The sequence below is a fragment of the Equus quagga genome, chromosome 14 (assembly GCF_021613505.1).
Source record: "Equus quagga isolate Etosha38 chromosome 14, UCLA_HA_Equagga_1.0, whole genome shotgun sequence".
Classification (NCBI taxonomy): Eukaryota; Metazoa; Chordata; class Mammalia; order Perissodactyla; family Equidae; genus Equus; species Equus quagga.
Genome location: NC_060280.1, coordinates 62,650,010 through 62,722,098, shown reverse-complemented (window position 1 = coordinate 62,722,098; position 72,089 = coordinate 62,650,010). Strand labels below are relative to the sequence as shown.

Genomic DNA, 72,089 nt, shown 5'->3' with positions numbered 1-72,089 from the left:
GAAGTCTACCTGGATGATCCCAAGAACATAGTCTGCAGGATAATTACAGCACAGACAGGAGAAGCAGCAAATGAAAAGCCCCAGGAGCACTGGAATGGCAAGCTCTGCTAAACAAACATACTGATCATTTTTAAGGCTGTAGTTATATTTAAACCAATTTGCATCACAGTTCATTTCACAGAAATTACTTCATAGCTGCAGGATTCCCCTGTGAAATCACATACCAGCACTACAAATTTAAATTTATTTTTAAACAGACTAATAAATAATGAACCAATCACTGAACCATCCTGTCTTCATACAGACCTGCAGCAGACCAGATCTGCTTATCTCACAGGCTGGCAATTATTTTACTAAAAATTAACACATGCTCCGTTAGGGGAGAGAATTCTACTTCATAAAGATACAGAACAAAGGATTAAATCAGTAAGTTGGCCATTCGTGTAACAGAGGATTTAAAATGAACACCAAGAGTTAAAATTCTTAACAAAACTAACTGGTAGGACTCAGTTAACCTGATGAATAAACAGGCCATCTGTGGGGGAGAAATCCTACAGCAAAATAGTATGTGCTTCCTATGAGCCTGTTTCTCAAGCTTAGTGTTTTCAGATCTATTCTTGCATTAGAATTCATAACATTCCTAAGAGCCAAATGAAGACAAAGACTATCTTGCCCAATTTTAGCTAGAAGCACTAAGCCAAAGTCACACCGTTAGTGAAGTTTCAACAGTGCTTGGCAGCACAGTTAGTCATAGGCATTAAAAGAACACTGATTTAAGATAACGCCTCCAGGCACCATAGCTCGTTGATCACAGCACCCTTTCCCAGAGGTCCTGGACTGACGCAATCCATTATCACTATACATTAGCCATGAGGATGCTCACTGTGCACCAAGCACTGAACTCAGAACTGTGTAAGCAGTATTTAACTTAACTCTATGTTTCAGTTAGGTACCATCAGTCTCATTTTATAGGTAAGGAAACTGAAGCTTAGAAAAGTGAACTTGCCAAAGTCACCCCCCGTATGTCATGGAGCTCAGATTTGAACCCAGAGTTTGATTCAAGAGCCCTGTTCTTTACTATACAACTCTGTCTTCCAAACCTCTTTATTGGTGCATGAGCTAAAGCTCAGACCATTCCAAACAGTATAAAGAACACTGGTCCAAAGTCAGCGGACTTATGTTTTCATCAACTCAAACTTACTATACTTGTGAATTTGAGCCTTACTTTACTGATTTGGAACAAGTTACACTAAGTGAATGAAATTATCAGATAATTCTGAACTATATTGTAGTGACTTCTGTATCTGTAACTTTCACGCATTAGGATCACACTGCTACGTTCACATAATGGCCATAATCATGTCAGGAATGTAATTTGGGATCACCACAGAAGACCTAGTCCAATGGTTCTCTGGGAGAGGCAGGGTACCTGTGGGCCTTTTCCAATTCTGATTTCTTGTCTTAAGGGGGCATTCATCAGAATGAGACGTGTTCTACAAACAGATGATTCTACTGCACCCTGTGGCTGAGGACTCACCTTAGTACTGTGCTCTGAAGTACATAAACTGAGGAGTTAAGATTATTCAAACTGAAATCCTTTCTCAAAACTTACTGACCAGTAGACCTAGAGTAGCCAGCTATTTACGTTCTACAAACCTAGACAGCGACTACCTTGCACATAATATCTATTCAATAAACTTTAGTTATTACCCACAGCATCCCTGTCTGAGGGCTTACCTGAATTTCTTGAATGGAATGAAGAGTAGCTATGTTAATTCGACAACTATAACTAACAAGGAGCCCAAATTTGCTTCTCTGAGTCTATCTCCAGTTATTCTATTTTTGACTTGTAAAGCAAACAGAACAAGTTCACTTTCTATCTAACATAAGAAACTTGATCCATTTCTAAGGGCATTATGAGAATTTAAACATTAGCCATACCCCTTAAAAAAGAAAAAGCCATCATTTTTCCAATGACTAAACTACTAAAGAATAGATGGTACGAAAAGGTTTGCATTTCAATAGAACTAGCTTTATTATTATTATTTTTTAAACAAAAGAAATGGTCTAAAATCAAATGCAGATATGTACCAAGGAATGGACATGGCCTGGTACTTACAAAGAAGCTGCTGTGTCATAAATGAAAACAGCATGTTAGGAGAAAAATAATATTTCAGGAGCTGTCTGCTTGAATAATCTGGATATGCAAGTTAACTGAAAGAGGGTGCTCTGCCAAGCAATCAGCATGAACCAAAGAAAAAAACCACCGAAGTTGCTTCCAGAGAACTAGGTGGTGGTAGCATGAGAACTGGCATCAACTCACAGTCTTCTCATTTTCCCCATTTTCTATAATTTTCCTCTTCTTTTCGTCTGTTTTTTTCTTGAAGATGTTATTTCGGTAAAACTGAAGTTCTTTGATGCTTTCACTAATGTCATCAAGAGCCCTACAAGCAAACACACCATACTGAATTGAAACGTCCAGAAACAGAGGAGCTGATAAGCATTTTACAAAGCATAACTTTTTATAAATAACTTAAGAACAGGTACATGTAAATGTCACTATCTGACATCACCAAGAAGTGAAACATTTCAGTAAAGAGAATTTAAGTGCTTTGTTTTTTCAAGAACGTTTGAGCAAAAAAAAAAAATTTCTAAAATAAAACAGATTCAAGTTTCCCAAACTGTTCTGGAAGACAGCGAAGTGTTCCACAGAAAAAAAGAATTCCAGGGTCAAATAAGTTTAGGAAAAACTAGATTAAACATTTCAAAACTTCTCCGCAAAGCATTTAATGGACTGACGTGTATTGTGAATTCCCAACAGGAGGCTGCACTATATACACAGTATTTCTAAAACTTAATCGACCACATTTGTGGAATACCTATTAACAGCTCATGGAACATAGTTTGGGAAACACTGAGCAATACTTAATGACGTCCCTGAACAAAATATACTGACATACTCGAACATCACTCATGACTCAGCCATCATAGTAAACATCAATTACAGACAGTACCTAACCATAAAAGAGGATCTACCTCCTCTCGTGGTGATTTGTGCTATAATCAGTGGCAGCCTGCCTCCATCTAACAGTCTTTCTTCTCCTCCAACATGCTGTTTCTCATCTGTTGTAGTCTGAGAAATCAGGTAACCAAGATGATTAGAACAGTGTGCAAGGAAATCAATAAGCTCTGAACGAGGGGCCAAGGGCCTCTTCTAGAGAATAAACTGCACAGACTTCAGGGCAAGAGTTTTATGACAGTTATTTCTGTGGTTAAGGCAACAATGTTGCTTTCTTCCCAGGTCTTGGATATACCGTAGACCTGAAACTGTCAAAAAGACAGCCTCTGGCTGAATCAAGGTACACATCTCTTATCCACAATACTAAAAACCCAAAAAATTTTTATAACCTGTTATATGGCAAAACCTGACCAATCCTGAAGTAAGCCTATTTAGAGTCGTTAGGTATGCCCTTTGGTGTGAATATCCACGTTTCCCTGTGGAAATACCAGTGTTGTATTATGGGGTGCACCCTCAGACCTTGTTAGAGATATGACAGAATGATAAACACTACAGGTTCACCATTACCTTCCTAAGCCTGAAATATTCTGAAATCCAAAACACATCAAGCCCTAATTGTTTCAAGAAGGTATTGTACGCCTGTATTATTGTGCTGTGGTCCATGGAAGGCCAATAAAAAAACATCAGCACACAAGACTCTTTGGAGCAGGGACTTGTCTTTCTCTGCTTGCCTAGAACGTGCCCAGCACACAGCAGGGGCTCTGGAAATGGATGAACCACATGCTGCCCTTAGAAGCCAGTGGCTAAATCACCCATCAAGTTTTAAGTTCCTCCCGAAAGGCTACAAAATCACAAAGTAAAAGAGGACACTAGATACACAAGGTCTTTAAATTCCTGTGTACTTGTGCTTAAGGTTGCAGAAAAGAAACAGTCTAAAAACTAAAAAGTGTCAAAGTTTGGCTAACTGTATTCTACAACTAGAATACAATTCTAATTTTAAATGGCTACAAGTCTCTATCCTTGCTGGGAAGAAAATTAATACTGCTCGTTACTAGAAAAATTAAGACTGTTACACATTCCTACAAACTAAGTTACCTAAAAATGTTTAAAATTGCAATAAAGATGTAAGACCCCACATATTTCAGAATGGAATGCTAGAAATCTGACAATTCCTGATAATCTTAGCAAAAGTAAGTTATCTTTATGCTGGTTGTCCTTGATTTTTCCCCCAAGAAAAAAGAGTGGAGGAGAGCCATTATTTCAAGCAGTCAGGAATTTGGGGGTTATGTATATGTCCGATTGCCAAGCACTTGGAAGGACCCAAACTTACCTGTGAGAAGCAGCCTTCTTTGGTGCAAATTCATATTCTTCTGGATACCAGCGTCTATACACAGCAAAAATGGAACTCTCAAAGGAAACTGTCTCAAATACACTGAATATTTACCTCCTTCCAGTAACTTATTAACATTGAAAAAGGCATTTGGGTTGTGACTATCAAGTCACCTCCTTGCCTGGGACTTGATTTTCCACCCTCTCCTCTCTTCAATCAATATATTCTCTTTGTGCAAGCTTATCAATGTGTAAGATTCCTAAATCTGTTCACTCCAGTCCAGCCCTCTTGTGAGCTCCTGTCACAGATATCCAACGGCCTGCTGGACATCTCCACCTAAAAATGCATCAGACACTTCTAATTCAACACACATAAAACCATACTCACCATCCACAACACCTCCCCCCCTCCATCTACCAAATCTACTCTTCCTCTTATTTTCCCTTTCATCTTTGAACAGTTCCATCATCCACTAACTGCCCAAACTAGAAACACTTGAGTCACTTTACACCTCTTCCTTTTCCTCACTCCTGGATCCAAGCATTCAATGCCGTGCCAAATAGTTTATCTCCAGCCCCTTCTGTGCCACCCAACTGCCATTTCCCTAGCTCATTCTCCTCTCCCCAAGATGATGCAAAAGTCTCCTTTCCTATCTCCCTACTTCTCTTCTTGCCACCTTCTAATCAGAATGATCTAATCATCACTCATCCCTCTACTTAAACTTTTCAAAGGAACCCATCCCTTACAAGATATACTTTAACCTCCTTAGCATGGCACATATGCCCTTCATAATTTGGCCTCACCCCCCACGGATTCCAATCTCATGCTTGGCACTTCAGCATTAATGAACTACCTGTAATTCCCTGAACATATTTTGCCTTTATCTTCCTGCTCCCTCGTATCTTCATACCTCTGCCCATTCTCTGCACTGTTCTCTCCTCATTTAAAAACCTGAAAAACTTCCACTCTTCTTCAAATCTCAGCTTAAAAGCTATTTTCTAGGTAAAGTGTTCCCTGATTTCCCATTCCCCGCACCCCAATATAGAATATTGTGCCCTCAATATTCTATACCCACGTCTCCATTACAGTCATCACCCAGGACATTTTTAAGGTGTGTTTTTTACCCATCTGTCAACGCCGTAGATTCTAAGCTACTTGACGGCTTTTCATCTGTATGTTCCCAGCACACAGACCAATACATGGCACAGAATGGGTGCTCAGTAAATTTTCTGGATTAATGAAATTTACATGGAAGGTTTTTGACATTATTTCCCCCAATTCTCACCAGTCCCAAATAAATTAAGGTCCTACCCAAGCGAGAATGAGATGAGGAAATTACACACCCACTTGGCACCCTCAGTTCTACAGCTCTATTCAATTACTTTCCACAAATTCTCAATTAAAACATGGTAAATGAGGCAATTTAATGGATCCTAATGATAGCCCTTACCTGCACAGTTCTTTGACAGTGCTCACATCAATTATTCTATAATGAAGATGTTTCATGAACTGGGGCATGTATTTGTCAAGAAACTTCTTATCTGCATGAACTGAATTTCCTAGAAAGACACGAAGCATACCTCATCTGTGTATTTCTAGTAGTATACAGCAGGATATAAAAATTTATAAACTGTATTTGAAATGGAGATGATTTTTTAATTCAAACAATTCCTAAAAGCATCTCAAAATTTCTCAATCAGGCCTGAGTGCATCTGATTAAGTTACAAGTGCAGATTTCTGAGTATTTAGTCAGTCTATCTCATAACAAATTTGTAAATGGCCTCTCTATGGACAAAAGAATAAATCCATTATTCCATATACTTAAAATAATGCACAAATCTGCTTGTTACTTTTTCAGATCATACCAGATGTGCAAATTTTCTCCCAGTGTCACAAAATCCACACCACTAACACTAAAAATTTAAGTGAATCACATAAACAAATAAACCTTTATTTACATTCCAATTTTAACAAATCATATCCATATTCATGTTTTCATACAGTAATTTACATTAAAAACACTAAATTTTAAATGAGAACTTTAAAACAGACACCCGCCGCATTGGGTAGGGAATAAAATTTATACAATATATACTCTATTACTTATTGTCAAAACACTTTTTATGAATGTTTAAGGAAAGTGTCAGTTACTACATCAAGTTACATATACGAATAAAAATACACCTTCATAGAACATTAACTTCTGTCTAACAATGGCAATCCTTTCAAAATCCTAGTAGAATTGGCCTGGTTTCTTTAAAAAGTCAATGTCACAAGGCAAAAAAAGGCAGATGGACATTTTAGATTAAGAAACCAAAGAGATATAATAACCAAATGAAATGCATGAGTCATCACTGAATCCTGGTTCAAAAACAATTAACATATACTAGATATGAACTAGATATAGGATGATGTTATTGAATTATTTTTAGTTATCTCAAATGTGACAATGATATTGTGGTTACATCAGAAAAAGTCCTTATTCTTAGGAAATGCTTGATGAAGTATTTAGGAGTTAACCGTCACAATGCCCATGATTTACTTTCAAATGTCCAACAAAAACAGACATGTAAAACAAACATGGCACAAAGTTAACAATTACTATGTCCAACTTTCCTGTACATGTGAAAATATTCCATAATAAAAATATGGGAAAAAAGTTTATTGAGTTAGTCTGTGTATCCCAGATCTCATGTTAGTTTCAGGGCAGTTTCCCAATATTCATGTATAAATTATACAAGGAGACCCGAACACAAAAGTAAGATGTATATAGGGGGCCAGCCCGGTGGCACAGTGGTTAAGTTTGCGCATTCCGCTTAGGTGGCCCGGGGTTGGCAGGTTCAGATCCCAGGTGCAGACCTATGCACCACTCATCAAGCTATGCTGTGGCAGCATACCACATACAAAATAGAGGAAGGCAGGCACAGCTGTTAGGTCAGGGCCACTCTTCCTCAAGCAAAAGAGGAAGACCAGCAACAGATGTTAGCTCACGGCCAATCTTCCTGACCAAAAAAAAAAAATTTTTTTAAGTAAGATGCATAATCCAAATCAGAGTAAGTGGAAGACAGGGTAGTCCTGGCTGGTCTTTCTGGAACTGCAGTCTCTTGAACCACTACAATGGAAGACTACCTACAAGGTACACATAGGAGTTGATTTTACCTGCAAGTGGACAGAGCCCCGGAGGAGTCTGCTGTCGTACAAAGGACAGAAATTCATACTCTGCCTGCTGCAATGTCATTGTACTCTCCTTCACTGCTTTGGTTAGACCGGACTGCAAGAGAGAATCCCCAGCCCCCACCAGAAACACATGAAGTCAGTTTTCAAAGGCATCCAGAAATGAAACTTCACTTCTAAAATGGGCAAATATAACCACAGATGGACCATTTATAGAGCTCAGGTTCAAATTGAAACTGCCATCTTTGCACCGATTTTTTCTAAAAGAATCCAAGTCAAATAAGCTATGTTCCTGATTGTTAATAGGATTTCCATACAGCCAAAAAGATGGTGCCCAAAGTCCAAGGATACAAGGTCTGGGAAGAAGCAACTATTAACAGGACAGCAGCATTCCCCCTTCTCTGAAAGCTGATGTCTAATCTTATCCAAAAGACTGCCTTGAGCAATACTTGACAATCCACAAGGCATTGGCGACAGACTGAATGTAGGAGAGGCAAAAAGGACTTTCAGGAGAAGATGATCCCGAGAGGTCCCAAAGACGACAAGGAAACAAGCAAGCAGTTCCCCAGGCTTGCCAAGCAATCTTCCTCTAACCCTTTTTAAACTACCATCCAATAATGGTGCAGGATTCAGAGGTGGGAGCAACAAGCTGGTTACTGATCCCCAAAGCAGCAATCCTGTTATTTGGTACTGTTACCTTCCCATGATGCTCCTTACACCAATCTGACATGCTGTCCAGTAACTCATCTGGCTGTTTTATAATCAGGTTAGGACCCTGTGGATGGGAAAAGCCATTAGTTATCCAGAATCAAAAGGGATAACCTTCATTTCTGAGGTAAAGTTTAAGCTGCTTTAAGGATTTAATATATATACCAGAGAAAGTAAGACATGAGGGCTGTCTGTTAACTCAAAGTGGTCCGCATTCATCCTAGCATTGTTCATCACGGCAAAAATGAACGAAAGCACGCATACACACACACCTGAAAACTAAAACGCCTATTAAAAGAGGACATAAATATCGATCAAGAGTCAGCAAACTGCAGCCCCAGCCTGTGGCTTTTTTTTTTATTGCCAGCAAGCTAAGAATGATTTTCACATTTGTAAAATGTTCATGTGTAAAACAGACATGTGACAGAGAGGTATGTGGCACTCTAAGCCTGAAATATATAATATTTGGTGTTTTCCAGAGAAAGCTTGCCAATCCTTGATTATGAGTTCCTTTTGAAAATGTCTATATTACCATGCGAAAAAAGAAACTGCTGAACAGTATATTCATGCATATTATTTCATTTATAATTGTTTAAAAAAAATGGGGCAGGAGGAGTACAGGGCAAAACACTAACAGCTTACTATACATATATTTTGGATAAAGTTATACTGCTTAATTTTAGCAATATTTTTACATTAAAAAATTTAAAAGGTAATTGGTGACAGCTGGAAAAAAAAAGGGAACAGTGGCCCTCAGATTCTCAGCTCCATTTAACAAAGCATTCAGCTGTGAGTTTCCTCGGACAGAGTCCCAGCAGTAACAGAAGCCTGACAAGGGGCACTAAAGCAAGTCACTTTGGGCTTCGTTTCTCCTTCCGTATGACGGAGACAATAAACTGCCCCGGCTCTCTCACAGGGATGTTAGCATCCCTAAACGCAATTATAGATGTGAAACTTCTTTGAACTCTCTGGAAAAAAAGCACTCTGTAAATCCAAGGTATTATTACTACTACAGCACTAAAAATAGTTTGCAATCACTGAGAGAAATGGCTAGAATTTGACTAAAATATGCCTGACATCCTACAACTAAGAAGGAATTTCACCAAAACAAGAAAACTGGTCAAAGCCATCTCCACGAGGAAGCAAAAAAATTTGCTCTGATAACATATTTTTTAAAAAACCATAAACCTCATATTGTAAAAAACAATTCTAACAAAGCATGATGGAAAAAGCAAACTAGTACCAATATAAGGCTATGTAACTTACTCTGGAGCCCAGTTTGGCACACAAAACTACGAAAAAATTTTCAGAGTAGGATGTTTGTTCTTCTACGAGCAAAAAACACGCTCCTCAGACTCATGTACAAGAATAGAACATACTTTCCACAGAACTGACAATTAAGTGCCAACAGTCACTGACCATTTTTCTTCTTACATCCTTATCCTCATCTGACTGAGTCTGTTTACAAACGCCATAGTCTGTGTGAAAACAGACCCAAATTTCCTCCAGGGTCCATATCAACTAACTGGTCCATTAAACCATCAGCGTTTCACATTATTTCAACAGTCTAAAGGGATAAGTCTTCCTTGGCCAAAGTCAGTAGGAGTGGTAAAATAGACACTTCTCTTCACTACTTATCTCAAGTAAATTCCAAGTGACAGGAAAAAACAAATGAAACTAAAACACAGCACGTTATTTACATAAAGTTTGAAAAACAAGTTAGCTGTTAACGATGAAAAATCCAAAGTCTTGGAGCCGGCCCTGTGGCTAAGCAGTTAAAGTTCTGCACACTCCGCTTCAGCGGCCTGGGGCTCATGGGTTTGGATTCTGGGTGGGGACCTACTCCACTCATGAGCCATGCTGTGGAGGCCTCCCACATACAAAATGGAGGAAGATTGGCACAGACATAAGCTCAGAGCTAATCTTCCTCAAGCAAAAAAAAAAAAAAAAAAGAGGAAGATTGGCAACAAATGTTAGCTCAGGGCAAATCTTCCTCACAAAAAAAAAAAAAAAACAAAGTCTCATGATTGTCCCTCCAGTTGATGGGTCAGGCGGTACTCCAGGATGTATGCCTAGTACTCCACAAAGGTAGCAATTCATCTATAAATGCCCTCTCTCCTCTTTTACTTACCCAGGAAAATAAGTGGAAGTCTTAACTGTAGATTTATGAAATTTATACAATGCCAATAACACATCAATGCTTCCATCTGGGAACTTATTTTAACAAGACTGTCTTTCCCACAAACATCCCTACTGTGTTCCTATTCTACAGTTTCCCACTGCCTCTGAATACTGCTGACACTATGCAACAGAGTTATTCAAGGCTAGAGATTTTACCCTCTACCAATCAGATGCTGCCACACACTTATGAAGTGCTGCATGAGTGGCCAAAAGGCAACAGGTGTGTTTTATTTGTTTTGCTTAATGTTTCAGTTAAAAGCAGCATGCTAAAACCTTAATCGTGCCCAATATGTCAACAAGAGAATATTTTCTGATTCTGCATCAACAGGAATTCTAAAATCTGAATATAGATCTAGAAGAATCAGACACCAGTTGAAAAGACAGAAACTAGACATACGGAGTCAAGTCAAAGTTAAGGTTATGATAGAAAGATGTCAACCTTAGCGTGAGTCACCAAACCTCATGGTATAACAATAGTCGGTTGTCTTATTGGTTAGGAGTACTTTACTCAGACTGCCTGGGTTAAACTCCTGTCTGCCCCAATAACTAGCCAGGTGGCCTTGGGCAAATTACCCAACGTCTCTGTGCCAAAATGTCCTCCTATATAAACAAGTATAACAGTACCTACCTTATAATTGTTGTGAGGATTAAGAGTGAATACTTGGAAAGCACTTAGAACGGTGCCTGGCACACAGTAAGCTCTCAGTAAATGGTAGCAGTTATGTAATTTTTGGCATGGCTTATTAAAAATAACTAGGCTGTGAGACGGATTACTTTGGTTCCAGTACCAACCCTACCATGATCTAGCACATTACTTTGGACCTTAATCTACGTGGACCTCAGGTTTCTCATTTTTTAAATGAAGAGGAAAAACAATCTTTAGATTTCCAATACACTCTGAACAGCATGGCTCTATTACACAGCATCACCTACTTCAGCCAAAATGTTGAGATCAGAGTCAGTTATCAAACAGGCCATCTCAATAATCTGGTCCTTCTCAATGTCCAATCCTGTCATCTGCAATAAAAAACATATAACACACACAAAACCATCTTTCTGGCCTATTTTACCAAGTTTATTTAACAGGAATTCCCTCAAGCAAATTCAATTTATATCCCACAACAGGATAGAAGAGACAATAATGCTCCTTGGACAAGCGCTCAAGACACTTAACATGAGTCATTTATTCAATAAACATTTACCAAAGGCCTGCTATATGTCAGGCACCACCGGTTCTACTCTAGGAAAGATGCAAAGTAAGCAAAATTGAGTGCTGACAGCATTCAATTTTGGAAGAGTAAGATACCTAACATCACTACATCTTTGCAGAGTTCACAAAGTTTTCATACTAACCATGCCACTTGATCTTTATCACAATCTAGTGTGGAAAGTACTGTTATCATCCCCATTTCATACATGAGAAAACTGAGGCTCAAGGGACAGAGGAGTCCTTGGCATGAGCACAGAAAACCCAAAGGGATCAGAACTGGGTTCTAGTCCCAGCTCAGATCACTAACAGCATGACCTTGAACGAGCTGAATCCTCTCTCTCGGCCTCAGTTTTCCCGTTTATGGAATGAGGGGTAAGGCTGAGTCATCTCCGGAGTCTAGTCTCGCTCTAACAACTAGGGTCCTGTAAGGCTGGGGAAGTGGCGTCTGGCACAGCCGCTGTCCCCACCCCCACCCCTGTGACACTAAGACGTGAAGGACCAGAGCGTTAGACAGGTCCACATCTGGGCAGAGTTGGGGGGGCTGGTGGGAAAGGGCGCCATATGGATGACTCCTCACTTTTGAAAAGAAACCCCACAGTCCAGCACAGTTCCCAAAACCCGCAGGACTCCTGCCCCGGACTTGCCCCGGGCCGCCCACAGCCGGGCGGCGTTCACCTGCCACACCTGAGACCCAGATACCCGCCGCCGTCCCCAGACGGGCTCAGCCGCTCGGTCCCAAGCGCGAAACCTCCCTCGTCTCCCCTCACCCCACACCGACCTCACTCACCTCCAGGTCCACCCAGACCATCCGCTGAGCCATGCTCTCCCCTGCCGCCATGGCTGCGCCACCTTCGCGGACACTCCGCGCCCAGAACTGCCCACGACACCCGCCCACACCTTGCAACAGCCTGGAGCCCAGGGAGCCGCCTAGCATCACCCGGCACGAGCCGCCACGGCCCCAGCCTCTCAGCCGGCGCTGGCGCAGGCGCGGTGGTCGCTAAACGTCGCAAACCCGCGGGGAGGCGCAGGAGCAAAAACCACAGGTCCCAGCATCCAGTGCGCCGACTTGCCCTGAACAGCCCAGCTTAGCTGCCGAATGGGATGATGGGACTTGGAGTCTCTCCTGGTGTTGCGGCCGATTTCCCCACCCCCGCCACGTGTTTTCGGATGTTACTGGACGCGTCTGTTTTTCAGAACTAAGTTTATTCGTTTCAAAGAGTTATTTCCTGAGTTTGGATTAGTTGCAAACCGCGTAGTTGAGAAAGAACTCTCTTACTTTGTTTGGTCGGAAAAATCCTGGTTATCTATTTGTGATATTTTTCAAATATTTCTTTCCTTTTTTGCTTTTATCCCCCCCCCTCTTTTTACTTACCTACCTCTTCACTCCACACACTGGGTATTTTTCTCATTTACGTGAGACAGCGGGACTGTCTTTTTTTTTTTTTTTTTTGAGACGAGAAGGCCAATTTCACTATCGTCAAATCCTTTAGAAATCCTTAAATGAGCCCTTGTCTGAGAGATCACTTAGCATGCATTAGATGTTCTGTAAAAGTTTCTTTCCTTCATTGGCAAACGGTTTTTCCTTAAAATTCCTAATTCCTTAAGGAGGGACTTGGTCTGTGTTTCAGTTCAGCTGTTGGGTGTCAGTGGTACAGTAGTCCCCCAACCCTATATATACTCTTTTTTCTCTATACATACATACCTATGATAAAGCTTAATTTGTAAATTAGGCACAGTAAAAGGTTAACAATAATAAAATAGAATAATTATAACAAAATACTGTAATGAAAGTTATGTGAATGTGGTCTCAAAATATTTTACTGTGCTCACCCTTCTTTTGATGATGTGAGATGACATAATGCCTAGGTGATGAGATGAAGTGAGGTGAATGACGCAGGCATTATGACACAGTGTTATTTTCAGGTGGTTGACCATAGGTAACTGAAGCCATATAGCACACCATCCCATTTGGGGAGAGGACTACTGTAATGACTTCCTACTCCACCCTTACAAGTTCTCAAGGTTAAATCTTGTACAACGAATCTTTGCAGCAAATTAAATTAAGATGAACTGAAAACTGCTCTGCCCATTCTTGGTTTTGATCAAGGTATCTTTAATCTTCTCCAGTGACAGCTATAGTTTCCATTATTTCAGCAAGTAGAGATGGCCACCAACAGGACCTTTTGATTCTGGAGTGTCAAATTGCCTGAGTCTCTTAAAACTTGGCTATTTAGTAGCAAGTTTGTGTGCAGGGTGTGACTGTGTCACAAACATTGGTCTCCTCCTGGAATTATATCCTCTATGTATTTTTCTGGAAGCCATATTGCCAGTAATTACAGAGTTTGGTAGTAATTCATACCTGCTGAGCTGGTTTTGTGAGAGAGAAACTTTGTTGCCTAATTAGAGCTGTAAGGATAGTGTGTAGTGTACTGGATTCCGCCTTCAGCTCCTTTGGTGTACCTACCCCACCAGCTGCCAGAGAAACTGTCTTTGAAAAGTAATCAAATCGTGTGCACACATTGTATACATATCAAGATTTGTGTTGTGCACAATGTGTGTATATTGTAGCTGCTTTGCCTGATGAGTCACCCTGTTTTGCCAAAGCTTTTTATTTATAGCCTACTTTATAAGAAATAGTCTACATTTCTTCTTTAGTTTTTTTTAGTTCTAAACTTGATTTATAGAAAGTAGAATCAGTTGAAGTATAGAAGACTTTAATTCGTTTTTTTATCATTCTCCTAATGTATTATTATTTCTTTAAATTTCAAAAAACACCTTTTGTTTTCAAAGTTACTCCTGAAACATTGATCAGTTTTATGACAATTTACAACTTAGAAAATGCTATTTACATTTAAGAACTTATATCCTGAAAATTTATGATCATAATTTTATGTGTGGACAGTTTTGAAACTTCAGTTTTGATAGTAATGTACTTTTATTATAACAATAAAGACACATTTTCGGTGAGTGGTGTTACAATGTAAGGAGATGTATAGTTTATTGGTTTTTGTGTATAATATCATTAGATTGGTAATCTTAAAGATATATCCCAAGGCAGAGCAATGTATGCACCAAATTCACAAATTCAAACCATGTAAAGAGGAGGAGAATAAGGGACCTAGAATCTGAAAGCAACCTCATCCCACAGTGGACTCGATCATTTCTTTCCTTTTTCTTTTTTTTAGCAGAATCTATCTCCAAGCCACACCACTCTGGTCAGAGACGTTGCTTTTTCAATTCTGTTGTGAAGCTGTAAAAACTGCTTTTGTTAATTAACATCAGGGGCATAGTAGCAAGAAATCTTGTTTTCTAAAATCATAGGCTCTGATAAGCTCTGCTCTCTGAAGTCATTTTAGTAGAATGCACCATCTCCTCTTATATAAGGAATCTGAGCCATGTGATTCACTTTGACACAGAGAAGCTGCCTCAATTTCCAACCTAGGGGCAGAGATTCAGATAAAATGTTCTCAGACACAACATTCCACATTTATCTTAACTTTGTAGTTTCTAGGGAAACAGGACCCTGAGTCAGCTTCTCAACACTGCTGGTAGTCAGACTGTGACGGTTCTAACAGAATCTATGACAGTGTTTCTAACAGGACATGGCCAAGGGCACACAAACCCTCCCCTTTTTGAGAAATCACTACTGCTTTTTAAATTCTTTTTTAAATTGTGGTAAAATATACGTAACTTAAAATTTACCACTTTAGCCACTTTTAAGTGTACGGTTCAGTGGCATTAAGTACATTCATATTTTTCTGCAACCATCACCACCATCCATCTCCAGAACTTTTTCCTCTTCCCAAACAGAAAGTTCCATACCTGTTGAACACTAACTCCCCACTTCCATCCATCCGCCTCCTAGCCCCTGCGACCTCCATTCTACTTTCTATCCCTGTGAAGTTGATGACACTAGGTACTTCACATCAGTGGAATCATACAGTATTTGTCCTTTTGTGTCTGGGTTCTTTCACTTAGCATAATGTCATCAAAGTTCATCCATATCATAGCACATATCAGAATTTCCTTCCTTTTTAAGGCTAAATAATATTCCATTGCATGTATGTACCTAGCACACCTTGTTTATCCATTCATCAGTCAAGGACGCATGGGTTGCCTCTACCCTTTGGCTATTATAAATATTTGCATGGATTTTAATTTTATCTTTTTTATTGCTGCTTTCTTACCGGGACTTCCCCAACCCTGCTTTGTCCTCTCACCTCCTGAACAAAGATTACTGTGATAGTCAATCTAGAGGTGATCCCCACTCCCTCTGGCTCCTCTTCAGAATTATCCCAAACCCTATTTTTAAAAAGCCCTTCCCTACTCCCTCTTAAGAGAGGCTTCTGGTTCTTCCTGTTAACTGTTACGGTGAGTTCATAAACCTAACATTGTTACAATTATGTTCCGAGTGAGCTTTATCTGATATGCTTTATCACCATCGTATTACACTGGACTTTAATTTCCAGAATCCATTTATTTTTATACTTTTACAGGACTAGCACAGAGCCGTATACTAATGGTATTGGTACTAATTAGTAGTGACAAAGTAATGAGATTATCTCACACTGCAAACTGTCCTACATTTTATAGAACATTTTAAATAGGCTGTAGGTACCTCATGAATACTTACTGGTTGATGATAATATTTCTTCTTTTCCTGCTTTCTGAAACTTTGTCCTGAGACGTGTTGACATCAGGTTTACTGCTGATAACTGATAACTGCTGTTTACTTCCTTCTAGTGGTCTGGGGAGGAATAAAGGATGATAAATCTTTGCCTTTACTTTCTATCACTGTAAAAAATCTAGAGTAAAAATAGAAGCCAAACTTATAATCTTCAAAGTACACCTTGTACACACTGAACACCCTGAAGGTTTTCATGAAATTTTAGTTGCATTTTATCTCAATTCAGTACAACAAACACAATAATTCAGTTCAAAATACATTAAGCTGATATTTATTATACCAGACACTATAGGTATTTAATACATTAAGATAGTGAATATCTAAGAATAAGGTGATTCATTTTGAGTTTAGAGTTGTTTGTTTTGCAGATAAGAAAACAGCCTTAATTTTTCCATCTGTAAAATGGGTTGTATGATGATTAAACAAAACATATAGAATATCTAATATATAGTAAGTGTTCACTTAATTTACTTCTGTAAGCCTATCAGGAGATACAAAATTTAATACCAGGAAGATTGTGCCAATGCTCTAAAGAATTATAGAGGGCTGGCCTTGTGGCATAAAGGTTAAGTTCATGCATTCCACTTTGGCAGCCCAGGTTCATGGGTTTGGATCCCAGGCGTGGACCAACACACTGCTTATCAAGCCATGCTGTGGTGGTGTCCCACATATAAAATAGAGGAAGATTGCCACAGATGTTAGCTCAGGGCCAATCTTCCTCACCAAAAAAAAAAAATAAAAATTGTAGAGTGCTGTGGGAATATAGTGGAAAGGGATTCATTTTGACCAAAGAGATACAGGAGGATGGAAATTGGATTAGATTCTGCAAGGAGAGAACTTTGACAACAGATATTGTAGATAAGAATATCCCAGATAGAATATCCTGGACCTAAGCAACCAGGATGATTAGCCTTTAAAATAAGACAGAAAGCCAGTGGAGAGAACAAATTGCAGGAAGAACAGGTAAGTTGATGAGTTCAGTTTTAGAAAGGTCCAAGTTGCCCTTTGAAGGGGACAACTACACAGAGATATCCAGCAGCCAGCTAGAAAGAGGGCAGGAATAAACACATGAACTTGGAAGTTGTCTGCACAGAGAGAACAGCTGAAGCTATGGGAGGGACGGAGATTGCAAGCTGCCTAAAAACGTCAGCTAGAGGTCCATGCCAACCTTGAGAATCCTAGTTTTTGCAAATTTTTAAACCTAATGAGCACATAAAGAAGATTCTCAGCTTGATTTGTACATCTTTGCGCATATTGAACAAACTGGGGAAGCAGACCTACCAGAAGTCTGTTTCTTGAAAGAGTAAGGAGTCTCCTGGGAGAGAACTCAGCTAAACGAAGAAGCAGCCAGAAACAGAGCACAATGGAGCACAAAAGCTAAGTCAGAGGGAGAAAAAGGATAATTCTGACAGCACAGTGTCCAGCACGTGGATTTGTCTCCTGCCTTAGTCCCTACTCGACTCATGTCTAAGTCCTATGGAGAACAGAGAGGCTGCGGGTATTCTAAAAGAACTCTTTCAATAAAAAGAACATAGGATAATGGCATCACACAACACTGCTTGAGTTCTCCTCTAGCACAACAAAATAAAAAAAGACAAAACTGGGGCCGGCCCCGGGGCCGAGGGATTAAGTTCGTGCACTCCACTTTGGCAGCCCAGGGTTTCACTGGTTTGGATCCTGGGCGTGGACAGGGCACCACTCATCAGGTCATATTGAGGTGGCATCCCACACAGCACAACCAGAGGGACCACAACTAGAACATACAACTATGTTCTGGGGGGCTTTGGGGAGAAGAAGAAGAAGGGGGGAAAAAAGACAAAACTGAAGCTAGGCAGTAGCAGGGATGGGGAGTAGAGAAGAAAGTTCCTTCTCACTCCTGATATTTGCTTCCATGTGGAGGAAGTACCCCTGGTATAATAGTCCTGGCCTCTTGCGACTGGCCTCTCTTATTTCTCCATAAAAAAGGTGGAGTAAAATTTTAAGATTTGGGACAGAAATTCAACATGGGCAACCCAGTGCAAAGGCAGTGTCCTGGGGGGTGGACTTGTTTGGGAACCCTAGGAATACCTGGGCAGGAGGCTTCTCAGGCCTTTGCTGAGGTCCTGTGTTGTTCAAGTGGAGGGCATCGGAGAGTTACGTTTGAGTTGTTTCGGTCAGTGTGACCTCATATGCGCCCACAGGCTGCTGATAAACCACCTCCCTGTGTGACCGGTTTACCTGGTGATCTCTAGGTGTCTTGATAAAAGCTTGAATCAATTAATAATTGTCATTGCAGCCAAATGTAGACAGTTACACAATTCTGAATAGTCCAATGTAAATGCCACTGAAAATTATGACAATCGAGCTAGAGCAGTCTAAATAAGTATTGGACGAAAGAATATGAGCACGAACATTCAACGTGGGCCGTGTGTAATGAAAACAATAATAGGCTTCGGAGACAAACCAACTGAATTCAAACCCCAGCTCAGCTAATTTCTATCGATATCTCCTTAAACTAGCTGACTCTGATCTCTGAGACTAATGTCCCTCATCTTTAAAACCGTAACAGCACAAATTCATTTGAAGAATTATTGTAAAATTTTGAGATCATATGTGTAAAGGGAAGACAATACCTGGCACATGGTAGGTGCTTAATAAATAGTACAAGTAAATCGTTGTTATTGTTTTGTTTTTTTTTTTTTTTTGAGGAAGACTAGCCCTGAGCTAACATCTGCCACCAATCCTCCTCTTTTTACTGAGGAAGACTGGCCCTGAGCTAACATCCGTGCCCTTCTTCCTCTCCTTTATATGTGGGACGCCTACCACAGCATGGCTTGCCAAGCGGTGCCATGTCCACACCCGGGATCTGAACCGGCGAACCCCAGGCTGCCGAAGTGGAACCTTCAAACTTAACCACTGCGCCACCAGGCCGGCCCCAAAACTGATCATTTCTGATCATGTAGCCAGCGTCTGAGAAAATAGATTGTGGCAGAGACTGGTCATTACCTATCAAATACGCTTCTCTCTTTCTTCATTAGTAACAGGGCACTTTGCCATCCTTGTGGCAGGGTGTGGTCATGTGAATAAGTTCTAGCCAATGATGTTATCAGATTTCCAAAAGGTGTCTTGAAAGGTATTGATGTAACTGGGAGGTGTTTTTCATCCTTCCCGATATCTGGAATTTTGACACGGTGGCTACAGCGCCGGCATCTGTCCTGGAACATGATGTGATCTTGAGCCTGGGAATGGTGGTGAGGATGGTGACGCGGAAAGATCGGAGCAACCTTGGTCTCTCCATGCATGATGACTTGGAGGAGCTTCCATACTAGCTAGAAACTTGGTTTGGTGAAAGAAAAATCTCTACTTTGTTAAACCACTATTTTGAGCCTCTGTTTTTTATGACCTAACACAATTCCTAACCCCTACAGAACTCGCTTGGGAGATGGCCTATATTTAAAGCATGAGTGAAGAAAGGAATTCAGAAAGAAACAGATAACTGTTAATCAAAATGGTAGGAAGAGGTTCAAGAAAATGCAGCGTTACAGAAAATAAAGGAAGAAAACGTTTGCACAAAGGTGTGAGGTCATTAGTCTCAAATTGAGGATGAGGTCTGAAAGATGTCACTGTATTTGGTCATTAGAGCACAAAATTCTGCTGCAGCTTAAGAAACAAGAAAATTGCAAGTTGACAAAGCAGGTAATAAAGGTTCTTTCTTGATACCTTGGAGAGAGCAGAAGGAAAGGAGTAAAGGAGCAGACAAGTTTGTTAAGAGTAAAGACTGCACTGCCACTGATAAAGAAAATCTTCAAGAAATGAAAGGGAAAGCAGTGGAGAGAGGAGTGAAGCAGGTAAGGATGTATGCAGAAGTTTCTGGAAGAACAAAACACAGAAGCACAGCTGTTGGGACAAGCCTTAGAATTATCATTTTACCAGGTGAAATCTCCTTTGAATGATCACTGTTTTCTAAAATAATTAAATCACCCTGACAAAATTTTCCAAACATAAGTGCTGACAACGGTAACTTTATTTCTACATAGTAAATTAAGTACCATCTTCAAACTCTTGCATTAAATTTTAAATAAGCATAACACTCAGTATGTAGTTTTGAAAGGGGAGAAATCTTGCAACAACAAGCAAACTTCATGTGGAAACATAATTGCTGGGAAATTTGCATAATCAGCTTAAATCAAATGGGCTTTCTGTACTTTTTAAATTGTTATTAACAACAAATAAGAGTAAACTAATACACCAGAAGCATGTTCATGAAATCAGACGGTCTTCAGAGCTTAGCATTTACCTTGGAGTTTTAGTCACCTCCTGCCACAACGAAAAATTTTCATGACCTGTTTCTTTCACCTAATTGCACAAATTCATTTTATTTTACAAAAATTATCCAAGTGGTACTTTTAAATTTAAGTATTGCTTTAAATGCAGACTCTGTGAACTCCTCCGTACTACTTCATTGTTGGAATTTATTTTATCTATTTGGCTTCCTATAAAAGCAGTAAGAAATACGTGCTTCACTTTAGAGAACACTTTGGTTACTAATCCTAAATATTCTGAACAGGAAGACATCTTCCATTTCCTATCTTCTGATTCTCTGTTGACCTTAAAATAGTCTACGAATTGCATTTTGAGGAGAAAGGATGTGGACTGAAAAATTACAGACATAAAACAATTAATAAATTATCACTTTTTTGACCACATCTAAACAGTTATTGCCAAAGTGAAACACTTCATCTGGAAAAAAAGAAGAAGAAGGTGTGCTGCTGGAGTGTTTGAGAGCATGGGTTTGGGAAGCGGAAAGGTCTGCATTCAAGCTGCCTCTACCACTGTGTGACTGTGGGCTCGTCATGAGAACTGTGTCAATCTCTTTCTCTTCACTTATAAAATGAAAGAAACAACTACTTCCTACTTTTTAGAGCTGCTGTGAAGATTTAATCAGCATATGCACCTGCCACATTATAAACTCTCCATAAATGACAACTATTTAGTATTAACTATTTATTATAACCATTTATTAGTATTTATTACATTTGCTTCTCCCTGAGAAAATATATTTTGGCAGATATTTGAGAATGTTTTGTTTTAATAGAAACTTTTTTTTTTTAGGCTCTTCTTAAAATTCCCCAAGGGGCATAACAAACAGAAAACAGGATGTTTCGCAATTCAAAAACCGCTATCCTTCCATTCCTTCTTTTGTGTTATGTTTCTAGAAGAGTCAGTTGAGTGAGACAGAAAACAGAACTATAAATATGTCCAATGAACTTTTCGGCACTGGGCTTTTCCCATTGCCCTGTTTAAGTTGACTCTTTGTTTTTAGGTTATTTGGTTTTAGGGGCTGCTCTGACGCTAATCACCTATTTATTTCTTTAGAAAAAATTATGTGAGGGGTTGGCCCGGTGGTGCATCGGTTAAGTTTGCATGTTCCCTTTCAGCAGCCCAGGATTTGCGGGTTCGAATCCTGGGTGCGGACATGGCACTGCTTGGCAAGCCACGCTGTGCCAGGCGTCCCACATATAAAGTAGAGGAAGATGGGCAGAGATGTTAGCTCAGGGCCAGTCTTCCTCAGCAAAAAAGAAGATTGGTGGCAGATGTTAGGTCAGGGCTAATATTCCTCAAAAAAACACAAAAACTTATAGATCATCAAATTTGGCAGAAGGCTCTACCTTCTTAAAATATAAAGTAGAGGACTTATGCCTGTGACTTGTGCTTACACTCTGCAACAAATCATTTCACATTCAGGCCGCATCCTACATTAGTTTACAGGCTTCACACGATCACAGTCAAAATCAATATTAGATTTTTCTTCAGACTTGAAACATAGTCTTTTCTTGATCATATTTTGAATTCTGAAAAAATAGTTAAATAAGGCATTTGTTTAATAGTGTTGGAGAAACTGACTAGGGAAAAAAACAGTTCAATCAGAACTTCATACAATAAACTAAAATAAATTTTAAATGGATTAAACAGGTAAATATAAAAACAAAGTCAAAAAAAATCGTGAAAAAAGTGTTTCATTTATTTTGGAGTAGAGAAAGAATATATAAATCTCAAATAGCAGAATAAACCACGTAAGAAAAGATCGTTAGCTTTCACTCCCCCTACCCACGCACGTGCATGCACAGATACAAATACACACACGTTTATTATTATTATTATTATTATTATTTTTGGAGGAGGATTAGCCCTGGGCTAACTACTGCCAATCCTCCTCTTTTTGCTGAGGAAGCCTGGCCCTGAGCTAACATCCATGCCCATCTTCCTTTACTTTATATGTGGGACGCCTACCACAGCATGGCTTTTGCCAAGCGGTACCATGTCCACACCCAGGATCCGAACCGGTGAACCCCGGGATGCTGAGAAGTGGAATGTGCGAACTCAACCGCTGTGCCACCGGGCCAGCACCAACACATGTTTATTATTTATTTTAAAACTTAAAAAACATCAGAAGCAAAATTAACTGATTGGAGAAAACACAAGAAATATTTTAAACAAAGCTCTGGTATTCTTAAATACAAAAAGCTTTCACAGGTCAATAATAAGAATCAAAACCCTAATGGAAAATGGACAAAGGATATGAACAGACAATTCATAAAGAAATATAATTGGCTGATACAAAGAGGCAAAAATATGCAAACTCATTAATAACATTAATTTAAAAATCAATAATTACCGTTTTGAGGGGCCCGCTTGGTGGCATAGCAGTTAAGGTTGCGTGCTCTGCTTCGGTGGCCCGGGTTCTCAGGTTCAGATTCCAGTTTCAGACCTAGCACCGCTCATCAAGCCACACTGTGGTGGCATCCCACATAAAATAGAGGAAGACTGGCACAGATGTTAGCTCAGGGCCACTCTTCCTCACAAAAAAAAATAAACTAAAAAATAATTACTATTTTGATGGAAATACCAATAGACTGGTTTAAAACTAGACATGGTGATTATAAAGTTCACATAGAAATATAAACATGAAAGAATTAGCCAGCAAAATTCTGAAAAAGAAAAATGATGGGTTGGGGGAGAAACTAGCCCTGCAATAGTTAGGTTTTAGGGCATGAATAGCCAGACATTTAAATATAGACTATACAGTCCAGAAATAGACCTAATACAATGGAGGAATTTAGAATATGATAATGACACCATTTCATATAAGAGGGGAAAAGATGGGTTAATAATATTGTCAGTAACTGGGTAGAAAAAAGTCTGGAAAAAAATTCAATTGACTTTACAATTTACACCAGAATAAAATCTAAATGGATTAAGCACTTAAATGAGAAAAAATTAAACATTGAATTGCTAGAAAGGAACAATAGTAGTTGCTTTTAGTGGTATTGTTGGCAGAATTCAGCTCCTGGAAGAATGGTGTGGCAGATTAAATTTTTAAAAGATGGTCATAACAATAGCTTCTGTTCCACATTCTTTTCTTACAGTATGACCTTCAAACTCCTCTGATTGCTCAGTGGGCCCTGTGGCCCCTCTCTTTGAACATAGGTGGACCACTGTGACTGCCTTGACCAACAGAGTATAGCAGAAGTGATTTACAAGCTAGATCGTAAAATGCCATATACTTCCACCTTGCTCTCTTGGGATGCTCGCTCTTGGATCCCAGCCACCATGCTGAAAGGAAGCCCAAGCAGGCCCACATGGAGAGGAACCAAAGCACCCGGGTTCCAGCCCTGCCTGAGCCCCCAGCCAATCGCCAGCACCATCTTGACAGCTGTGTGAGTCAGTCATCTTCAAAGTGGGTATTTCAGCACCTCTCATCTTCAAACTGGATCCTCCAGTCCCCATCTGAGTCACCTCAAATGCTAAGTGAAGCAAAGAAGAGCCAGCCCAGTTGAGTCCTGGCCAAATGATTGTTTTTTTTAGCCACTGGGTTTTGCAGTGGTTTGTTACATAACTGGGAACTAATGAGATACATACATTTTTACCTTCACCAACAGGAACTGGGCCAGCCTCTGTTTCTTAAACAAAGAAATATTAATGGCTTTGAGCCACATAATAAATATAACATTATACTTATTATATTTGTTTAAAAAGAAATTATAAGGTGCACTGATGTTGAAATAAAACAAGGTAATAAGGCACATAAAAATCATAATAATTCTGCAAATTTGCTGAAGGATGTTCTCTAACAGGTACGTAAAAATTGCATTCAAGGGACCGACCTGGTGGTGTAGTGGCTGGGTTCACACAGTCCACTTTGGCGGCCCAGGGTTTGCAGGTTCAGATCCATGGCACAGACCTAGCACCACTTGTCAAGCCATGCTGTGGTGGCATCCCATATGAAAAAGCAGAGGAAGATTGGCACACATGTTAATTCAGCAACAACCTTCCTCAAGCAAAAAGAGAAAGACTGGCAGCAGATGTTAGCTCAGGGCCAATCTTCCTCGCACACACACACACACATACACACTGCATTCAAATAATCACAAATCAAGATCTCCAGGTTATATTGTTAAGTGCAAAAAGCAGCATATGAAAGAAAAGAGGGAAAATGAAAATATATTTTCATAAAGAAATGATTGGAGCCAGCCCCAATGGCCTAGTGGTTAAAGTTTGGCGTGCTCTGCTTCAGCAGCCCTGGTTTGGTTCCGGGCGTGGAACCACACCTGTCTGTCGGTAGCCATGCTGTGGCAGTGGCTCACATAAAAGAACTAGAAGGACTTACGACTAGAGTATACGACTATGTAATGGGGCTTTGGGGAGGGGAAAAAACAGAGGAGGAAGACTGGCAACAGATATTAGCTCAAGGCAAATCTATCCCAGCAAAAAAAATAAATAAATAATTGAAGGACACAAACTAATAAAGTGGTTCCTTACTGGGATCTGGTAGTTAATGAGGTGGAAGGGACAGGACAGGAGTGGGTGCAAGACTTCTCAACATACACCTTTTAATACAGTTTTAGCTTTGAACCATGCAAATCTATTCAAAGAAATAAAAAATTTTTAAAGTAATGCTAATAAACACATTTTAAATGGTATATCAATAGGTCTTTGTATTTCAAAAACAAATATTAAGATAAATATAATAAAGATTCTATCCAATTTGATTTTTTCATTTATTGAGAATAAAAACTATCTACAACTGTAATTGTGGCAGAAGCAGTTATATCGCTGGCATTTTTTTTTTTTTTTGAGGAAGATTAGCCCTGAGCTAACTACTGCCAGTCCTCCTCTTTTTGCTGAGGAAGACTGGCCCTAAGCTAATATCCATGCCTATCTTCCTCTACTTTATATGTGGGACGCCTGCCACAGCATGGCTTGCCAAGCGGTGCCATGTCCATACCCAGGATCTGAACCTGCAAACCCTGGGCCACCGAAGCGGAATGTGCGCACTTAACCACTGCACCACTGGGCCGGCCCCTCACTGGCATCTTTTTACTATTATTTACAGAAGGAAAAAAATACCAAAATTATAAAAATAAATAATTTCTCATTTTAAATGTGAAATGCAAGAATTCAAAACATTTGATCTATCTTTGGTGCTGTCACACATGAGTAAAATAAGAATAGTTAAAAGCTTGATTGATCTCTGGGATCAGACTGACTGGCTATGAATCGAGTCTCCACCACTGTGTCATCTCGGAGAAGTTATCTAAATTCTCTAAGTTAACTTTCTCTTCTGCAAAACAGTCATAAGTTGAACACTCAATAAGTGTTATCTGTTGGGAAAAAGTCATTCCCATCTACATGTAAATATACCAAGACCCAAAGCAAATATGATATATATCGTTTTAAATTTCTCAGGTAATCCAGCTTTCTCCTTAGACGTGTGAAATTTTAAATATTTTTTTATTTATTTCAAATATTATACAATATAATATAATAAATCTATAGTTATAAAAATTTACAATATAGTATAATAAATAAGGAGTTAAGAAATAACTCCTTGTCAAGAGAAGGGATAATATTTAAAAATATTAATGGCAATCTGAAACTAAAATCTAAGTGATTGTGATAAAGTATTGGAGGCGGTCTGTAGCTGCGGTGGGAGAGGACAGCAGGGAAAGTAGAAGTATGTTACAGGTATTCTCTTGGTGGCATGCAGGGGAGTCAGACATAATACTGCTGGGGTGGTTTTGTACTGTGTCATCGTTAGCTAAAGGGAACTGTTTCCCAGAATTCCCTTCTCTGTCTAGTTCCCACTTAGAGTTGGTGTTGTAGTGTAAGGAATTTGACTGACCTTCGTTCCCGGTTCCTGGGAGGGAACCTCTAAATTCTTGGCATTTCCCAAGTGATAGGAGTGCCTTCGTTATTGATGGTGGGCCCCTAGACAGTTTCAGGATGGGGGCTGGCCATACTGGAAAGAGCAATCATGTGATTAGAGGATTGAGGCTTTGAGCCACATGATATCAGTCTGACGTCCTGGGAGGGAATGGGGCTAGAAATCGAGTTCAATCTATGGCCAAGAATTCAAGCAATCATACCTGTGTAATGAAACCCAATAACACTTGACACAGAGCTTGGATAAGCTTCCTGGCTGGTAATACACACTGATGTGCCAGGAGGATGATGCATCCTGATTCCATGGGGAGGTGACATGGAAGCTTCCCATTGGAGACCCTCCCAGACTCCACCCTATACATCTCTTCTTTTGTCTGTTTTGATTTATATCCTTTTGCTGTAATAAAAGTGCAACCATAAGTATAGCTCCTTCCTGAGTTCTGTGAATCATTCTAGTGACTTATAAAATCTGAAGGGGCTAGTGGGAACCCCCAAGTTTGTAACCAATTGGTCAGAAGTGCGGGTGGCCTGGGAATCTCTGAGTTTGTGGTTGGTGTCTGAAATGAGGGCAGTCTCCTAGAGGACTAAGCCCCTAACTCCTAGTAGTTAGAGTCAGAATTGCGATGCAGTTGACCACAAGAGAAATTTGCTTGAGATTTGTTAGTCAGAAGGAAAGCAGCGGCCATATTTCTTACACTCTGGAAGACTGGTGGAGGGTGCCAGGCACTGCGTACCTCGTGCACATTGTTGCTGATCTCCTGGCTCACCTTGTTGGTGTGGGGCAGCACCCGGCCTATGGCTCCTCCAGCTCCTGCCACATTTCCTCCAACTTCTCTGAGTCCTGGCCCAAACATACGTGTAGTTCTAAGCTAAGAGTGCCAGCTACGCCCGCAGGCTTCAGGTCATCCAAGTCATCTAAGGTAAAGTAATGAGAGACAGATGCAGCCTCCATTTTTTCTTCCTAGCGGTTTCCAGTTTGTCTCTGCTTCTGTTCTTGTTCAGCCTTCCTTCCCAACTGCTGGTGTGGCTAACCTACAATGACTTCAGGCCGGACACCAGAGGCAGGGCCACAGATTGCTCCGCCAGCAAACACAACTGCCTGAGACTGAATCCCTATGAGTCCCTTATTCTCTATCACTCTTAGTTCTGCCTCTCTGATTTTACCTTGACCGCCACAACTGTTTCAGTCTATTCATTGATAGAAAACTATAAATTTAAATGCGACTGTTGAGACTTTAAGGGGAAGCATTGCAGGAACAGAAATAGTAGACTCTAGGGTTTCCAACACTGACTGCACATCAGAATCTTTTTACACACTGAGAACACTCTCCTCCTCTGAGGTTCTGGGGTAAAGTTTAGGCATCAAATTGTTTCTGAAAGGTTGCTAGGTGATTCTAGTATGCCTCCAGGGTTATAAAATGCTACGCTAGAAGGAAGAAAAGGAACAAAGAAAAGGTGACCAATCTTACAAACAAACACACACAAAGAAGTATAGCAGGAATAAATCAAAGCATATCTTAATATAAGAAGTATTCCTAAAATCAAGTGACGTGGAAGTGTTAAAAGTTAACCAATAGACACAGACAGGTAAATATTAACAAAAATAAAGATGTGAAATAGTAATATAAAACACAATAAAATTCAAAGTTAAGAGCATGAAAATGGGTCAAGGATATATACATGGACAAAACTTACAGTATCTGGTGAAAAAACGTTATACTTCTTTTTGCAGCTAGCATATCCTCAGGATATATACTAACTTCAGGATATGTTACTCAAGAAAATGACAAATTAAAGTGATCTCTTTCAGAATTAAGAGATCAAGAAGAGAAAAATATATAGGATTTGAAACATGTAATTAACAGGCTTATGTATCGTATTAGAAGCATGTTTAACTCCTTTAACTGCATGTAACTGATGTTCTCTATTCTTTCCGTAATAACTGTCAATGTCCTTGACATGCTGAAGGCTAGAGACTAGTACGTCACTCTTGTATGTTCACCCATCCTTGCTCTTACAAGTTAAGCTATTCCAAACCTGCTTATGCTAGCTCTTATTAATATAAGTTCTTAATTTAAATACTATATAAACCAATAAAATATGAATGTGAATGAACGTGAAATGTAAATACAAATGTGAAAAATGGTAGTTATTTCTAGAAAACTAGTTGAATACTTTGTACAGATTCAGTGAGGTCACTACGAAAATTTGCTGTCAGACAGCAAAGTGTGAGCAAGACAGCTGTAAAAAAAAAAAAATTGGATGCAAATCCTAGGAAACTTGAATGCTTCTCAAGTTTCTCTACATTTGCATTCCACTATAAAGAACCCAAAATGGAAATTATAGGCAATGGAGTCAGTAGTGATTTATACAAGAGAGGCCACTGAACTCCAATCAGTGTATCTAGACTTAAGGAAAAGGCCTTGGCCCTGCATCAAAAGATTGGCAAATGAATGTATATTAATGTTTATTTAATTAAAATGAAATGCATACATTGTAATTTCTATTTTTTAAATGACTCCCCCTTCTGACTTTTTTGATTTACAAATCTTGTCAGCTTAGAGAGCATTTTGTAAAGACAGAATTTTGAAACAGAGAAAATAAGTGTTTTTCCAACATGAATGGAACCATTATGAAAGTTGGGAAAAGAAACCCTCAGGCAAACACCATGCGTGCATCACATAGTGCAGGATGGAGCTCACAGGCAGGAAGGCCAGCCAAGGATGATGGGTGTGGTTCCAGGTTCCCTCAGCAACCTCTGGAGACGTAAGCTTGGGCCATGGGGTCAGCCCTGCTAGCTCATTGCCAGGCAACCTACAAAAATCCTGTGATCATCCAGTTAATGATCTGGTTTGTCTCTCTATAAGTTTTTATGACATTGGCCACATTCTCCACATGGCTAGAAAATTAGAAGTCACTATAGAAGAACGGAGAAAAAAGTCATTTAGAAATAAAACAAATCTAAATAACTCAAATTAGAGAGAAAAATCAAGACTAAAAATACGAACCATTTAAAATGAAGAATGTGCAACCAAAAGAAGTCAGTGTAGCCACACTTACATCATACAAAATAGACTTCAAGCCAAAAAGTGAAGCAAGAGACAAAGATGGATATTATATAATGATAAAGGGGAGAAGCCAACAAGAAGACATAACATTTATTAATATATATGCACCCCAAATAGGAGCACCAAAATATATAAGGTAACTATTAACATACTAAAGGGAGAAATTGAAAGCAATATAATAATAGTAGGGGACTTTAACATCCCACTTACATCAATGAATGGATCATCTAAACAGAAAGACAATAAGGAAACATTGGCCTTAAATGACACATTAAACCAGGTAAACTTAATAAATATACACAGAACATTCTATCCCAAAACAGCAGAATACATGTTCTTCTCAAGTGCACATAGAATTCTCAAGGACAGACCACATGTTGGGACACAAAACAAGTCTCAAAAATTTAAGAAGATTGAAATTATATCAAGCATCCTTTCCGACCACCACAGTATAAAACTAGAAATCAACTATGGGAAGAAAACTGGAAAAATCACAAATATGTGGAGATTAAACAACACACTACTAAACAACTACTGGATCAATGAAGAAATCAAAGGAGAAATAAAAAAATAAATGGACACAAATGAAAATGAAAATATGGCATACCAAAATCTTTGGTATGTAGCAAAAGTGGTACTAAGAGGGAAGTTGATAGTAATACAGGCCTACCTCAAGAAACAAGAAAAGTCTCAAACAAACAATCTAATCTTACACCTAAAGGAACTAGAAAAAGAAGAACAAATGAAACCTAAGTCAGTAGAAGGAAGGAAATAATAAAAATCAGAGCAGAAATAAATGAAACAGAGACTAAAAAGACAATAGAAAAAAAAATCAATGAAACTAAGAGTTTGTTCTTTGAAAAACTAAACAAAATTGATAAACCTTTAGCTAGACTCACTAGGAAAAGTGAAAGAAGGCTCAAATAAATAAAGTCAGGAAGAAAAGGGGGGAAGTTACAATGGATACCACAGAAACACAAAGGATAATTAAGAGACTACTGCAAACAGCTATCTACCAAGAAGCTAGAAAATCTAGAAGAAATGGATAAATTTTTAGACTCAAACAACCTTCCAAGAGTGAGCCATAAAGAAATAGAAAATCTGAATAGACTAATTAGAGTATCAAAAACCTCCCAAAAAACAAAAGTCCAGGACTAGATGGCTTCACTAGTGAATTCTACCAAACATTCAAAAAAGATTTAATACCTATCCTTCTCAAACTCCTCCAAAAGACTGAAGAGGAGGGAAGACTTCCTAACTCATTTTACAAGGCCAACATTACTCTGATACAAAACCCAGACAAAGACAACAGAAAAAAGAAAATAACAGGCCAATATCTTACATGAACACAGATGCAAAAATTCTCAACAAAGTATTAGCAAACCAAATACAACAATAATTAAAAGGATCATCCACCATGACCAAGTGGGACTCATTCCAGGGACACAAGGATGGTTCAACATCCTCAAATCAATCAACCTGATACACTACATTAACAAATTAAAGGATAAAAATCGTATGGTCATCTCAATAGATGCAGAAAAAGCATTTGATAAGATTCAGCATCCATTTATGATAAAAACTTTCAATGAAATGGGTATAGAAGGAAAGTACCTCAACATAATAAAGGCTGTATATGACAAACCCACGGCCAACATCATACTCAGCAGTGAAAAACTGAAAGCTTTTCCTCTAAGATCAGGAAAAAAGATAAGGGTGCCCACTCTCGCCACTTTTATTCAAAACAATACCAGAAATGCTAGCCAGAGCAATTAGGCAAAAAGGAAAAATCAAAGGCATCCAAGTTAGAAATGAAGAAGTAAAACTGTCATTATTTGCAGATAACATGATTTTAGAGATAGAGAACCCTAATACTACACCAAAAATCTATTGGAAATAATAAACAAATACAGTAAAGTTGCAGGGTACAAAATCAGAATACAAAAATCTATTGCATTTCTATATACTAACAACAAACTATAAGAGAAATTTAAAAAACAATCCCATTTACAATCACAACAAAAAGAATAAAATACCTAGAAATAAATTTAACCAAGGACGTGAAAGACCTATACACTGAAAATATAAGCCATTATTGAAAGAAATTGAAAAAGACACAAAGAAATGGAAAGATACTCCATGCTCATGGATTGGAAAAATTAACATAGTTAAAATGTCCATATTAGCTAAAGCAAGCTACAGATTCAATGTAATCCCTATCAAAATCCCAAAAGCAATTTTCACAACAATAGAACAAAAAATCCTAAAATTTATATGGAACAACAAGACTCCAAATGGCCAAAGCAATCTTGAGAAAAAAGAATAAAGCCAAAGGTATCACACTCCCTTATTTCAAACTACACTAAAAAGTCATAGTAACCAAAACAGTATGATATTGGCAGCAGACAGACACACATCAATGGAACAGAGTTGAGAGCCCAGAAATAAACCCACACATATATGGACAACTAATTTATGACAAAGGATCCAAGAATATACAGTGGAGAAAGGAAAGTCTCTTCAATAAATGGTGCTGGGAAAAGTGAATAGCCACATGCAAAAGAATGAAAGAAGACCATTATCTTACACGGTACACAAAAATTAACTAAAACAGATTAAAGACTTACATGTAAGACATGAAACCTAAAACTCCTTGAAGAAAACCTAGACAGTACACTCTTTCACTTCGGTCTTAGCTATATCTTTTGGGTATGTCTCCAAAAGGAAGACAAAAGTGAAAATAAACAAATGAGACTATATGAAACTAAAAAGCTTATGCACGGCAAAGGAAACCATCAATAAAACAAAAAGACTACCTACTGAATGGGAGAAAATATTTGCAAATCGCATATCTGATAAGAGGTTAATATCCAAAATATATAAAGAACTCATACAACTCAACAACAACAAAAAACGATTAAAAAGCAGGCAGAGGATCTGAATAGAGATTTTCCCAAAAAAGACATACAGATGGCCAATAGGCACATAAAAAGATGCTCAACATCACTAATTATTAGGGAAATGCAAATAATAACCACAATGAGATATCACCTCATGCCCACTAGAACAGCTATTATCAAAAAGACAAGAAATAAAGAATGTTGGAGAGGGTGTGGAGTAAAGGTAACCCACATGCACGGTTGGTGGGAATTGGGAAGGTAAATTGGGGCAGCCATTATGGAAAACAGCATGGAGATTCCTCAAAAAATTAAGAATAGATCCAGCTATTCCACTTCTGAATATTTATCCAAAGAAAATGAAAACACTAACTTGAAAACATTTAAGCACCTCTATGTTCATTTCAGTGTTATTTACAATAGCCAAGATATGGACACAACAAAAGTGCCCACTGATGATGAATTGATAAAGAAGATGTGGTATATGCATATGCAGTGGAATACTACTTAGCCATTAAAAAGATGAAATCTTGCCATTTGTAACAACACAGATGAACCTTGAACATATTATGCTAAGCAAAATAAGTCAGACGGAGAAAGACAAATACCAAGTGGTTTCACTCATGTGGAATATAAAAAACAAATGAACAAACAAAACAAAAACAAACTCATAGAAGCAGACAACAGACTGGTGATTACCAGAGGAAAAGGAGGATGAAGGAAGGGAGAAATAGGTAAAGGGGGTCAATTACATAGATGGCAACTACACTTTTAGTGGTAAGCACGTTGTAGTATATACAGATGTCAAGTTATAATGTTGTACACCTGAAATCTATACAATATTATAAACCAACGTTACCTGAATAAAAAAATTGAAAAGATAAAAATACTCTTAAAATTCGATATTGTAGGATCTATTATGACTATAACAAAAACAAAAAAATAAAAAAGATAAAATGAAGAATGGTGAGTGCACTACGTGTCAAAACTCACGGATTAACGTCCACTTCCAGTCAAGATGGAATAACAAAGATTAGATGTACCCTCCTGTCTGGAACAACCAGTACACAGACAAGACAACAGACGTCAAGTACAAAGGACAGTGACCCCTAAGAAACAGGAAACTAATGAGGTGCGCCCTACAATTGCCTCAGTTTACTGCCTTGGGGGAATCTTCAGGATGCAGTGTAGTGGGGAGCAGGGCAGGCAGAGCCTGGCAAACTCCCTGATTTGAGGAGATAAAACTGGAAACCAAGAGAGTCCAGGAAACCAAGGCAGCTAGAATGTCCAGTGCACAGTGTTGAAGAGGATTGAGTTGCACAGGGAGAAAACACGCATCTGCACCTTTCCTCCAGTATTCATGACAGTATTGATCAGCATATAGATTTGAAGAAACTACCCAGGGCTGGGGAACGAATTGCCCCGAAGAATTAGAGGGAATACTACTCAGCACTCACACAGAAACCTCAACAGTATCTGTTCCCGCTAGACAGACTGAAAAACTTCATAATTCATGAAGCACCTGTTAGAGTCTCCATGAGTCTTGCCTCAGTAATGAGGTGAATTAACCCTAGGCTAAATAGTTCTCAAATCCTGCCTAACAAATCTTTAAAGCATGTCCTGAAGGCATACAACTGTTTATAAGTAACTTGACTGTGCTCCAGAAGAAAGCTCAAGAATATTATAGAAACACAAAATATCAAGCACCCAATAAGGTAAAATTCACAATGCCTGGCATCCAACCAAAATTACTAGGCATGCAAAGAGGCAGGAAAATACACCCAATAATAAGAGAGTGAACGGATAGAAACCAACCCAGAACTGACAAAAATATCAGAATTAGCAGACAAGGGCACTAGAATTACTATGACTTTATAGGTTGAAAATTTAAGTAAATACAGTGAAGATATAAAAAAGATCAAATTATGTGTTAATGAGGGAATCCTTTCACAATGTATATCAAATCATCATGTTGTATACTTTAAATGTTACAATTTTGTCAATTGTACCTCCTTAAAGCTGGGGGAGGGGCAGGAAATAATCAGAAAAAGAGAGACCCAAATAAAACTTCTAGAGAAAAAAACTACAACGTCTAGCATGAAGATTATATTGGAATTAATTGCTGATTAGGGGCTGCAGAAAAAAAAATTAGTGGACTTCAAGACATAGCAATAAAACTATCCAAGAGGAAAATAATTTTAAAAATAAGCAGCACACCAGCGAGCTATGGGACAATAGCAAGCAGCCTCACGTAAGTGTAACTGGAGTTTCCAAGGAAGAAGAAAGTGAGGACAAAAAAATTATTTTTGAATAATGGCCAAAATTTTTCCAAATTTGATGAAAACTATGAACCCACAGATCCATGCAGCTCAATGAACCCCAAGCAAAAGGAACACGGAGAAAACTACATTAAGGCACATTAAAATCAAATCGCCCAAAACCACCCAGAGAAAAATGGTACATTATGTACATGACAGCAGATTTCTTACAATAAAAAATGTGAGGACAAAGGAGTCACATTTTTAAAGTATTGAAAGAAAAGAAACTGTCAACTTAGAATTCTCTAGCCAGCAAAAAAAAAAAATTCAAAACTGGTGAGAAATTTTCAGACATACGAAAGCTAAAAGAATTTATCACCAGCACTGTAAGAAATATCAAAAGAAGTTCTCCAAGCAGAATAACAGATGGCTAAACGGATCTACAAAAAGGAACAAAGAGCTCCAGAAATGGAAACTATGGGAAAAATATGTAAATTTTTTTCTTACTTAAATCTCCTTAAAAGAGAACCTGTTTTAACCAAAACATCAAGAAAACAAACAAAAAAAAAAACAATGCAGTCTGGGGCTTATACAGATACAAATTAAAATACCTAACAGCACAGCCTCTAGAAGGTCTGAACAGAGTGTGGGAGGGAAGGTAAAATATATGAGGAACTAAAACGGGACTATAACCAGAGAATTTTAGAAAAATTATAAGAAATCCATGTACAACAGTATAGCAATAAATTTGGACAGAGAGAATGATCTTTTAGAAAAGTATCAATTGTTCAAATTGACTTCTGAGAAAGTAGAAAGCCTGAATAGATCAGTAACTAACCATAAAAGAAATTGAGAAGGTAATCAGTTACTTCTAAGACCCAGATAGTTTTATAAATGAGTTTAACAAGTCTTTAAAAAAACAGATAATTCCTATGTTATTCAAATTTTTTCGAGGGCATAGAAAAAGGTAAGCATACTAATTCTACAAAACTAGAACCATTAATTCCAAAACCAAACTGAGATATTTAAGAAAACCTCATGAATACAGATCCAAAACTTGTTAAAAATTTGAAAAATAGAATTCTAGGATGTATTAAAGGCACAATACATTGTAGTTGTCTTTATAATAGGATGCAATGATGGTTCAGGGTTAGGAAATCTATTTAAAAAGAAGTTTCCTTTGTTGAAGTCTCCTTTTTAATTCAATCATTTGCTAAGTGTTGCTTTGTTTATTCATCAAAAATTTAGCATATATTATATATACGCCAGGCACTGGATACTGAGAATTCAATGATGTATAAGATTTGGTCCCATACAAATAAAATGACAACACAATATAAAGGCTATGACAAGAGAAATACAGGGTACCATGAGAATAGATAAATTGGTACTTCAACATTACGATGCTGTTGGAATAATCTTGTTGAGGTGGCAATTGTCCCTTCAAGGATAGTGGCAGTTGGTAGGGGGAACATGGGCCTACACAACATAATCAGAAAGCAGTACAAAAAAATCTGATGGTTGATTGGATGAAAAAGTGTAGAGTCAAAGATTCTTTGGGGTCTCACTATGTGTTATGTATAAAAGGGTAAACTAAAGGTCAATTAAATTTTGAAAATACTAGGTTAAGTATAAACAGACTTCTTCACTGTAGTACTTGTCAACAGCTTTATGGTGCTCTCTGTCACTCTCTAAGAGCAAGTCACACAGCGTTGGTATGTAATGTTTAGGAAACATCTGATTACAGAACCCTTATTTTGCAGAACACCTTGTGTTTTTGTGTTTGGTGCCCCAAAAGCCATTTAAAAAATTATTCTGAACCAGGATCACCTGTGAATCAATAGGAACGGCTCTGACCCATAGATAACTTGCAATAAAGCAGTATTAATCTTTGTTAATATCTGCAAATATTACCGGATAAATTTTCAACCTAAAAATAACAGGCTCATTAGAAACAAATACTTCTACTACTAAACTAACTGCTTAAGCAAACAGAAACTTTGATCTTAACTCTCTATTCTGAGTAATTAGACAGCTCACTTATCTAGACACAGAAAAACTACAAGCATTTAGAAACAGAGAAAACCTGAATGCACACAAACTCCTAGAGACCAGGGAGAGTCACTAAATTAGATTAGTGTTCAGAACCATAATCCATGTATCACTGAAACTTTGATTCTAAAATTAACATTTTGTACATATTAAGTTTGATATGTACAAAAGGTACACTTCAGCATGCACTAAGTAGCGGCCTTCTTAACACCAGGTGATCACTGATTAAAGCGCGTTGCTAACTTTGTGTACAATGTCTCTAAAGTTAGTGATGTCAAAAAAATAAGACACATCTTTCCTTTTCATGTTTTCAATATATTAAAAAGCAACATAGTACAAATGCTGTGGTTAATATTACAAAGGATCCAGATTTTTCAAGGAATGAATTTTTATAAACAATTTTTATAAACAAGTTGTACAATAAAAGGGAAACACTGTCTTGATAGATAAAAGTTTTTAAAATCAGAAAATGTTTAAGACTAAATTCTTTCAAATGTTCAAACAAAAGAGCAACCTGTACAATCTCCAAAATAAAATGTGTCAAGTTTGAGTGACAGAGGCAGCACCTAAAGGCTTTGTGAACCTTTTTTCCAAAAGAGTATACTTTCAGTAAAACATTTTACCATTTATCTATGTATTTACGTTTTTGTTATTCTTGAAAAGGGGATTTACACTAACACTGTATTTTTAATGTAAAAAAATACATTTAGAGATATTTAACTTCCTGAGTGAATTCAATCATACATCAAACATGATTTAATGAGCAATTCTAAAATTTTAGAATGAAATAGCATGTGTAGATTGATTACTTACATGTTCAATTTGAGTAAAACTCAAAAAAAGCATGTCACAGAACTTACACTTAAATTCTCTAAGAGGTTAAACAATATGATTTATCCCCAAACTTTACCAATAAGCTTTCTCAAATAAAATGTTAGTAAAATGAATCACTGAAATTACATTTTCTCATTTATTAACAAAATACTGACAGTCATTTCAGACTATCACCTTGAATGTTTTCTGATACACTAAAATCTGATTTGCTAACAAGAAACATCTTGCAATACAAAAAGATCACAGATAATTAAAATATTTGCTTTATAATACAACCAATCCATATAATATATCCCTTCCTCAACTGTCTAAAATGATTACGAATTGCGGCATTTTCTTTTGCATAAAACCCTTTCCTCTACACAAAACCCTGAGGTGAAAGGTTATTAATGTAATAAAACTGGAACCACAATTCTTCTCATTTCTTATTAGACTGTAACTATAGGTTTAAAAATCTTTATAAAGAAATGTGGCAACTTGTAAAGGCGCTCTGTACAGTTTTAACAAAACAGTCCCACACCAACTTAGCCAAAAGGGCCTAGAATGACCCTATAAAAACAACGTCCTTTCAACACTTGTTAGTGTCGAGATGAGCGCCATTTTCCATCTCTACCACTGTCTCTTCTGCTATCATAGTCATGGCTCCAGCCATCGTGATTCCTATCTTCATAGAAGAAATCATCTCTGCTTCCTCTGTAATGGTGGTCAGAGGAGGGATCAGAGTAACGCTTTTCACGGCTATAATGTCTATCTGCTACATAGGGATGAGAATTTTGTCTGACTTTACGCTGTGATGATGGCGTATCCTGGCGCCACTGGGAGCTTGAAGACTGGTTAAAAGTATGATTATGTGACTGAACTGATGGGGAAAATCCTGATTGATCCAGATGTGGAGAACCGAATTTCCCGCCATATGACACATGTCTCATAACACTGTTCATCTGAGGAAAGGGAAAAAGAAGGAAATGTTAACCACAAATATTTCCGATATCAAAGCCAACAGATATTTGGTCATGGTTAACCAAACAGATAATGACAGAAAAGCAAAATCACTCCTTCCTAGGTGGATCTTAAGTTAAACATAACTAAAAGTACAATAGCTTCATTCATTCTAATGTATACCTAAAAGATATCTGTACATAAGTACTACTCCTTGCCCTGAAGAATACAACTCAGAAGGGAAGAAGTTACACAAAATGACTATACTGTGAGTCACTGTGATGAACATATAAAGTCATGAGCTCAGTATAATTAGGAAAGGCTTCATGAGGTGGCATATGATCTGAGTATTAAAAGTATGGACGGAATATTTTAAGGAAAATATTTTAAGGAAAATATTTTAAGGGGTAAGTATGCCAAGGAAAGGAAATTGAGGATAGATACTAGCCAATGATGATTTTTTTAATGGCCTACAGCAAAATGAGGAAAATGAATACTATGTATATAAAAGTTGATATGCCTTTATATTGCTCTCAACTTTACTTCATTTCACTCATATTTTTACTCTGCAGACCTGTGAAATACAAAAGCCTAGGGACTGTAAGACAAGATTATACACAAAGAAAATAAAAAGAAATGAATGTAAGAAAAAGAAAAAAATGAGGGACTTGGCAACTGATTAGAGACAGAAATGATACAGTAAAAGATACTTAAGATTTTAAGCCTAGTCTCATGGTGATATTATTACAGAAAGATGGAAAGTTCAAGAGGGAGCTGGTCTAGAAGACTCCCGTATATTAAAGTATTAATATTAAGTATTAAAGAGAGTATATAAGTCACTCAGCATAGGTTGCGAGAACATCAAAGAATGAATTTTCAGTATTTGAAAACACATCAATGATGGTAAAGAAAAATACAGATGTGAACTGTACTTCTATCTATTTTCAATCTTTTATATATATATTTCAGGCCAGTGAAACTAAAATGAGTGACCAATCTAGCTAAAATTCAAGAAGTTAATTTATGAATTATCAGAACATTTTAACTAAGTAAGATTTTTTTTTTAGCAACTCAAGTTGAAAAATCAGCCTACCACTGCTTGTCTCTGAAAATTTTCCGGAGAAGAGAAAGATCTCTGAATTTGCTGCGCTGATGGAGTCATGTTATCCACCGTCCTTTCATACCTTTGAAAAACAAGAAAACCAACATATAACCATGCATTCAACAAATATTTACTGCATACCAATCATGAGCAAGACACAGCTCTCAAAGGTAGGAATGAACAAGACAAGATATCTGACCTCGTGGAGCTGGGGTGAGGATTCAGAGAATAAGACAATTTCACATGCTTATAAGGGATATAATGAATGAGTAAAGAACAAATAGAGATGAGAGAAAGAGAGTTCTATTTTGTCTTGGCTGGTCAGGGATGGCCTTTCTAAAAGGGAGACAATTGAAGTGAGAGCTGAATGACAAGATTACTTAGAGGCAAAACATTCCAGCTAAGCGAAGGACCAGCACAGGGGTGAGCTAACTATAGCCTGTGGGCTAAATCCAGTTTTTGTAAACAAAGTTTTAATGGAGCATAGCCAGTTCTTTTGTTTCGGTATTATCTACGTAGTGTTACAACGCAGAGGAAGAAACTGCATGGCCTACAAAGTCTAAAATATTAACTATCTGGTCCTTTACAGAAAAAATTTGTCAATCCCTGGGGTAGTGCAAAGGCCTAGACTGAAAACTAAAATGAAAAGGATTTCATCAATTAGATATACAAGATGAGGGAAACAGAAGAAATAAAAGATAAAACCTAGATTTTTGGCTTGAGCCAACAGGTAGACATTTACTGAGACAGGAAAGAGGAACAGGTTTCGGGGAGCAAGGAATTGAGAGTTCTGTAACATAAGGAGAATATTAATTTTAAGGACTTATACCTTATTCCTCACTTCCTAAAGAGGTAAGTTGCTCTACAGAAATACTCAGAAAATGTTTTAAATTAATTTTATTTTAGAATATGCCTTTGGAATCAAATCATCAGCTGATTTGTCTTATACTTTAGATCTTTTTACTTTAGGTTTTCTTACATCGGCCAATATATCTGTATGCTAAGGGGGTAAAAAGTATAATTTTACTTATAGAAACAGTATAAAAATGATGTACGCTCTTGCCTTCGATTAAAATTATTTACTTGTATTTTCTTTTTTTCCACAAGAAATTCTAAGAGGGATGAAACTCTTTTTTCGCTCCACCTAAGATACCTTTGAAGGTTCTATAAAAGCGGTTGGAGATGCTTCAAGTTCCAGCTGCACTGAGAAGTATTTAAACACGATTACTTTCAGCTGGCACAAAAGGATGCTAAGAGGATACTTTTTTTTATACTATTGCTTTCTTACAATTTCGCCTTCCAATATCTGTTCACATCCAACCACTTCTCTCCAGCTCTTGGCACCACCCTAATCCAAACCATCAACCTCACCCCAATACTTCCGTGCTATCTTGCTACTAATACCAAAACCTTGCTACCAATAACTTTCGAATTGGTCTATTTTCACCCTTGTCCCCTCCAATCCATTCTGTCATTACAATCAAACACTTCTTTAAAATACAAACCTGTTCCTATTACTATCCTACTGAAAACATTTCAATGTCTTCCCACTGTTCTTAGGGTAAAATCCCAAAATCATAATATGGCCTATAAGATAGAGCCTCTATCATCCCTCCTCTCTCTACTTCATCAATATCATCCACTACTCTCCATTTTTCATTCATTATGATCTAGGTGCACTGGCCTCTTTCAGGTCCTCACTCATTTACATTGTCTGTCCTTGCTAAAACTTTCTCCAAGCACTTTGTACTCCTTCTTTAGAGAACTTAATATAGTCATTAAACAGGCAGTCACAAAATATATATAATATGTGTCTTCAAATCAACTTTAAGCTCCACTAGGCAGCATATCACAGGGGCCGGGCTTGATCACACTGCCTGGGTTGGAATCTCAGCCCATTGCTTACGAGCAGTTGAAACACAAGCAAGTTAACTTCCAATCCTCATTTTCTTCATATGCACAGTAGAGATAATAATAACCCCCACCTTGTAAGACTGCTCTGAGGAATAAATGAGAGCATCAGTGCAAAAGACTTGGTTAAGAACCTGACAAATGATAGGGGCCGGCCTGGTGGTGCAGCAGTTGAGTGCGCACGTTCCACTTCGGCGGCCCAAGGTTCGCCGGTTGGATCCCAGGTGTGGACATGGCACCGCTCAGCAAGCCATGCTGTGGTAGGTGTACCACATAGAAAGTAGAGGAAGATGGGCACGGATGTTAGCTCAGGGCCAGCCTTCCTCAGCCAAAAGAAGAGGATTGGCAGTAGTTAACTCAGGACTAACCTTACACACACACACTTACACACACACACGAACCTGACACGTGACAGGCATTTGTTAACTCTTTCTTGAATGAAGCCCATTATGAGTGATAAATAGCTCTACGGATATACCAGGAAAAAACTGTCCCTGGTAAAACATCAGCTTCCCCAAAGCAAATAAAATTATTTAAGTAAATATATGGCAACTTTTCTAACCCACAGTAGCTGGAAGAGATTTTAGAGAACATTCAACTTCTCTTCTTTACAAATGGAAAGGTAGACCAGCTCTGCAGAGAAACGAGACTAGCTCATGATCACACAATTAGTAGAGGCAGACCTAGAATCCAATTCTACAAACCCTTAGTCTAGTAGTCTGTTTACTAGTAGGTATTTTTAAACTGCAAGTAGTAACCAATTAGTGGTCATGAAACTAATTTTAATTTTTAAAAGATAAAATAAAATAGAAAATAGAGTGTGCTGCAAGCAATAAGAAATGTTTCACGAAATTTTTTTTCAGTTAAATACAGGTATATGTGGGTGTGGGTATATGTCTTTACAAATGAACATAAATATAGTTACGTATGTATCCATTTTAAGGGGACTATCACAATGTGTCCGTCTACAGTCCTCTTAGAACAGACACATTTACACACACATAGGCATACCTCATTTTATTGTGCTTCGCAGCTATTGCATTTCTTAAAAAATTGATGGTCTGTGGCAATCGTGTGTCAAGCAAGTCTACAGGTGCCATTTTTCCAACAGCATTTGCTCACTTTTTGTTTCCGTGTCATATTTTGCTAATTCTCACAATATCTCAAACATTTTCATTATTATTATATTTATTATGGTGATCTGTGATCAGTGATCTTTAATGTCACTATTGTAATTGTTTTTGGGCACCAGTCACAAGCGGCACCCATTTAAGACAGCAAACTTAATCAATAAATGTTGCATGTCTTCTGACTGTTCCACTAACTGGCCGTTCCCGTCTCTCTCCCTCTCCTTGGGCCTCCCTATTTCTTGAAACACAATATAGAAATTAGGCCAATTAATAACTCTACAATGGCTTTTAAGTGTTTAAGTGAAAGAAAGAGCTGCATGTCTCTCACTTTAAATCAAAAGCTAGAAATGATTAAGCTTACTGAGGAAGGCGTGTCAAAAGCCAAGGTAGGCTGAAAGCTAGGCCTCTTGCACCAAACAATTAGCCAAGCTGTGAAAGCAAAGGAAAGGTTCTTGAAGGAAATTAAAAGTGCTACTCCAGTGAATACATGAATGACAAGTGAGGGGCTGGCCCCATGGCCGAGTGGTTAAGTTCATGGACTCTGCTTCAGCAGCCCAGGGTTTCACCAATTTGGGTCCTGGGCATGGACATGGCACCACTCATCAGGCCATGCTGAGGCAGTGTCCCACATAGCACAACCAGAAGGACCTAGAACTAGCGTACACAACTATGTACTGGGGGGCTTTGGGGAGAAGAAGAAGAAGAAAAAAAAAAAGAAGATTGACAACAGATGTTAGCTCAGACGCCAATTTAAAAAAAAAAAAAGAAAGAAAGAAAGTGAAACAGCCTTGTTTGCTGAAGCGGAGCAAGTTTTAGGGGTCTGGATGGAAGATCAATCAAGCCACAGCATTCCCTTAAGCCAAAGCCTAATCCAGAGCAAGGCCCTAACTCTCTTCAATTTTGTGAAGGCTGGGGGTGAAGAAGCTGTAGAAGAAAAGTTCGAAGCTAGCAGAGGTTGGTTCATGAGGTTTATGGAAAGAAGCTGTCTCTATAACATAAAAGTGCAAGGTGAAGCAGTAAATGCTCATGTAGAAGCTGCAGCAAGTTATCCAGAAGATCTAGCTAAGACAATCAATAAAGGTGGCGACACTAAACAACAGATTTTCAATGAAGACAAAACGGCCTTATACTGGAAAAAGACGCCATCTAAGACTTTCATAGCTAGAGAGAAGTCAATGCTTGGCTTCAAAGCTTCAAATGACAGGCTGACTCTCTTGTTAGGGGCTAATGCAGATGATGACTTTAAGTTGAAGCCAATGCTCATTTACAATTCTGAAAACCCTAGGGCCCTTAAGAATTATGCTAAATCTACTCTGCCTGTGCTCTGTAAATGGAACAACAAAGCCTAGATGACAGCACATCATGTTTACAGCACAGTTTACTGAATATTTTAAGCCCACTCTTGAGACCTTCTGCTCAGAAAAAAAAATTCCTTTCAAAATACTATTGCTCATCGACAATGCACGTGGTCACCCAAGAGCTCTGATGGAGATGTACAACGAGATGAACGTTGTTGTCATGCCTACTAACACAACATCCATTCTGCAGCCTTTGGATCAAGGACTAATTTTGACTTTCAAGCCCTCTTATTTAAGAAATACATTTCGTAAGGCTACAGCTGCCTAGACAGTGATTCCTCTGATAGATCTGGGCAAAGCAAAATGAAAACCTTCTGGAAAGGATTCACTATTCTAGCTGCCATTAAGAAAATTCATGATTCATGGGGAGAAGTCAAAATATGAACATTAAGAGAAGTTTGGAAGAAGCTGATTCTAACTCTCATGGATGACTTTGAGGGGCTCAAGACTTTGGTGGAGGAAGTAACCGTAGATGTGGTAGAAATAGCAAGAGACCTAAATTACAAGTGGAGCCTAAAGATGTGACTGAATTGCTGCAATCTCATGATAACACTTTAACAGATAAGGAGTTGTGTCTTATGGATGAGCAAGGAAAGTGGTTTCTAGAGATCAAATCTACTTCTGTTGAAGACTATTGAAACGACAACAAAGGATTCAGAATATTACACAAGCTTAGTCGATAAAGCAGTGGCAGGGTTGGAGAGGACTGACTCCAATTTTGAAAGAAGTTCTCCTGTGGGGAAAATGCTATCAAATAGCATTGCATGCTGCAGAGACATTGTTCATGAAAGGAAGAATCAACTGATGTGGCAAACTTCACTGTTGTCTTATTTTAAGAAAATGCCACAGCCACCCCAACCTTCAGAAACCACCATCCATATCAGTCAGCAACCATCACCATCAAGATCCTCCTCTACAAGCAAAAAGATTACAACTTGCTGAAGGCTCAGATGATGGTTAGCATTTTTTAGCAATAAAGTATTTTTAAGTATGTATATTTTTTTAGACACAATGCTGTTGCACACTTAATAGACTACACTATAGCATAAACATAACTTTCATATGCACTGGGAAGCCAAACAATTGTGACTTGCTTTATTGCGATATTCACTTTACTGCAGTGGTGTGGAACCAAACCCACACTATCTCCGGGGTGCGCCTGTATCCATAATCCCACAAAGCAAATACTATAGCAGAAGAATAAAGAGGAAGGAGCATAAAGAAGGAAACCAATCATTCATTAAGTGTTTTGAGATCACTACCTAAAGAAATTCCTAATAAATGATTTTAACAATAGGTAAGAAATATTACCTGCTAGGAGATGCGGAGGTAGGGCTTGAATTTCCAACATGATGCTGGGGATATGACAAACTGACATCCTGCGAGGCATGGCTACTTCCTAAAATGAAACAATTTGAGAAATTCTTGATAGAAAATTTACTTTGAAATTTTCTCTTCCCCCCACCCCAAATCACTCCAAAATGGTACATAGAGGCTAAGAGAGGAAACCCAAATTTCAGTAAGACTACTTGACAGTTGCATCAGAGTGAAAATTCTAAGTGTTTAATACCCGATATATCCAAAACAAAGGGTTCCAAATAAGGTACTATCCAATGTATAAACATCCTATCTGGCCATAATATTCTGGTCGCCACACTAAATCGTAAGACTAGGTACACAGAAAGTTTCATCCTCACATTATCAAGAACCAAAATTTGTAAAAGTAAATTACAAAGCAACCAGGAAAAGTATTTTCAGCAAATAATCCTTGCTCCTTTCAGAGCGTGGACCCAAACCCACATCTTTCTAACAATAAAGTTTATGTTCTTTTCACCAAACCAAACTGAAATTTTAAACTCAGTTTTAGAATTACAACTTTCAAAATCCATGCTGTCAACGTTACCTATTTTCAGGAATATATAAAGTTTACTATTCACAAAGCTTGAAGTATTTTCATCCAAAAAGAGGTTCTTAAAACCTAATAATAAAATTAAGAACAAAAAACAAAGCAGCAAACGACCCCTCTTCCCCAAACAACATCATTGAATAGTTACCTGATCTAAACTGAATTTTGATGGGCCTTCCAAAAAGTTTGATTCCATTAAGCAGATTCATTGCATAAGGAACAGATACTTCATGTTTGAAATTCACAAATGCAAATTGCTTTGGTTTACCATCCCTATCTTTTGGAATTTTCACTTTTATTACTGGCCCAGCCTATAGACAAAAAAGTGTTGAGAATTTAAATAAGGCAATTTCAGGAAAACACTCAAATTTTACAAACAAAGTTTTAAAACAACAGAAATGTAATCGGGAACTCTACAAAACAGATACCCACGGATTCCCACTGAGGTTAAAGAGCCAACAATTTGAATGAAAAGTAGATTAATTAATTTGGGGGTAAGGGAGCCCATAAGGAACTGGAAACACAATCACTGCATTTACATTTCACAGCACTTCATGACTTTTTAACGAGGCGACCAACATCCGTCATTTTCCCACTCCATGGAAATTAACGTTTATCAAAAGCAAGAGACAGTGGTTTTCTCGGACTAAAAATTCATTTTTGTATCGATTAATCAAAAATTACCAGTTGTTGCAGGATGGAACTGGAGACAAGAAGATACTTTAAGTTTTTAACACATTTAGTACAGAAACACTACAATGCTGCTTTTCCACGGAGTACTTCCTAGTCTTTTTAAAATATTTTAATGCTGCAATTTTAGAGGAAACCTATCTACGGACAACAAACACTGACAAATTGAAACGTAATTTACCAGTCAGATGAACTAAAGACAAAGTGTCCTAAGAGGAAGATGAGACGAGGAGGAGCAGGAAAAAGCTCCGCTCAACCAAGTAGGAGCACTGAATCTTCTCCTCGGGATGCTTCACTTAGGATCCCTCCACCACCTTTAGCTGTCACTTTGGCAGGAACTCACTAGGGTTCCTCTAAGAAGGTGACACCCAGCGAGCGCCTCACTTCCTAAGCGCGAACTCCAGCCCCAACCGGCCCACCTGTCGGACGCCCGGACCGACAGCCAAGCCGGCGCGCAGACAGCGAGGACGGCCGCCGGGCCGGGCCCTGAGCGAGCCGGAAAACGAAAGGGAAAGTCTGACCTCAGCCGCTTACCTGGTGGAAGAGCTCGAAAAGGAGCTCCTCTGTCACTTTAGTTTCAAGGTTGCCCACAAAGAGAGTGCGATCCGCTTCCGCCGCCGCCGCCCCCATCGCAGCGTCGCCCCCTCCCTAAAAAGGCCGAAGGGTCGTCGCCGGCGCACCTACTGCGCACTCTCGGGAACCCCACGTCCTCGCGCTCCCGGACGTCACTGACGTATACGTCAATCACGCTCGCTCTCGGCCGGCGTCGACTTAGGCTGACAGACTGCGCATTCTCGCGAGGAGAGCACTTCTTAAAAGGGTCGTCTTGCTCCGCCCCCGCACTAGTTATGGCTTCCGGGGCTTTTGGTCAGCGTGTGCGGTGCAGGCGTGACTGATCTGTGGAGCCGCGAAGGGCCTACCTGGGCCGAGGGACGCTGCGGGCAGTATTTGAAGATGGCTCTGAACTACGTGTCCTTGTCCGCCGGCGATCAAGCGAACAGGGTGGCCTACCGCTCCTCCCACGGCGACCTCAGCCCGTCGGCCTCAGCGTTGGCGATGGTCTCCGGAGACAGCTTCCTCGTTGCCAGGCCGGAGGCGACTCCTCCGATCCCTATTCCTCGGCAGGCTGGGAGGCCGAGCGTTCGTCCCGAGCGCAGTCGGGCGGCTGCTGGCGGTCGGAGCCCGGCCCGCCTTATAAAGGGGAGGGAACCGGATGGGCGGAACCGAAGCCGTCAAGCTCGGTTCTCCCCATACCCGACCCCTGGGGTTAAACTCGATCTCTTAAGGAGTGTGCTGCAGCAGCGTCTGGTTGCCTTCGGGGGTGTTCTCGCAGCCCGGCTGTTGGCGTAAAACCGGGAGCCCCCTCCGCCCCCTGATTAGCTTGTGAACAAGGCTTCTCTCAAATGCTTTCTTGGTGCAACTGCAGTCTTATTTTTAGGGGGATGAATTTCGTTTTAATATAAAAATACGGAGTCCAGTTAAGATAGCCCAGCATAAAGGGAATTTTTACTATTGCACAATTCAGATGGTTTTAAGCGGCCAGAATGGTTAGTTCGGGAAGGAGATAGAAGAGATTTTTTTTTTTCTTAAGTAGTCACAAAGCTGAGCTGGAGGGACCACCCTTCCCAGAGGACAGCTAAGCTTTTGTTCACCCTTTGTGCACTCCATTCCAACAGTGGATCCACATGTCTGCTTTCCACAAGTCTTCCCTTCCCTCGCTGGCAGATTCTCTACTTTGGGATTTGTATTTCAGGCTTCCTTGACTGCCTCCCTTTCTACCTCAGATGATTGCCTTTACCTTTACTTCTGTTGGCGAAAAGGAAAGGCTGCTTTTTACTACCCTGGCTTGTCCTTCCACCTATGGCCCAACACTTACCCTGCCATCTTGTCCTCAACACTTAACCCTCTTCCATCTTCCATCTCCCTTCTTCGCTTTTTCTTCAGGAATATCTACAAACTTCACTCTCAACCATACTAAAAACAGCAAAAGCAAAACCTAAACCTTGCTACTCTTTCAAATTATTAAACCAATTTTATATTTCTTTCTTTGCCAAAGGCTCCAAGTGGTTTTTTACACTTAAATTTGTCATTTTATTATTCTCATTCAGTCCTGGCTTCCTGAATCTGAATCTCTTGTCCCCAAATACACAAAAATTGGAAACGTTACTCACAGTCTCCTATCAGGAAGCGGTTCATCTGTTCTCTCTAGCATCTTCCTTGAACTTCCTTGTTTGTCTTTACTCATTCAACAATATTTGAAGATCTTTCTAGTGGTAAGCACTGTGGATGAACTTTCCATAGTCCTGCCGTCAAGGAGATAAGGAGTGTATTCTAAATAGAGAGGCCAATAAGTCGATAGGTGATCACACTGGACTGTTGATTAGGAGCAGTGATAAGAACATGCCCTGATCGCAGCGGCCTTCCGGAGTACTGCACTGGTTCTTTGACCTGGCTGATTGCTCCTTTTTTGCTAATATTTTTGTTCTCTTAACCATACATTCCCCAAGGTTTAAAGGGTGGTTTTGGAGAAAGTTAGTGGGTTTTGTAAGTGCCACTTCTTTATGTAAGCCAGTAGACTAACTTTTTCCCAGGGAACTCTTGTCTGTAATTATGTTTGGACGAAGCAGAATTACCATACCCCACACAACTGAGTTGTTAAAACTACGTCTTAAGAAAAATGTTGCTAAGCCAGAGAACTTCCATAAGAGAGATTAATATAGTAAGAGATCTGGAAACCAGGTTATAGGAAAAATGTTTGAAAGAGTAACAATAGCTGCTTTTTATTGAGTGCTATGTGCAAGGTTGTGTGCTAAGGGCTTTTATTCATTGTTTATTCAGATGTTTATTGAGAACTTATTCTCTGCCTGCTGCTACCTGTGTTTGGCACTTAGAATAAAGCGATGAACAAAATAACTTTTCTGCTTTTATGGAGCTTTATGTATGTCACTTAATTCTCACAGCAGCCCATAAGAGAGGTATTATGCTTTGATTTTATTGCTGAGAAACCAGGGCACAAAGAGATGAAGTAAACTTTCCAAGGTCATACAGCTAGTAAATGACAGAGCTTGTAGCCTTTCAACCCAGGTTTCTCATTCGAACCATGCAACACAAAAAATTATTTCAGTTGACTATTTTCTAAATTCTCCCAAAGATAGTATCTAACTAATACTATTCTAGATATCTAAAAAGAAGTTAATTCATAATATATGATGGATGCCTTAGGCTGGGCATTACAATACCCGTGGTTGAGAAAGGAATCCAAAACCTATATTCTAAGAAGAATCTAAATAAAATTAAGGCCGAAGGTAAGAAGGATGTTCGTAAAACTTAGAGATGCCTAATGGTGGAAAATACCACCTCACAAGGTAATGAATTAACTGCTCAAAGTTCAAGCAGAGGCTTAATCCTATTAAGTGTGAAATGGGATTAGATGATGTCCAGTTCTTTCCCAGTTAACCTGTAATTCTATACTTTAAAAAGTAAACTTTGTTAAAATTGGAAATGGAGAATTGGGAGATGAGAAAGAGGAAGTGTGATACTTAGGATGACCGTATTTACTGTGCAAACCAGGACACTTGAGAGCAGAAGAGGGGGTGTCAGTTATGCTGAGGCATAAAGAGGGGCTGTCCCAGACAGTATAACCCTAGCATATGGTAACAGCATTAAATACACGCTTGAAGCATACTCCTTAGCTTCAGGGAAAGGAGGCTGAGATTTGTGAACGAAAGAACAAAAGTCTGGTTTGAAAGCGCATGAGAGGAAGGGAGGATCCAGTAGGAGTGACTTCATTTCTGTGTGTTCTGGCATGGGGTCATCAGGAGTAGGGCTTTGATTGAATAATAGTGTATGTGCCAGAAAAAAAGAAAATGGTGTGAAGAAAGAAAATGATTATTTTTTGTTTGACAAGAGGAGAACCTTGTTCACATAAATGCTCCATCATTTTAAATCTCAGTCAATGGATGTCTAAATTCTTGTTCTTAACGTCTGCAGTAGTGTCCAAGTTACAGCGTGTTCCTAGAGTCACAAAACTGTATCGTGGAAGCAAGAACCAACATAAACCTCTTTCAATGAAATTTCCTGAAGCAGGGACAACTGAGTTTCCCCAAGAGCTGTTCATGTTGTTAAAAATCTATATGTTAGTGTACAAAATTAATTTTTATTCAGTATCAGTGGTTAAGTATAGCATATTATCATTCTTAAAAATAGATGAACTTTCTAAGAATAATACAAAAAATAGTCCAAAAAAATTAACACTTCTGTAAGTTTTTAAAAAGCATTCTAACTTCCTCTTTGTTTTTATTGCCCCTTATTTGTTATAACATACTAAGCAACTGACTAGCCTGTGTTGAAATGGAGTCTTATTAGAATATTTACTTCCTCTACTCGTCAGCACTAAAACTCTTAAAAAGAATGGCCATTTGGGGTATAGAAAAAAGGAGTCCAACAAGATTGTTTCCCTCAGTAGCCAGATTTGGTGATCAGCTTAACTCTAAGGGCATCCAAAGGAAGAAAGGAAAGAAAAGGAGGGAGGAAAGGGAAGAGTAAGTGAACTTCCGATGGTCAGAGGTTCAACTGTCTTGCGAGCAAAATTAATTGTGTGTCTTTCATTCTTTCAGTGAATCTATTCAGATCTCGCTCAAGTGCAGCTTTTGTCTTCCCAATTTCTGTGGAAAGTACTCTCATTTTGCTAACCAACCAGATGTTTGTTTGAATACCTGACTTCGTACCACTTATTTCCTGTCCTTATTGCTTATATCCATTCAATTGTGAAGTCCTGCCCATTTTATCTTCACAGTGTATTTGTTGTTTCTACAATCAGTTTCATCACCTGGACTGTATTTCCTGGAAATTTAGCCTATTTTCTTTGCCTCTACTTCATCCTAAAGGTATATAGCCCCCAGACTAATGAGCCTACAGCATATCTCTGATCACATAGTTACAATCCAGTGTTTCCCATAGTATATTCCAAGGGACCTCCGCTAGAAATACAAGGTACTCCTTTAAAAAAAGACAAGAGGTCAATAAATTTGACAAGTGGTGTATGTTTTATCATCCTCTTAGGGAGTCATAAAGTGTAATAACATGTTAAAAGTTCTGATGATTCCTTTAGAAAAAGAACATGCTTAACTTCATTTTAACCAGTGTTTCACAAATCTATTTGACCATAAATTTAAAATTTTTGCGTATCACTTACCTTCCTGAGGAGCCTCAGTTCTACAGCAACAATTAGAAATGCTACCGACTTAAAAAGTTCCAATTGTTCCCCACTTCAGGTATCAGAAACGGATTTTTATATAGTGTAATGGAATTTGGTAAGTTTCCAGAATGTCAGTAGGCAAATTGTTGGGTTTCCTCCCTCCTGGTTTGACAAGGTTCAACCCCCCCTTTATTCCACATCATGACTGGTGCCTGTCAGTGTCTTTGGCAAGTGGGTGGGAGGAGGCAGGCAAGCATTCACCTGCAGATTCCCTAGCCGCTGAGGATCAAGACTGGCATTTTTACTAATGAAAGGCATTAGGAACAGCCTCTGATGAAAACAGGTAGATGTAATTATTTCCTAAGGATGCTAATTACATAGTGTTAAAAAAAAAGTAATGGTTTATTTGCCTATTTCACTGGAATATCTGAAAGCAGCCCTACTTCCAAATACACTTCTTCTAAATCAGAGGAGAAAAATAATTGCCATCAGCTTCCCAAAGACCTGCGAGTAACTGAAGCAATGTGACGCTAAAAGATTGCATACTCCATAAGCAGACTTTTAAGACTTTTCATAGTCTGACCAACCTGTATTGCCAGCCTTTCTTCTTCATAATCACGCTAGGTGGTTGCTGCTCTTTCCTGTCTCTGCATCTATTCCTAATCCTAGTCCTTTTAACTAAATTGCTTGTCCTGCTCATTTTCTGCCAGTTGAATTTTCATCCTATCCAGATTGGTCAAGGTTCTTTTGTGCTGCAAAGGACACACCCATTTTAACCAGGTTAAGCAAAAAGTGGACTGTCTTGACTCACAGCTGGGAAAGTGTGGTGAATATCTGATGTCCCATCTACCTAGCAATTATTTATCCTTCATCTGTAATAGCACTTTGGTTTTTCTTTTCCTTGGAGCCTCCTCCCTCATCCTCTGTTCATGTCTTTGGAATGAGGCTTAAAACCTTTGGGGTGAGGCTCCAGAGATAGAGGTATGCCCCGCATCTTATCTCCCCAACTATATTGAAGCTCCCTGAGGGCAGACAACATGTCTAAATTTATCTTTATGTTTATTTGTACCTAATAAGTGCCCAAAGATTAGATACTCAATGAATGCCCGTCAAATGAATGAATGAACTTCACCGAGGCTCGCTCTCCTTGGAATCAAAATCCAAAAATGGAATATTCCAGGATGGCAAGGACAGGAATTGTAGTCTCTTTGGTCTAAAATTATCTGGTTGCCTGGGCAGATAAGAGTAATATGGTCAGACAAAATACATTTGTTTACTGGTTTACTTCAATTTGAAATCAGTCTGCCTCGAGGAACATAACCTAAAGATAGATCCTAATTTAAGATGTGGACAAATATTTATGCACGTAAATATTTAACACATTTAAAATTTTTCCTACTTAGAAAAATATGGAAACAATCTGTATGTCTAATATAGATGATAGGTAAAGAAAAACAAATTGGTGCTTACTATATGCCAAGTTGCTGCTAACCACTTTCATAAGGATTATTTTATTTAATCCTTGCAATCATTCTATTACAGGAGTTGGCAAACTTCTACTGTAAAGAGCCAGGTCGTAAATATTTTAGGCTGTGTAGTCCAAGAGGCACAATCAAAGCTGTTATGTAGGTACTCATATAACAGAGAAAACAAATTTCCATGAAACTTGTATTGATGAATTTCAAAACATAATAATTGATGCAATTTTTTTGTAGTGCCTACACTATTAATGAGCATATGGAATTCTCTTTTGGGGGGATAACACTTCGCTTAACTGGTGTTCAAAGTTAGTGCTCCCTATCATCAAAATCAGCAAATGCTCATCTGTTAATGCTGACTTTTAATGAGATTTTATCTTTGAAAATGTCTTTGAAATTTTCTTTTCACAGATACTGCCAAATACCGATATCAGTCCATGAGCATATGGTTTTAATTGAGCATATTCATGGCTTGGAAGGCATTTATACAATTCTGTTAAATTCTTCTCTTGATATTTGCCTTTTAGCATGTCATTACATTGCAGATTAATTGAAGTTTAGGTGGAAGCTCCTCAATTGCACATTTAAACACATTTTGAAATATGGAAATTTTCTTTGCACTTACCTCCAGGTCCAAAAGACACTATTGGAACTGTAGTTCGAACTCAGAAAATATATCCACTGCAAATTTGTGCAGGTATGGAGATCTTGCTTCTTCATTTGTTAATAGCACAGGAAAGTATATAAAGCGGCTTGAGATTACTTGTGATTAAACAATATTAGTTGTTGAAATGACTTTACCACAGTGTGAGCTGGTGTGTAAGTGACGTTTTGCCTTATAGCGGTAGGTTTTAATTCAATGAGGAACATTATCAAGCCTGCAGCAAAAACTAATTTCCAGAGCCATTCCCAGTTCGAGAGCAGTTATTTCAACCACTTAAAAATGTACGTACTGTTCTTAGTTGGAGGGCTGTACAAAAATTGGCAAAGGGTTAGATTTGATCTTCACACCTTAGTTTGCAGAGAATTTTAGTAACAGAACAAAAGAATAAAACCATTTAGTGGTGGAGTGGGGATTCAGATTTGATCAGGCAGCCTGGCCTCGGAGCCAGTACACTTGGTGGCTGTGCTGTACTACATATCATAGCATAGCTGGCAGGCAGTGGTCTAATCCAGAGAGGAGTTTTCTTTGGCTAATAGGTTTTTCTCCCTTAAAAAAAAAGCATTATACCATATTTAATATGTACAAAACAGATAAGTAAAATGAAGCAATTCCTGTGTACTTACTACCCAACTTAAAATATTGCCCCACTCTTAAAATTTCTTCTGTTTACCTCACTTTGATAACTTTGTGCTCACATTACTTCCTCTCTCCTGATGTAATCACTGCCCTGAATTTGGTGTTTTGTATTCCCTGCTTTATTTTTTAATTTAATTTTATTTTTTAAAGATTGGCACCTGAGCTAACAACTGTTGCCAATCTTTTTTTTCTGCTTTTTCTCCCCAAATCCCCCCAGTTCATAGTTGTATATTTTAGTTGTGAATCCTTCTAGTTGTGGCATGTGTGTCGCCGCCTCAGCTTGATCTGACGAGCGGTGCCATGTCCACACCCGGGATCCGGACCAGCAAAACACTGGGCTTTCGAGGCGGAGCGCGCGAACTTAACCACTCCGCCACGGGGCCAGCCCCCCTGCTTTATTTTTTAAAACTCCTTTCATTACAGGTGTATCCTAGTGTATCTCTAAGTGTGATATGAAATTGTTTTACCTTTTTAAAACAATATAAACAGTATTGTACTGCACATTTTATTCTGTGGCTTGCTTCTTTTCTCCACTTGATTTTGCCAGCACATATTTAAAAATAAAACTAAATTTCAGTGCCTTTTCTTGGGATATACATTTTCAGTTGCCACCACCCCCTATGTCTTATACCCATCCATTTCATGTATTTTACTTACCTCCCTGGGTCCTGAATCCATCCACACTTGCAACCCCTGATTTAAGATGGCATTCCATTTAGCTATTCAAATATGAAGTTTTAGTAAAATGGGAATTTATCTGTGTTAAAATGACATTTATGTTATATATGATGAAAACTGGATATAAAATTGTATATATTATATGTTTCAATCTATATGAACAAAATATGTATAGAGAAGACTAGAGGTAATTTTGCCAAAGTGTTACTTTTGGATGATGGTATTTTGTGTGATACATGCTGATTATATTTTTCCAAACTTACAAAATAGTTGATTTTTATCAGAAAATGTTTTTAAAATATTTAAATCATCTGTAAAATATTTTAGTAAGGCCATTATTGTTTCTGTTTATTCTTTAATCATATTAACTTCAATTAGGTTATGTTGATATTTTTAACTACTTAACATAAATCAATCAATTCTTCTATTGTTCTCCAAATAGATCATTTCAAAAGGATCATGGATGATATGTGGGGTTGACAGCCAAATACAAGCTAGAGTCTAGACTAAAGAACAAATGTATTAGCTTTGCTGAATCATTTGTCTTAAACCCTATCAAACAAAGATTGCATTAACAGAACGCAGAGCCTATATGGTATTTCTTAAAAAGCAGTCTAATAGGCAAGAATTTGCCAGGTTTTCTCCTGCTGAAGGAAGAGTATGCCCCAATATGAGAACTCCAACAGCTAATCTGTAGAGGTGGATACGAGGCAGAGGCAGATAAAACCCACAAGTGAGAGCCATCAGCTTTTCTTGCTCTGGTTCCCAGCTGTCCAAGCAAACATCTGTCTAGCATGTCTTAGGGGAGAGTGTACTCACGAGGTCACCTGAGTCTTCCCAGTCCCATGGTTATTGGCATTCTGCTTAATGTACCAGCTCCTTGTGAGTGTAGTTAGCATGAAACAGTCCCAGAGAATCTGATTGCATTTAGAGGCCCTTACAGAGAGTTCCTAACATATGAAGCCTGAAGCTTAGATCCTGGAACATGATGTCCATATCAATGTACTGCTGTTCTGGGAAGTCTTATCCAGACAGTCCCCTGGTTCAGCATCTCTTAGATCACATTCCCTTCACATCTTCTGTGCTTCACAAGTACAATGATAATACCTCAATTCCATTTCAGTTCTTCAACTTATTAACAAGCCTATATGGCCAAAGTGAAGACTTGGCAATCTCAGATGCCAATTTAACTATTCTCCAATAAAATCCTTCCTGTCTGTTAACTGGGTAAATGAACACAATGAGGCATTTTTTACCTGGGTTGTCTAGTTATATCTGGCTTCTGACAGTATTTCACATATAAATTATTATTCATAGCCTACTTTATTTCAGGCAAAGCGAAAGACGTTGCCACCCCACAGAGAATTTCAAGATTGTTGTGGGGGAATTCTACAAAACTTGCCAAATTAGTACATGCTAGCAATTTTTTAAATAATCCATTATGTTGATGTGGGAAGACTGTGGATATAAATTCTTTAATTATCTCTCCCTTTGGCTTAATTTTAGCTTTGTGGTGTGAGAGTAGATCTGCATTTGCACTGCTGCCATAATATTTGATGGCAGTTCCACTTGGCTCCTTTCTCGGCCTGAGTTCAGGGCAATATGCTAGTTCTGTGATGTGGACACAGTTTCTATGCTAAAGCCATCCATTTTAATAAAGTAAAGGTCTGGCCCATTGAGCCTAGTTGAATACAGCTGTTGCATTGATCTCTTCTGAAGCTACAGCCGTTGAGTTCATTTCCTTAATCACATTTTCCATACGGGTAAAAGCATGAAGCTGCTTGGTATCTTCCAGAGTGCATGCATTCTAATTTCAGAATCTAATCAAACGGAACTGGCTTCCTGACAGAGTAAACCGAGCAAAATACTGTATCCAGACCAGCTGCCAAGCTAGCAGCCTGAATTTATTTTTCCTTGCTTTGCTAAATGCATCTTGAATTTTTGAAAACACAGTCCAGGTTCTGGAAATTTAGCATTTTTGAACCAAGACCAGTCACCTCTAATATTCTTCTGTAAACACATCCATTAAATTTCAAAAGTCAGGTAGCTGAGTTAATCCTTTCTTACATGTCTATGGCCAAAAATAAAACATAGTCCTCTTTTCTATTGAACACAGGGATTGTGTACATTAGACCCTTGTCATTTGGGCTAATCTAATGGTAAAGAGCACCTGTAAATATCCATGCATGTCTGTCCTGATTACGACCTCTGTACTTCTTATTTGATCCTTATAATCTAACTCATATCTGAAATCTTTCCAGGTGTTTTCTATGCCACTTTTTATATATCATTTCATATATAAATATCAAAGCTTTATTTGTAATATAGACTCAATGTAGCAACCAGGACGCATTCAGAGAAATGAAACGGTTAGCTGGGTAGACAACCTATTTCTCAAACCGCTTGGCTTGTGAAAGAGGGCTTAAGGAGGTGCAGAATGTATTACCAATTCCTTTCTTGTTGCTAATTCTAATTTTTTCACCTGCAAAACAGACTATTTTGTTGCACATGTCTTTTATCAACGGCAAATATTTTGTTTATATTTGTGCTTCGGTTTTGTTTATCTTTTACCACTATACCAAGGATAGCCTTTGGAGGAGGTGCGTATATGGGCTGAGAACTTTATCATTCACTCAGGAGATACTTAGAAGTGCACATAACCTCAAATCAAGTGGATACCACCTTCCACAAGTAGCTTACTTACGCCCTGACTTCCTGAAGGCCCTGCAATTCTCCCTTCCCCCACTCCAGCTCACATCTCCAGCCCGTTTTCTAGGCTAGCCCCTAGTCATGTATCAACATTTAGCTCAGCTATCACTTCTTCCCAGAAGCCTTTTTTGCTCTCTTCTCTTCTGTTTCTTCACACTCTTTCTTGCTTTCAAATAGCATCCATATGCCAAGGACTCCCAAATGTAAATCTCTAGTCCAGCTCTCTTCTGAGCTTCAGACATTTATGAATAACTGTTTACTCAATATCACCACTTACATGGCAACTTAAGCTAAACATGCCCAAACCAAACTCATCACCCCTCCTTCAAAACACCCGAACATGGCACTAATGTTGAATTAGTTGTCTGTCGCTGTGAAACAAATTACCACAAAATCTAGTGGCTGAAAACTACAATAAACATTTGTTATCTCATGGTTTCTGTGAGTCAGGAATTTGGGATTCACTTAGCTGGGTGATTCTGGCTCAAGGTCTCTCATGAGTTTGCAGTCAAGATGTTGGCCAGGGCTGCAGTCATCTGAGGGCTTGAATGAGCATAAAAGATTCCCTTCCAAGATGGCTTACTCACATGGCTGGCAAGTTGGTGCTGTCTGTTAGTAGGAGACCCCAGTTCCTCCCCACGTGGACCTCTCCATAGGGCTCCACGAAGCTGCTTGAGTGTTCTCACAACATAGTGGCTGGCTTCCTCCAGAGCAGGTTACCCAAAAGAGAGCCAAGAGGAAGCTATAATATCCTTCATGACCCAGCCTCATAAGGCAAATGCCATCACTTTCTCAGTATTATGTCAGTCACACAGGCTGGCCATGATTCAGTGTGGAAGGGTAATACACAAGGATGTCAATACCAGCAGACAAGGATTATTAGGACCATCTTGGAAGCTGGTTTCCACCACTGTCTTTCCAGTTGCTCATAACAAAAACCAGAGAGTCATCTTTGACACCTTCTCTCTCAGCCACCTCCAGTCAGTACCAAGTCTAGTCTGCCTCATCTATACTTTGGCTCTATCTGCTGTTATCACTCTGTCGTTTTCATCTGATAAGATCACACTAAGACTATGCCATCTCACTGCATGAGAGCTAAGAGCTGAAGGGGAGTGTGCAATCTCTTCTCTAATCCTGCTTGATATTTTACAGCAGAAGCAGTCTTGGACGATCCCTCAAGAAGCCGCCCTGTTGTCTAAGCACTACTACCCCCTCCAAATTCCTTATCTATAGGATGTTGGAAAATGAGGGAAATTAATAATTGTTGAGTGCCAGGCACTTAACATGTTTTATATCTTTTAATTATTACACCAAGCCTCTGAGAAAGGGTTTTTTTTTTTATCTCCATTTTACAGAGCAGGAAACTGAGTCATGAAGTGATTCGCCCATATTGTCACAGCTAGAGAGTAGCTAAGCTGGGATCTGGATCCAGGTGCATCCACTGCAGAGCTCATTTCAGCTTCCGCCTCCCCAGAATTCGTCCTTCCAGGCAGCTGCCTACAGTGAAGGCACCTACAGCAGCCTGTCTGATTAGTGTGCTCCTTTCATAAGGAAGTTTCTGTCTTGATAGAGAATAAAGTGAAAGTAGGAGTTAGAAAAAAGCCTTCAGATCTTCCTTTCGCCTTTAAAGAAGTAAATGACATTTGCCTCAAAGAAAGGTCAAGTGATCACAGGCTGGGAGGAGAAACTGGTCTTCAGGAGAATCAAGGTCTAGGGCGGGGGGAGAACTTACAGAAAGATCAGAAGCCGACGTAAGTGTGTCAAACAGAAAGTTGGGAGAAAAGGAAAAGATTTCTGCTTCCAAAACTGGACTGAAGCATTCAGACAGCGCCTTGTTCGGTACAAACTTGTGAGTGGGTGGGTTGCGTCTGAATCAGAAGTATGGTTGGTGTGCAGCTTTTCTGGAGAGGGCAGCAGTGGCAGAATGCCCAGATCAGAAACGAGCTTGTCTTTTACTGCACCCAGAAGTCTGTGCTCTCTTTTCCCTTCACTTTGGGGGGCTGCTGGGAGAGATTCTGTCATTTGCACTGCTTAGTGACAAACAGGAAGTCGTGATAAGGAGACAATAATACAGGAAAAATGAGACCACCAGAAAAGCACCGGAAGCAAAAATCTGTTTCTCAGGAGGTGAAATTGCAGTAAACGGAGAGGGTTTCAGAAATTGGACCCAATTAATGTTCTTGACTTGTGTCCTCCTTATCTCTGGGGACCAGGTGTGGTAAAATGGAAAGAGCAGGCCTGGACTTTATGGTGGCAGAGAAATGGGTATAACAGAATAATGGTATAAGGGTATAGTATAGTAATCCCCGTTGAGTCATTTGTAGCTGGGTGTTCTGTGAGCCCCTCCCCCGGGGGCTCAAAGCTGCCATTGTGACTCAATAGCTTAGGTAAAAATGAAAAGTGTGAGCCCCTCCCCCAGGGGGAGCTTTTTCCATCTTAAAAAAAAGAGAGATAATTCCTAGGAAATACAAAGGAACGAGTCTCTAATCACTGACAGTGGAAATGCCAAGTACCTTGGCCCACCAGAGGGCAGAAAGGACTCTCTAGGTAGAAGGTGGGCTGAGCAGCCCTGGTCAGAGGCAGGTGCCCGGGGCAGGTGTGCGGAGCTCTGGTCTGTTCACCGACATGCTCCTGGGCTGGCTAATTCCTTCCCCAAACATCTGCTTGCTGTCAGATTAGGAGAGCTACACCTGCTTTCCCCCTCTCTCAGGGATGTTGAGAGTTTTCGTGAAGGGCCGTAATGAAGGGAACTGGGAGATTCTCGAGACAGATATTGTTTAATTGCTTAAGTTGGCTCTGTGAGTAAGCTCAGATGTGGAGAGCTGACAATTGCCTGGGGCATCAACCAAGGTTCTTGGAGGCAAAGGGCAGGCCGCAGGCACAGTCCAGTCAGCTGCTGAATACCCTGCAGCGTGATGGACATGACCTTCAGCCATCCTCCTATTAGGCTGGAGACCGTGCAGAAGCAGGGCGATGGGATGTGGCCCCTAGGGCTTGTGACCACCACCTCTTAAGACTCCCCAAAGAGAGGAGGGGTGTGGACAAGAAGAGAGGATTGAGATCAAACACCTGGACAGCAACGTGTCTCTTACCCTTGTTTAATTTGCTAAGTGTAGTAAGATTAGGCTGGGTAATTCAGTTTGGCAGGAGAATATTTTTAGTTTTTCGGAATTGTTGCTTTCATTGACGGCTCATTCAATTATGTGGCAACCATAATCTATTTGTAAAACACTTTAGTTTACATGGGGTTATCACATCCTCTATTTTCTTTGGCTTCTAGCAGTTCTGTGAAATATACCAGCCTTGGATAAGGTTAAACTTCAGGGACCCCAAAAATGCAATAGCTCAACAGATTGGCTCAGCAGGCAGCTCGCCTCCCCATAATTAACCAGGGACCTGGGTCCTCTCCATCTTGTTTCTTTGTCCAATTTTGAGAGGGCATCCCATCTGGGTTGCAGCCAGTGGGAAAGGAAAACCGTATGACCTCTTCTGATCTGGTCTCAAGACACCAGGCTGGGAAGGGGACACATCACTGCCATCATACTTCACTGGAGAGAACTTAGTCACATCTTCTGCACAGAAGGTGGTGAAAGGTCGCATAGCCGGTCAGCCCTGTGCCTTGCTACATTTCCGTTACTATGGAAGAAGGGAAGAATAAAGCCAGCAGTATGTGTCACACTTCCATAGGTCAGTACTAGTTCCTCTTTCTGCAGAGGAGAAAACAGATTAAGAGAGGTAAATGGGCTCATCCAAAGGCACACAGCTAGTTAAGGGATAGCATCGGAGCAATAACATGGGTAGTTTGGCTCCTCGGTTCTTTTCTTTATCCCTACCATTCTCCCAGGACAGTGGGGCAGATCATTTGAAATTAGCACTGCCCTGGAAAAGCTAGGATGTATAATTAATATCAATATATGGAGCCCACAGGGATAAGTGCTAGGCAGTGACAGTACTGTGTCCAACTCCTCTGCCTTCCTCTCTAACCCAGGGTACAAAGTCTCTGAGGTGATAACTGATAACTGCCCTGCCTGCTGGGATGCCAGCCTATGGAGAGCGGATGTGTGCAGACACAGAATCAGACAGAAATAGTGATAACACTCTCTCTTCAGCCTTCTCAGTTTATCTACCTCCACCACAAATGTTTTTCTGTGACCATTCCGGTTCCCACGGGCTTCTGTTATTCTAGAATTCCTTATGCTGTTGGTTGCTCCCTCCCCCAGTGTGATCAGTCTATGGAGAGTAAGAGTTCAATGGGCGCGAGAGACCCAGATTGAAGCAATTATTTTTGTCATCTCCGCATTGGCATGCACAGCCACTGCCACCCTGGCCACCTCCCTCCCACCAGGACTTCTACAGGAAATCCCTGACTTTGTGTAATGTGAATCAGATCTCTCCAAGTATCACCAGCCTGTGGGCTCAAGCTCAGGATTCCTTAAATTCAGAACTAAATCTTCTTAGTTCTTGGTCTGAATGATTCATAAAAGCATGTCTAGTTCTTTGGAAAATCCCAGCCCCAAAGCCCTTCTGGGAGTCTCTTAGTGGGGGCAAGGGTTTCTTACATATGATCTTGATTCAGGGCCACCCTCTCTGCCTCTGTTGCTCTGACATGCACCCACTCTGGGTCCTCTGTCCTGCCAAGGTAAAGACACTCAACCCACATTGCTCCAAGTCCTTTCTATCTCAAGCCCCCTGATCTGCCAAGAGTTGGACCAGAGAAACACTTCCTCCATCTGTTTTACTCACTTTGGGGCATGACCACAGCAAGGTTGCTTGGGCCCCAAGGTGTTGCTGAGTCCAGTGAGATGGCTCTTTCAGTTATACACACTTCCCAGAATGTACGTATACCTGTATATGTGTTGACCCTGGGCACAGATGCTCATTCCATATGTTCTCTCACCTTACAATGAATTTTTGTGTCCTGCTCCTCTGTAGTTGGCTTCCTTAGAGTGTCCTTCCACCCCCAAGTTGTCAGACAATTCAGTGTGTATCCGATCCTCAGGCACTGACAAGATTTACGTTCCTTTTCCAGGAGGAACCTTGGGTAATAGAGCCCAGGGAAGGAGATGAAGTCACAAAACCTTACTCAGAGCTGTATCCAAATCTAACTCCAGTCCATCACATCATCCGTGCCCCCCCACCCACAGGTCTCCACTCAGAGGAATGCCTTCCTTTAATGCAATGCTGTATTAGTGTTTTAGATGCACAGCCTTTCAGTCACAGCTATTGCTTTCTTTCTGGGCTGCATCCTCAGATACATTGAGATAAAGGAGCTATTTATGCACAGACTCTATGGCTGTAGAAATTATCCAGTAGCCCAGATGTCTGTCTTTATGGAAAATTATTAAATTGTCCTGTCAATTTCCAAAAAGACCACCACAAAAAACCTTTGATGGAGTAAAGCTAAGTTTATTAGACTCACTGCCATAAAGGAGAGTACTACTTTGACAGTCTCAGTAGTATCTCAGAGAGGGAAATCGGGGAAGGATATTTTTAGTATATTAGACACAGGGCTGGGTGATTTAAGGCAGGTCTTACAAGGCAGACAACTAGTTAGGATTGAGTGGAGTTTTGACATGAAAGCTTTACATTGATGATTACACAAAGCAAGGGTTTTAGAGTATTGATAAGTAGGTTGATAGTCTTGATAAGTGAGCTGTTTTAGTTGGTTCACAGTGCTAACTTCCAGAAACAACTCTTTTCTGGAACAAGTAGCTAAATTACTCTTGCCCAGTCCTAGTCTTATTTAGCAAAAAAGCAGGAAAATAAATTACAGTTCCAAAAATTTTGGCACGTTTGTATCACACATGTAACTATAAGTTGTCTTGTATTTTTTTTCCATTAAGTTTCTCATGATGTCACCTCCAAGTTCTCAGTAATTTTGCGGGACTTTGTTCACACCACTGTTTTGGTGCATGGTTCTTCCAACTTTTCTCCTTTACACTCTCTTGGGAGAGGGGGTCTTTGGTAAAACAGAGTCAAGAGACAAGGACGTAATTCACTGAAGTTAATCCTTGAGAAGCTATCATATTAGCAAAAGAAAAAAGGTGATTTATTTATGAATCTGAAGGAACCAAAGCCTCTTCAGCAATTCCAAGACATGCGGGATTTGACGCTGCCCCTCCAGATGGAGCTGGATCTTGGGGGGAAATTAGAGAAGTTCAACAAAATCAAGGATACTATAAGGAAGAAGAGTAAGAGAGACCAGAGAAAGAAAGATCACCTGGTTACTGATAGGCAACTGATGAGTGACTTAATGGGAAAAGTAGAAGAATATTCTGCTTCATCCTTTGGAACTACACACAATTAGCCTGTGTGCCTGCCTGTTCCTTTGCTAGATTCTGAGATCCAAGAGGGTCTTCATATCCCTGTTGCCTACCAAGGTGACATCCCTTCATAATAAGGAGTTTTGAACAGACTTGATTATGAGGCCGACTTCCTCCACTTACAGAGGAAGAATCAGCATTCCTGTCAACTGCACACAATTGGATACATTTTTTGTTTAGATGTCCAAAATTATTCAAAGGTGGCTGTACCCCATTGTATCTATCTTCATGGTCTAAATTTGGCAATCATATATATTAGCCTGTAATCCACCTCTCTTAGTCCTTCATCAGGTGTTTCTTCAAAATGTCTTTTGAAGTGCAGCATCATTATATCATTTTTACTAATACCAGTCTCAGGACCGATTTTCCCTCTGGCAGTTTCCGTAATTGGTGATTTGGCAACACTGGGTTTTTTCTTCCAACCTGCTTGTTTCCTTCACTTAAAGCAAATTCTGTCAAATGAATAAGTGCCTATAGCACAATTACCAAGCATAAAACGAAACCACAAATAGGCATTAGCTTACCAGGGTAGTGCCTAGTATATTAAAAAGAAAGAGACAGGCATATGAGATTGACAAGAGAATAGAGCATTTCATTTTTTCATTCTGTTTTATTGCTGCAATATCCAATTTGATGGCCTCCAGCTTTCATAGCATCAGCTTCCTGCAATGACACTAATGAAGAAATGCTGCTTTTTGTTCATTCTTTAACCAACTGTGTTGCTCTTTAATGGGAATATGGCACTTTCCCCCCATTCATGCAGAGTTATGAGCAGTTGAGTCTCTAGGCTCCTTCTGATGTGTACAGCACTCTTTTCCCTTTAAGATTTCTCTGACTGGATGGTAAGTACACTTTCTGTCAATAAATTCAATGTTCTAGATATTTCAAAGTGTGGGCAGAAATGAGGATCTTTTCCAGCTTGGAAAAAATTAAAAAGTCCAAGAAGGAAGAGGGATCACTTTATTTTTTATCTCATTTCTCTGCTTTGTGGGATATACTGTTTTAATTATTTCCTAATCATTTTCTTCAGTCTGTTCCCTATGAAGGCACTCACATTTATAACCATTTTGGTTAATCATTCGCACGTGACTGACTTCCAACTAGTTTCTCATTTAAGCAGAAAGTTATTCTGTCACTTTGCCAGAATGTTCACTCTGGCTTGATTTCCCATGGGGCTCATTTAGTTTCTTCTCTGCTTTCTTCTTTGGGTTCCTTCTGCTTGCCCAGAAGTGTCGAATTTGATCTTATGTCAGCTCTCAGAGACTCCAAAATAAATGAAGGCTGGGTTTAAGCTGCCAGAACAGTGAGGGCAGTGAGGCACACCTACTGTTCTCAACTCGGTTTGATGCCCTATCATGAAATGTAGCTGAGTCCTAGGCTAGGTTCAAACCAGCTGAGCCATAACCCAAAGTCACTAACAGAGCAGAGCGGCTTCAAGATCCAGGAACAAACGGAATATCTTCCATAGAGCAGGAAGCTAAGTAGGTTACCCTCTTCCCCAACTTGGGAGCATTTTATTTCCACAGGATAATGGACAGATTTTGATGTTTCCACACACGAAATTAATCTATCCCACAAATTAAATAGAAATGGATGGGTATTTCAAATGAAACTTCTCATATTACATCAAAATAGGTAAAAAGATTAAGAAATTTCCTTTCAGTTGTGGGAAGAGAAAAACTAATACAATGTTTTAATAAAAAACTCTATTTTTCAAATGTTACTGAAACTGTTGAGTATTAATGCCTAGCAAAGTCTTTCTAACATTATTATCATGATTACTATTGCTGTTATTAGCAATTCAAATTAACAAACATTTATTGAGTCACTGTTATAAAAGATGGGAAGAAAATAACAAAATTAAATGACTTAGTCCTTGAATTAAGAGGCCAGCAAGACTATGGGAGAAAGGAACATGTAAATGGCTAGCTATAGAGCAATGTGGAATGGCCTAAGTTCTAAGTAGGTAACCCAGAGGAAGGAATAGGCAATTCTGACTTGGACTATTGGTGAAAGGAGCCATTGGTAAGCTGGGCATTGAGGCATGCAAACGGTTTTGGACGGTGAAAATTTGTTGGATTTTTAGATTGAGAGGATTGCATAACTAAAGCCATATGGGCAGGAAAGTGAATCCACACATTCAGGGAGTGAGTGGTAGCCTGGTGTGCCTGGAGCAGAGGGTTGTAGAGGAGTGGATAGACAAACAAGGCTGGAGACATAGCTTAGGGTTGGCCTGAGTGCCATTCCAGTACTCTGTTTTTTAAGGGGGTACCATGATGTGCTATAAGGAATGTAGCAGAGTGAGCAAGATTTCAACTTCCAACTCCAGCATTTGATAGCTTCGTGAACTTGGGCACCAGTTTTTGGATCCCTAAACTGAAGATAAGAATAGTAGTTACCACCTAAAGTGATAAGACCAAAGATCAAACACATATGAAAGAACTTAGCCCATTTCCAAGCACTAAGTAAGCTCTCAATAAAGAGCAGCTATTATTACTAGAATCACCTTAATATGATAAACAGATGATTTTAGCAGATATTCAGAATTAATTGGAAATACAAGCAAGGTGAAGAGAAAACAAAGAATTGCTTTGGAAGTTGTTGCAATGGCCAAGATGTTGAAGGGAAAGTTGGATAGGGGATAAAGATAACACAGTTTGGTGACTTATAGGATGTGAAGGGTGAAGAAGAGTATAAAATAAATCCAAGTTTTTAGCTTGAACGATTGAGAAGACCATAGACTGTAGTGCTATTATTTGAAAAAGAACTTAGGAGAAGCAGCAAGTTTGGATTATTGATGAGGAAAAGGGATATTCAGTTCAGTTTCAGACATGATGAGTGTATTCGTTTCTTAGGGCTGCTGTAACAAAGTACCACAAACTAGGTACCTTAAAATAACAGAAATATATTGTTTCATAGTTCTGGAGGCTAAAAGTCTGAAATCAAATGTCAGCAGAGCCATGCTGCCTCTGACACCTGTGGGTAAGATTCCTTCCTTGCCTCTTCTAGCTTCTAGCTTTGCCAGCAATCTTGGCATACCTCTGCTTGTAGCTTCATCACTCCAATCATCGCCTTCATCATCACAAGGCTGTCTCCTCCCTGTGTGTCTATGTCTCTTCTCCTCTGATAAGGACACTAGTCTATGTATTAAGGGCCCACCCTACTCCATTATGACCTCATCTTAACTGGTCTCATTACAATGACCCTATCTCCAAATAAAGTCACACTCACAGGTAGTAGGGGCTAGGACTTCAACATATCTTTTTGGGGAACTCACTTCAACCCATAACAGTGAGTGTCAGATACCTATGGCCGATCAAGGTAGAGAAGTCCAATGGGCAGTCAAGATATGCAAGTCTGGAGCTCAGGAGAGAGGTCAGAGCTATAGATGTGTAGTGGAAGAATCATCACCTTGAGGTGACAGTTGAAACATGGGAGTGACTATATGAAATTGGTCAGAGAAAGAATATAGAGTGAAAAGAAGGAAAAGGGTACAACCTCGTGTAATTCCTCTAATAATTAATGGCAGCCTCTGTTCCAGGACAGGCCAAGAATTGCTGAGGGTGGGTTTGGTGGAGGGTAGTTACTGAGTGAGGACTGAACCAGAATTGGCATGAGATAAGGGCTGACAGCAAGAATAAGCCCTAAGCAGTCTACCTAAGATATGGAATTGGATGTGACATCAAGATTTGTGAGTAACAGCAAGTCACGTGGACCAGAAAACCGCATGTACAACAGAAAGCCAATTTCTGCTTCCTGAAAAGAGCTGGACCAGATAGTTATGCAGAGCAGTGGTTCTCAAAGTGGGTCCCCTGGACCGGCAGCAGCAGCACCTGGGAGCAAGTTAGAAATGCAAATTCTCAGGCCCCACGCTAGACCTACTGAGTGAGAAACTTGGGGCCAGGGCCCAGCAATCTGGGTTATAACAAGCCCTCCAGGTGACCCTGATGTGCACGGAAGTCGCTAAACCACCGTTGTCAGGCAGTGTCAAGTCCCGGTTCACAGCCTGAGAAACCAAAAGTAAGAGGAGCACTGCTGGGTGGGACATTTCACAACAAAGTGCTGCCCAGTGGGGAAGTCCAGGGCTTTGAAGATTATTTTCTAAGTCCAGCAGAGTTTTAAGTTAACAAAATGATTAATAACAGCTGAAGATTAGTGCGATGGTGTCTGACTGTATCTTTGCATTTTAACTTATTTTCATATAAGGGCAAGCACGGTTATTAGAGATTAGTTTTTATTCTGTTTATTAGTATAAACAAGGCCAATATTATAGGATAATGTAATTGGGACATAAGGTCATTCCTTTAGACAAGTGCGAATGGCATATCCCTGGAGGGGTGCGAGATGATCCATTTGGGGAGTGAAAAACTATGTCAGGACTTATCTATCTCAAGAAATAAGGAAGCGATTCAGGTTAACTAACCTTTAATATACAAATCAACCTGGCACCCTCAGTTAGTCTGTCAAATGAACACATTCCTCTGGTTTTTCTAGAGAGGAAGTGGGAATTCCATAAGGCCAGGGGTCAACAGTGGAACCCTCATTCATTCAGTCCCATTCATTTTGTTCCAACAAACTGCAGTTTACATGTGCCTGGTTAAGCGGATTTTTGGACTACATTGTCTACTTTTACCTAAAGTCATCGTACCCTAAATAGACAAGTTACTTTCAAAAAGAAAGTGTGGACTGAAGTTCAATTTTAATAGTGAAAGTGTAAGGGAATAGTGAAAAAAGTGAGAGCAGCAGCTTGGTTCAGTAGATAAGAACAAGAATTCTGGACCCAACCACCTAGCAACTGTGTGACTTCGGGCAAGTTGCTTAGCCTCCTAACCTCTCTGTGCTATAGCTTTCAAATGTGTAAAAAGGAGATGATAATAGTACCCACCCCCCAAGGCTTTTAGGAGAATTACAAAGTCAATATTTCTGAAACACTTAGGAAGGACAGTGCCTAGTATAGAGCAAACAATATGAGTTTGTTATAATAAATAGCTTGATTTCTTTGCCAGCAACATTACAAAATAAAAACAAGGATCTAGTTAGGTCTAATAAAAAGTTAGCCAACATTTTTTCTAATTATCAAGAAGACTATTGGAATTATGGATTTAAATCCATTGTCATTAAACTATGAACCTAGCCCTCAGTGCATATCGCACTTTTAGATCTTGGGCAATCATAGTATGAAGTCATCACAATTAAAACTATACTCGAGGGGCCGGTCTGGTGGGGCAATGGTTAAGTTCACACATTCCGCTTCGGCGGCCCGGGGTTCGCCGATTCAGATCCCAGGTGTGGACATGGTGTTGCTTGGCAAGCCATGCTGTGGTAGGTGTCCCACATACAAAGTACAGGAGGATGGGCACGGATGTTAGCTCAGGGCCAGTCTTCTTCAGCAAAAAGAGGAGGATTGGCAGCAGATGTTAGCTCAAGGCTAATATTCCTCAAAAAAAAAAAATTATACTTGAAAGTGTTATTTCATCTATATCTCATTTTTTTAAAGGTCTGTTTTTGTGTATGTCTTATAATGTACACAATATATTAGGACATTTGTCCTTTTATACAATTTATACATAAATAAACGTATGTTGGTGGTATGTATTTAAAAGTGTTTTGGGTTTGGATGTGTGTGTATTTGGTTTTGTTTAAACAGATAGCATACACAATAAACAAAATTAGAGGAAACTCCTGTAGAGCAGAGGTTGTTTGGCACACTGTGTCCACGAGCCAAATCCAGCCCACTGCCTAATTTGTAAATAAAATTAATTGCAACACACACACTCATTTGTTGTCTGTAGCCACTTTTGCCCTACCATGGCAGAACTGAGTAGCTGGGACAGAAACTGTACGTCCCACAAAGCTGGAAATATTTACTCTGTGGCCCTTTACAGAAAAAGTTTGTTAATTCCTGGGCTAGAGCACTCTTTGCCTACTAGTAGCTTCATTGAATCGTGGTCATCAAATCTAGGATGAATCAGATAACCTCAGAAAATCCAGCCTTGCAAGGACAAACCTGCAAACTTGTGGCAGACATCACACCCACACAAGTGAAGGCTGTGACACTGCGGCAGAGAACAAACATCACCTGTCCCCAGCCACCGGCTTCTCCGTGGGGAGGAGAGCTACTCTAGCGACTGAGAAATTGCAGAGTTCCGCACTGTCCTGGGCTTTTCTCTGGAGCTGGAAAGGTGCTCCCTAAGGACTTCTTTCATGTTTGCCTTGCAGGCTGTCAGCCACAGAACAGTGATCATCTGCTTGGACCACATGTAAGGAAGAGTTTGAGCAGGTGTGGGCGGTTGGCAGCAGGAAGGTTTGTTCCTTTCATTATGATTGTACCTGAGGCACCAGACTAGAAAAACATGCCCAATCCTTTGGATCACTTATTAATGGGACAGTTCAGATCACAGATACTGTCCCGCCACCATATACAATCAAAGATAAACTGGAAAGACAGGAAGTGAGATTTTTGGCCATGTCTCTGTGCGTTTTTCGTGGAATCTACTGTTTTAGAGTTATTTTTGTTTTACTAACGGCCTTGGCCTGAGAAATCAGTCAAACACAAAGAAAATAAGAACTGTTTGTTAAAAAGGATTGACAATTCAGTAATGGATGGGTCGCTCGGCACTATGGCCTTTAGGTGACTGGAAAAATGAACCAGCTGAAGGACTTGATTCAGTGATGCCATATCCATAGTCTGCAGCTCCTCAGAAGTCGGTCTTCCAGCACTCAGATAAACAAAACCAGGAAATTCACCTGAAAAAGCAACCACTATATCCCTCAAATGTTAACCATAGAGTGGTTTGACTTTTATTGTCAAAATCCATCATTTATTAGATAGCAGATCTACAAAAAGAAATCATTTTTTAATGTATACAATCTTTTTTTTTTTAAAGTTTAGCTGTGTACATTGAATGTTGAGAACCAAGACTTCACTGAGTCTCAGGATGCCACAGATAACATTGTCCGTGACGTAACGACAACATGAGACAGCTAAAAAGCATGAAAAATGAAAACTCCAGGATGTCCTGGTTACTGGCAGTGACAAGGATACTGTTTGTGAATCCTATAAACAACATGACTCTTTCTCTACAGGTATAGAAGATTGGTTGTCTAAACTCGGGAGAAGACACCAGAGCTAGTGTAAGAAAAGGCTAAAGTGTCAGGCGTAAGCAGCACCTGGAAGGAGCTCCATTTCTTAGGCTCTAAGTGTCAGCACAGGGAATGGGCTTTGCTCCTGAGAGAAGCTGTTTGCTGTTTATTCCTAATGATGGTTAATGTGTGAACAAGCCAGACTCCCAGAGCTCTAACTGATATCATCAAAGATGCTGGTACACAAACAAAGACGCTAATGAAGCGGAGCCATGTGGCTCCTGCTTTGAAAACGCCTGTGGCAGAGGCAGGAGGGGAAGAGCTTGGCTAAACGAAGTCATTTCTAAGAGCAGTAGATAACAGGCTAGCATTAGAACAAAGCAATGGCTGCAAACCATTACATATTTAAATTCCCTTTACTTTGTGTGGCAGGAAAATTTTACTTTATCACTTTCTCCTCTGACATGTCAAAATACATAAGCTTTCGAGTCCTTAGGGCCTGTGTTCTCCAGTCAAAACATAAGAGGCCGGACATCCAAGGGGGCATTTTGATGCCAGGTGATGGACAAGTAGGACATTCAGCAAACAGCTCTGTCACTCATCCTTCCTCCGTCCACGGAGATGATTGCATACGTCGTCTGTGCCAGTCTCTCTGCTTGGCTAC

The 72,089-nt window shown here is 39.4% G+C and overlaps 3 protein-coding genes across 3 annotated transcripts; 1 reads left to right on the top strand and 2 right to left on the bottom strand.

Moving 5' to 3' along the window:
• Positions 1–2,010: 2,010 nt before the first annotated feature.
• Positions 2,011–12,603, bottom strand: REXO2 (RNA exonuclease 2). Its single transcript, XM_046637503.1, has 7 exons — positions 12,410–12,603; positions 11,346–11,429; positions 8,221–8,298; positions 7,509–7,620; positions 5,800–5,908; positions 4,350–4,403; positions 2,011–2,444 (listed from the first exon to the last, which is right to left on the bottom strand). Exons 1-7 carry the CDS (start codon positions 12,554–12,556, stop codon positions 2,315–2,317), a joined length of 714 nt encoding a protein of 237 aa, XP_046493459.1. The 5' UTR covers positions 12,557–12,603; the 3' UTR covers positions 2,011–2,314.
• Positions 12,604–37,088: 24,485 nt separating this feature from the next.
• On the bottom strand, positions 37,089–47,328 carry RBM7 (RNA binding motif protein 7). Its single transcript, XM_046638124.1, has 5 exons — positions 47,192–47,328; positions 46,116–46,278; positions 45,373–45,460; positions 39,654–39,744; positions 37,089–38,562 (listed from the first exon to the last, which is right to left on the bottom strand). The coding sequence occupies exons 1-5, from the start codon at positions 47,285–47,287 to the stop codon at positions 38,200–38,202; spliced, it is 801 nt and encodes a 266-aa protein (XP_046494080.1). The 5' UTR covers positions 47,288–47,328; the 3' UTR covers positions 37,089–38,199.
• Positions 47,329–47,603: 275 nt separating this feature from the next.
• On the top strand, positions 47,604–49,549 carry C14H11orf71 (chromosome 14 C11orf71 homolog). The gene has a single exon (XM_046638125.1). It carries the CDS (start codon positions 47,612–47,614, stop codon positions 48,005–48,007), a length of 396 nt encoding a protein of 131 aa, XP_046494081.1. The 5' UTR covers positions 47,604–47,611; the 3' UTR covers positions 48,008–49,549.
• The last annotated feature ends 22,540 nt before the right edge of the window (positions 49,550–72,089 follow it).

What these genes read in the sequence shown, in the direction of transcription:
- RBM7 (XM_046638124.1), bottom strand. Translation starts at nt 47,287, where the DNA reads ATGGGGGCGGCGGCGGCGGAAGCGGATCGCACTCTCTTTGTGGGCAAC. An exon ending in CAAAATTCAGTTTAGATCAG is followed by an intron (nt 45,461 to 46,115) that starts GTAACTATTCAA and finishes GTTTCATTTTAG; the next exon opens with GAAGTAGCCATGCCTCGCAG. An exon ending in ACCTCCGCATCTCCTAGCAG is followed by an intron (nt 39,745 to 45,372) that starts GTAATATTTCTT and finishes TGTTTTTCAAAG; the next exon opens with GTATGAAAGGACGGTGGATA.
- REXO2 (XM_046637503.1), bottom strand. Translation starts at nt 12,556, where the DNA reads ATGCTAGGCGGCTCCCTGGGCTCCAGGCTGTTGCAAGGTGTGGGCGGG. An exon ending in TGGTCTGGGTGGACCTGGAG is followed by an intron (nt 11,430 to 12,409) that starts GTGAGTGAGGTC and finishes TTTTTATTGCAG; the next exon opens with ATGACAGGATTGGACATTGA. An exon ending in AAGAAGGCTGCTTCTCACAG is followed by an intron (nt 2,445 to 4,349) that starts GTAAGTTTGGGT and finishes GTTTGCTTGTAG; the next exon opens with GGCTCTTGATGACATTAGTG.
- C14H11orf71 (XM_046638125.1), top strand. Translation starts at nt 47,612, where the DNA reads ATGGCTCTGAACTACGTGTCCTTGTCCGCCGGCGATCAAGCGAACAGG.